Source organism: Ictidomys tridecemlineatus, chromosome X (genome assembly GCF_052094955.1).
Source record: "Ictidomys tridecemlineatus isolate mIctTri1 chromosome X, mIctTri1.hap1, whole genome shotgun sequence".
Classification (NCBI taxonomy): domain Eukaryota; kingdom Metazoa; phylum Chordata; class Mammalia; order Rodentia; family Sciuridae; genus Ictidomys; species Ictidomys tridecemlineatus.
The window spans coordinates 84,810,078-84,882,166 of NC_135493.1; the positions used below are offsets into that span (position 1 = coordinate 84,810,078).

General features: G+C 36.4%; 1 protein-coding gene and 3 pseudogenes across 2 annotated transcripts; all 4 read left to right on the forward strand.

Moving 5' to 3' along the window:
• The first annotated feature begins 1,058 nt into the window (after nucleotides 1–1,058).
• Nucleotides 1,059–8,188, forward strand: Nudt11 (nudix hydrolase 11). 2 transcript variants are annotated; one of them, XM_078034811.1, is made up of 2 exons: nucleotides 1,059–1,979; nucleotides 6,751–8,188. In XM_078034811.1, coding segments are annotated over exons 1-2 (495 nt in total). In that variant the 5' UTR covers nucleotides 1,059–1,485; the 3' UTR covers nucleotides 6,752–8,188. The 2 variants fall into 2 exon arrangements, with proteins under 2 accessions (XP_077890937.1, XP_077890938.1); XM_078034812.1 differs by lacking the exon at nucleotides 6,751–8,188 and having other exon boundaries at nucleotides 1,059–1,980.
• A 20,901-nt stretch (nucleotides 8,189–29,089) lies between these two features.
• On the forward strand, nucleotides 29,090–29,449 carry LOC101961896 (transmembrane protein 230 pseudogene; annotated as a pseudogene).
• A 1,014-nt stretch (nucleotides 29,450–30,463) lies between these two features.
• LOC101963309 (small ribosomal subunit protein uS14 pseudogene) lies at nucleotides 30,464–30,633 on the forward strand (annotated as a pseudogene).
• A 5,077-nt stretch (nucleotides 30,634–35,710) lies between these two features.
• LOC101963594 (ribosome biogenesis protein NSA2 homolog pseudogene) lies at nucleotides 35,711–51,736 on the forward strand (annotated as a pseudogene).
• The last annotated feature ends 20,353 nt before the right edge of the window (nucleotides 51,737–72,089 follow it).

Sequence of the window (72,089 nt, forward strand, 5' to 3'; positions counted from 1 at the left end):
CTCCCCGGGACACTTGGCTGATGTCAGCAGCCTGTAAGAGAGAGACAAAGGTCCTTAGTATGCAATACGACAAAGTTAGGGACATCAGACTGCTTCTCTATGAGGCTGCTACTCGAAGGAGGGACCAGAGAAACACTGAGAAGAAATAAATGGAGAGGGAAGGCTGAAGGCTGCTAACTGTGGCACCTCTGGTGAGGTGCCATTTCTCTTCCAAGTGGACAGGATGAGCAAACAGAGGCGAGAGAGCGCCCAGTGGCTTTGTTGGAGTCACATACCAGACTTTTTCAAGTCAAATTGTAAAACCTGAAGACTGCCATGGAGCGCCACGCACAAGTTTTCCCCAAAGGCTGGCAATGCTTATGAATAAGAAAGACAGAGAAGGGTGGTGGGGGTGTGGATTCTTGGGATTTGATACAAGACCACCGGGGGTGGTTCCCTAGTAGTGAGGTGTCTATGACTGAAAGTTGAAAGGTTTGGAAGCAGGAGGCGAGAAATGGCCTCGGGAGGAAACTGAGGATCAGAGAGGTTAGAGACGACTTACATAGGGGTTTAAGAAACGCGTTAAGGGAAGGCTTGTGCCAAGCAAGACGCCTGGCAAGGTGGAGAACCTGTTGAAGAAAGAAAACCGCATGATGTGACTCAGCAAGATGATCTTGCCAAGAATCCCGCTGGTCATCTTGCGGACAGGGGGCTCTTCCCATCAACAGCCAGTGCCTTTCATCTCGGGAGATGAGGCTGAGGACCGAGCGGCCCCGGGGTGTGTAAAGACCCGCGTGAGCTTGGCGCAACGTGGGGGCGGGTGGGTGAGGAGCACCGTCCGGCGGCACCACAGCCACAGCCACGCTGGGCCGAAAGACACACGTGGAACGGTCTCCCGGGCAGGTGCCAATGCGGCGAATCTCGCTGTGTGGGCAGGAGGTTCCCGGCCCCAGAGGTGCGGGGCGCCTGCGCAGTGGGCCTTCGGCGTCGCGCGCTGCGGGAGCCGGGAGACCCCCGCCCCCGCCCCTCGCCCTCCGCCGTGGACGCGCACGCGGACCGGCCCGCGAGCGCGCACGTGAATGCGCCTCACCTCGCTCAACCCCTGCCGGGCGGCTGAGCGACCGAGGGCGGGAGCGGCGCACTGGCGGTGGCGACGCGGTGGGCTGCGTGCGGAGTCGTGGGCTGCCGGGTCCGGGGAGGCGGCGGAAGCGGCGCCTCCAATCAGGCGGCGGGTGGGGACCCTCCGCGCGCCCGGCCGGCGGCTGCCCGCCCCGCGGACTGACTGACGCGCCGGCTCGCCCCCGCCCCCGCGCCCGCCCCCGCGCCCGCCTAGTCTTCCCTCGGCCGCACTCGCTGCTCCCGCGACTCTCTCTGGAGCCCGAGCCCGAGCCCGAGCCCGATCCCTGTCGCTAGCTCTCGCTCTCGCCCTCGCCCGGCCCTTTCTCTGCAGACCGGCTGCTCTGCTGCTCGGCGGCGGCTCTGGCCACTCTGGCGGCGGCCTCCAGGATGAAGTGCAAGCCGAACCAGACGCGGACCTACGACCCGGAGGGCTTCAAGAAGCGGGCTGCATGCCTGTGCTTCCGCAGCGAGCGCGAGGACGAGGTGCTGCTGGTGAGCAGCAGCCGGTACCCGGACCGCTGGATCGTGCCCGGCGGGGGCATGGAGCCCGAGGAGGAGCCCGGCGGCGCGGCGGTGCGAGAGGTGTACGAAGAGGCGGGAGTCAAGGGGAAGTTGGGCCGGCTCCTGGGCGTTTTCGAACAGAACCAAGATCGCAAGCACAGGACCTACGTGTATGTACTGACTGTCACCGAGCTGCTGGAAGATTGGGAAGATTCCATTAGCATCGGGCGCAAGCGAGAGTGGTTCAAGATCGAAGATGCCATCAAGGTCCTGCAGTGCCACAAGCCCGTGCACGCCGAGTACCTGGAGAAACTGAAGCTGGGCGGCTCCCCGACCAATGGAAACTCCGTGGCCGCGTCCGCGTCGCAGAGCGATCCCTAGTATGTACCGCTCGCGCCCGGACTTCGGTGGTCGCCTGGCTTCAGAAAAGCCCTGCTGGAGGGAGCACCTCTCCTGCCATGTGCGGTCGCACGGGTAGGAGAGAGGCTTCTTTTGTTTCCCTGGCAGACCTCTGAATCACGCTTGCAAATTGTCTCAGTCGCCAGGCACTGTTTTCAGACAATTTGCACGTTTTTCAGACGCTTTCAAAATCGCTTCTTGGCGACACTGTAAAATGTTTCGGTAAGCCAAAGCTGCAAGGGGTTTCCTTTAAAGGTGCCTTAAGTGCTGGCCCTGCTCTGCTCTTGGGGGTGGGTGTGTGCGCGCGCCTTGTGATGTTTTGGTTTGGGCTTTTTTTTTTTTTTTTTTTTTTGTACTTCACATGTTCGTGCGTGAGTGTGCGTGCGCATTTTGGATAGCAGGCGTGTGGTTTGTTTCGGAGTGGAGGCCTTTAAGTGCGCCCTGCTTGATCGTGTGGGCATCTTCTGTTATTTTCCCCCCGAAGTTTCCCTTTCCTTCACAGCCTTCCTTCATCCTTGCCAGCAAGCTCTTCTGTGGTGGGAGTTGGTTGGGATCGTTTTAAATTAGAAAAATGGGAAAATTTAAAGCTTGTGCTCTTCATGCAGTCAGACAGAAAATTTCGGCTTCAAAAATGGAATCTGATGTGCCTCTTTCAGAAATGCCTGTGTCTATTCATACGTAGATCGTTTGATTTTTTTTAAATTCCCACCTTAGGTGGTTTTTCACTGCTGACTAGAAATTTCATTTCCCATTGAGTTTATGAGGTATTGCCCTATAGAGTAGATATTTCTGGGGAATTGCTAGCAAAACGCATGTGATGTCCACCTCTTATAATGAAAACTATATTCATAGAGTATGATTTAGGCTGCTGGACTTCCAATGCCCAGTGCCTATTTCTGGACACTCTGGAAGAACCGTGATTCTCTCAGTATGCATTCGTTTTTGAAAGTAAGTCATGGCCCATGTTTGAATTTAGTGATAACCTGGTTAAACTTGCAGACAGGCAGTAACCACAGGAATGGAATATTTTGTGGTGATTGCATCCCAAGTGAGTGAGTTAAGTCTATTTGCTATTCACTGTTACAGATTTTGCAACCTGTTAGGACACCTGAACATTTTCTCTTCTTGGCAGAGGATAAGTGTTTTGTTTAACAGGCAAACTTTTTGGGGTGCTGAACCAGAAGCTATTAGTTTTTTTTCCTTGGTACTTGCTTGAAATCAGGAATCCCATCTATAATACATTAGTCTCTCTTCTGGAACTTCCTGTGTTTCCCTAGCCTTGTCTGAAATTAGGTAGAAGGAAAGCCTACTTTGTGAAGAGAGTATTGAGTGTGAAAAGAACATTCCATATCTAACACTTAAGAAATTTAACAACATTCTATGAGTGAATGATGACTACAAATGGAAAGTAATGATTATGTAAAACAATTTGGTACAGCTCAAAATAACTTTTTTTTTTTTTTTTTTTTTTTTGCTGCGATGCTGGGGATTGACCCCAGAGCCTCAGAAATGCTAGGCAAGCACTCTTCCACTGAACCTCATCCTGCCTGAAGTAACCTTTTTTTTTAACATAATTACTGCTAAAAATTTAATAGAAGTACCCTTATAAAATTATCGAATTTTTTGATGTACATCATACATAAGAACAATTCACAAGTCTTAACTATACAGCTTAATGAATTGTTACTTAGTGAACACATGCAGAAACTAGCATCCAGATCAAGAAATTAACATTGCTCATGACCCAAAGACTATTGCATTTCTCCTAATCATTACTCTGCTCTCCCATCTTAATATCAAAGAATAGATCAGGTTTTGAACCATAGGTGTACTCCTTTCTGCTGCCCTCTTGTGTACTTTCTGCATTTTACCCTTCCAAGCATTCAATATTTTTCTCCATTTGGTTTGCATTGTAATTTTACAAATTAATATTGTTATATGTTGATAGAAAGTGGGTGTCATTGCATTTATAAAGCAATGTGTTTCCCCTTTTTCTAAAAATTTTATTTCACATTTAAATAGAGATAAAGTACATTATTCAGTCCAGAAAACATTTTCTGCAGTAATGCTACCAAAGGAAAGGGTAACTTAAAAAATGGCGACTTTTAAAAACCAACAGTTTTATTAACTGAATTATATAGTCCAATAAAATATCAATATTTTCTGCTTTTCTCTAACAAAGTGATACATATTGAATATATATTTGAATCATATTTTTTTAGAAGTCATAGGAAAAAAAGACAAACCTATGGACACTGCAGATTATTGGTTGTCTGGGACTGAAGATAGGAGCTGAGTGCAGAGAATAAAGGGAGTAATTCCAAACAAATTGACTTTTATTATTCAAACAATCTCAAGACAGATCCTGTGCACCCCCTCCCCATGACCTAGTTACTCAAGATTAAGTTCTATATTACCATCCACAGTATACTTACTAGATTCTACTTATAGATTTTTGGGTAAATAGAACCCCTTCCACCTGTAACACTGACACAGGAACTTGGAGGTTTAACATATACTTGCTATTATTAGAGGAAAACAATGCATCATATTATATAGTTTCTTCTTTACAGGTCTGATAAAGGCAAGAATGTACAGCATTGATAACCTGCTCTTAAGAATTGTTAGCCTATAAATATGTTGTGCCCCTCCTTTCTTCCTTCCTTCCTTTGTATGTACTTACTTTATTTAACCAGAAATGTCTAGAATAATATTTTTAAGGATTGATTGTCAGGATCACTTAAGTGTTTTTAAATAAGATATTCTGTGGAACATGGTCTTGTCTGAATAATTAAAAGCTCAAATAAGTGGCATTTTTTAAAAGACTTAAATCAGTAGATTTAGGCTACAACAGGTGACCAGAGTTAATACATAGACATTTCTACCAATTCAGTGCTCCAAAAGATGATGTACTGTTGGAATTTTTTTTTCCTTCAGAGTGTTACAAGTCACTTAAATATTATTTTTATGATTTCACTAAACATAGGCAGCTAGATTTTTATAGCCTTCCCCCTTCCCCCATTAAGAAAGAAAAAGAGTAGTCTCTGCAGATAATTGCAGATTGCAGCTATAGATCAGAAACTTATTTTCTACATGGTTAATAAATAGCTTACATTATCCATTTTCAGCTAGTCAACACCCTCCAACTGAGGTGCAAGGGATTGAACTCAGGGCCTCATGCATGCTAAACATGCACTGTATCATTAAGCTACATTCCCAGCACCCTAGTCAAGTGCTTTTATTTTTATAAATGTATAAAGAGAAAACTGTAATATAGATATGTAGATTTCCTAGAAACATAATACTGTATAAATTTTTTTTCAAGAAATTTTGTGGGCTATGGTTGTAGCTCAGTAGTAGAGTGCTTACTTAGCATGTGTTAGTCACTGGGTTCAAACCTCAGCACTACATAAAAATAAATTTTAAAAAAGATTTAAAAAACTAAAAAAAATCTGTTGACCACACTTTTAAGAAGCAAACTAAAGGGAGAAAATTGTTATGAAACAATTCAGTTGCTCTTTTACTTTGCATAGATTCAAGATAATGGATACAAAGATTTTAATTAATTTGCATGATTTTCATTGAAAAGATTCATATACAAATGCCAATTTGTTCATAAAATATAATAAATAGCTACATATTTTTGTTAACCTGACCAGAGATTTTGCCTCTAGGTTTCCCTTATTGTGGGGGAGCTGCCAGGTACTACCAAAAAAAATTTCATCAATATTTTCCTGGTAGTTGTCTCATAACAAACAGCTATACTGCATTTAGAAGATTTTACATGTTTTTGGTTCAAAACCACTATGAGAAACTGAAGACACTATGTTGACTGTACTTAAATGTGATTTTTTTTATGATAGAGAGCTTGATGTGATAGAAACTACATCAGGACTTGGAAGTCAGACAGACATAGTACCAGTTCTTAGTCACTCTAACTTCAGCCAAGTTATCTAATTATCTGATGCTCAAGTTGTTTTTGAAATCTGTCAGTAGCATAAAAAGAGGTACTTCATGTATATCTCCAGTGAGAATTCTTTTCTGACCATGTGAAAAAAGCCTCTCCTGTGTAATGGTTCTCATAGTTTATTAGGCTTAATCTATTTGCAAAGCTAGGCATCCACAGGTCCACAAATCCTTTGGTGGTTGGGAATAGTCTGACTTGTTTCCATAAACCTAGAATCCAGAACATGGAACTTAGGATTTGTCTGTGCTTGTGGTACTGGGGAATGAACTCAGTGCCTCACACATTCTAGGTTAGTAGTCTACCTCTGAGCTATATCCAAAGCCTGAATTTAGGATTTGTGGGTTTTTTTCTTTTCTTTTATTTGTATTGGGGATTGAACTCCTGGGTGTTCTACCAGTAAGCTACATCCACATCCCTTTTTAAGACAAGATCTCTTTTAAGTCACCCAACCTAGTCTCAAACTCATGATCTTCCTGCCTCAGTCTCCCAAGTTGCTGGGACTATAGGTGTGTGCCACTGTACCTGGCTTTTTAAAAATATCTTACATACTCATTCCCCTTTTGCAAAATTTCTGGTATCAGGTTTCCTGAATTTTTTTTGTGTCATATTGGCCTGTGAATTCCTCAGCTGTTTATCCAGACTCACATTGCATCTGCATTAGATAATTCTGTGAAAGCTTTCCAAATGCCAAGTGATTGACACACATAATATGCCCTCACTAAATTTGTCAGTTGGGAGAATTGTTAATATAAGCTTGCTAATTGTATGTTGGTTTCTTTTTCCAGATGAACAGTAAAGATGTTCAGGATTGCTCTGAAAGAATCATTGATGTGATCCTAGTGCTCAGTGAAATTGTCAAGTGCAGGTGAGCACTTGAAATGTTCCCAAGGAGACAGCTCATCTGGTTTTTCTCCTGCATCTCGGGACAGACACTCCTTCTGTCTATTCTGCTGACTCTTCTTGCTCTGGTTGTTGTACTATTGTACGTGAAGAGACTCTTAATTCAGCACCTATAGCCTTTTGTTGTGCTTTTTTGATGTGTCTGCCTTCTTCATTAGACTATATCTTTGAGAGCGAAGACTATTTTTCCTTACTCTTTTGCATATCCTGCATCTGAGACACTACTTGAAATATGGTTGGCTTCACTGAAGGTCTTTGATTCAATTAATATTTTGTAATCCCTGTGTGGCAAAACATTCCCCTTCCAATCTGGTGCTAGTAGAGTACATGCGTTCTAGGCACCATGGTGTAGCTTTTGTGTATCAGGTGTTTCAGAAACATTTCCAGGCAGTTGTGAGATGTTCAAGGCCATATTTCTATATCATACCACACAGTGGCTGGCACAGTTTTACAATTATGCCATCGCATAGAGAAACATTTTGTAGAATCAGTCCTTCATGTAACAACTTCAGTGTTTTTGTACTGTTATTAATTTGCTTAACATTTTATTCAGAAAATCACTTGCTATAAAGGTAATTGTAAAAATAAATACAATGCACACAAGATAATATTGTGAGTTTTATAAAAATAGATCTTAAAATGATATACAGAAAATACATTTAATTTTTTGCAATGCCCTAACCACTTCTTACATGTCATCTTAATATCTCTTTGAGGAAAAGCTTTTTTTTTCATCTTACAGATTCAATATACTCTATTATTTGATGCTAGAGCCAAGAAAGACCACAGCATAGCCAGTTTCCAAAGTTAATTATGCCATGAAGTTTGCCTACATTTCTTTTGCCTCTCACTGTTTCAGTTGGTCATAGTTTTCATTCCTTTTCCAGTACACTCAGCTAACTCCTCATCCCACCTAGTTTCTACATATGCAGTGTTGAAAGACCACACTGTTGTCACTTAGAAAAGGCGTTTGGGAAAGAGACATCTGTAATAAGGGAACACAGTATGAAGGATTTTAAAGGGAAGACTTGGGTCAGCCACTTCCAGAACAACATTAGGACAGAGACAGTTTAAAGGAGAAATATCATTGTGTTTTGCTATGGAGTGTGTGACATCAGCACTCTTCCCCAGCTCCTTACAAGAGTCCCAATATGGCTGTAATGTGATGGTTTGCTTTATTATTCTTTTGCATTATAAAACAATTACATTGGGAAAAGCTTGGACTCTGTAATAGTGTTAACATCTTTCCTCATGGTACCAGTGAAATGTGTTGATTGTGTCCCCAGATTTTACAGAATTTGAAATAAAAACACATATTTCTGATATATTGGTTATTTTAGCTGTGATATGGTACTGTGATTATTTTTTTTAAATGCTTATCTTTTAGAGAAATGTACTAAAATTTCTAGATGATATGCTACTGGTATTTGCTTCAATATAATTCGAGGGTGGGGTAGGCAAGTGCATAGATGAAACAAGATTGGCTCTGACTTGATAATCGTTAAAGCTGTATGATGGATGCTTGAGAATTCGCTATCGTATTCTCTATACTTTTGTATATGTTTGAAATTTTCCATAATAAAAATTGAAGAAAAAAAAACATTCCTCAGAGTTTCACTTTCTAGAATTTAAGTATGGAAGGCTGGTGAGGAAACCAAACCCACAGCCCAAGAAAACTCATTTCTCTTCTCCACAAACCTACCTTTTGTTCGTGAGCCAAACCTGTTGGCAGAGTGCTCTTCCCTTAGTGTGAATTTTTCTTTGGAGGTGCCCTCCCTGCATCCCACCTCCAGTGACAAATGCAAAATATTTTAGCACCACCACTGTTCCATACATGACCAGCAATCTTTCAACTCTAGTAGTGGACATAAGTTGAGGTTTACCAATGGAACAACACTCCTTATCCTACAATTTATTATTTTTTTTAATATTTATTTTTTTACTTGTAGTTGATTGGACACAATACCTTTATTTTATTTATTTTTATGTGGTACTGAGGATCGACCCCAAGGCCTCGCATGTGCTAAGCGAGTGCTCTACCACTGAGCCACAACCCCATCCCCCTACAATTTATTTTTAAAAAGACACTGAATGCTGGGGCTGGGGCTGGGGCTGGGGTTGTGCCTCAGAGGTAGAGTGCTTGCCTAGCATTCACGAGGCACTGGGTTCGATCCCAGCACCACATAAAAATAAAATAAATATATTGTGTCTACCTATAACTAAAAATAAATCTATTTTTTAAAAGACACTGAATGTTTTTCTCTGATTACAAAATTAATTCATCTCCAGAAAATTTGTGCAATACAAAAACTAAATAAATTTTCACATACATATGATGTGTATACACATATCTTTTAGTCTGTTTGATTTGCAAACATAAAAAATATGTAACTTAAACAAGAATTTTTCAAAAAGTCTATGATTTTTTTTTATTGTTAAACACTCACCACACAGGCACCTTTGCTATTCCTTATCATTTTTAGGCTAACACTCAGGCTCATTGTGGAATTTGTGCTATTTCTGCCTTGTCTGTACAAATGCAGAAAGCATAACAGAAAACTTGGTTCTGAAATATAGACCTTGTTCTATTCACCAAGTCCTCATGCAAGGTGAAAGAAACATGTTTTCTTTTGCTTTTGTTTCCTAATCCCCACACATACTTTCTACTCATTAAGCAGTAGGCTGGGGTAGGGCATCAGTTCAGACTCTTTGCAAGTAACACAGTTTAAACATAATTGGCTAAAAGTAGACCTGCTATTACCTATTTACAGAATGTTCCATTTTGACTAGATCCTCAGTAAGCTACCATATCCCTGCCCTGCTGTGGCCTCTGACCCCTCTGAGCAGTGTTTTCCAATGAGTAAACAAGGACACTACCATTCTACATTCAGGGAAAGGAATCCTGCTCTCCCCTTATACCCCTTTTTTTCTTAATGCAATGCTAAGGTTCAAACCTAGGACCTCATGAATTCCTACTACATTTTTAAATAATGATATAAGATTTTAATAAGGGATTATTTACGCACTGATTACTTTAGAACCCATCTACATTTTTATCCCAAAAGGTGCTCTCACCCTTCCCTAATTTCCTATAGTATACGAGCAACCAGGCCATAACTTTTAATGAGATTTTACTAAAGATAACCAGATTATGTGAGGGAAATGTAACAAAATGGACACAGTTTACAACTACTGCACAGAATATACTGGAAGGATCAGATCCTTTTTAGGTTCCTTTACTAGATTTTTTTCCCCTAATAAAGGTTGACTTCAAATGGCTTAGGAAAGTCCCCCCACCTCAAAACACTGCTCACTATGAAAACTAGTTTTTGGTTTCAACTCAAATTGTGAATGGAAAGCAGTTCCCTTAACCCAATCTCCATATAGTACTTGAAATATCTCAAATTTATATTCTCAGAATCCAAGATATAAACATGAAGTCAATGAAATGAATTAAAGGGCTAAAATGGTGGGGGAAAGAAATCAGTTTTATCTTCCTCCAACTTGCATGCTTTTTAGATGAAGATTAAAAATAACAGGATTGACAATACCTTACAGTAAACTCAGTGCTACTCCTCTTTCTGGGATGGTAAACAACATGGGGAATCAAAAAACCCATCAGGGTCCAAGATGACTGATTATAGCCTGTGTTCTATGTAATTGTACACAGCAATGTGAAGAAGTTTAATAGTACCTCTGGGAGTTTAGACTTCTTTGGGGCCAGTGCTGAGAGGACAGAGGCATCAGGGTAGGGTTGGTAACAATTTTCTCTTTTCTTATTGTCTACTCAAACTTAAGCCTCATATCTTGGGTGTTACAAAGACAAGATAGAAAATTGCAAAATCATTCTTAACAGGTGGTTCCAGCAACAGCACCTTGCCTCCTACTGGACATTTGAGAATAAGCTCCTGACATTTAAATAGAATATGTAATTAAAAATCAATAACATAAAGAAATGTGGGAAACTCACTAATTATCTATCTATCTATATAAATTAATAACATTCCTAAATAATCTATGGGCAAATAAGAATTCACAGTAGAAATCAGAAAATACTTCAAGTTGGATACAATAAAAAATAAAACTTGAGGTGTACCTTATTCAGTACGTACTGGGAATTGATAATTATAAATTGCAACAAAAGAAGAAAAAACCCACAAAGCAAGCAGAAAGAAGGTAATGTTAAAGATTGGAATGAAAATTAATGAAACATAATAGAAAAACACAGAGAAGGAGGTGAGGATGTAGCTCAGTGGTAGAGCCCTTGCCAACTATGTGCAATGTCCTGTGTTTAACTCAAGCACCCTCCAGATAGATAGATAGATAGATAGATAGATAGATAGATAGATAGACGGATGGATGGATGGATGGATGGATGGATGGATGGATGGATAGATAGATAGATGAAGGAAGGAAGGAAGGAAGGAAGGAAGAGTTGGGGTATTGCTCAGTGGTAGAGCACTTGTTAGCATGCTCAAGGAACTGGGTTCAATTCACAGCAACACACACACACACACACACACACACACACACACACAATCAACCACCTGGATTGTAAAGAACATTTATAATTCAATAAGATAAAGGCAAATAGTAGCATTAAAATGGGCAAAGGATTTGGATAGAATTTTCTCCAAAGGGATATACAAGTGGACAACTATAGTGAAACATGCTCATTAAGAGAACAGATGCTGAACTAATAATAAATGATTATTAGTTACTGGGGAAATACATATTAAAACCATCATGAGAAACCATTTCTCTATGGTCATTAGAATGACCATAATCAAAGATGAAAAATAATAAGCATTAGTGAGGATGTGGAGAATTTGAAGACCTCATACATTAATGAGGGGGCAAGAAAATATCACAAATCACTTTGGAAAATAGTTTGGAAATTCTTTAAAATGTTAAACAGACTTAGTATATGATTCATCAATTCCAATGCTAAATATTATCCAAAAGAAATGAAGAAATATTCCAAAGACTTGTACATGAATATTCATGGCAGAATTATTCACTACAGCCCCAAATGGAAACAATTCCAATGCCCATATACTATGAATGAATAATAATCTTCCCTTATCCTCAAGGAATACATACCAAATTCCCAGACTGAAGCTGCATGTAATGTCTCTCTCTCTCTCTCTCTCTCTCTCTCTCTCTCTCTCTCGCTCGCTCTCTCTGTGTGTACATACACATGCATACCTGTTAAAGTTTATAAATTAGGCAGTCTGCGAGATTAACAAAAGTAATTAATAATAATAAAATAGACTATTTATACCAGTAACAGTACACTATAATAAAAATTATTTTAAACATATATTATTTATTTATTTTTTCATTATTATTGGACCTTAGTTGACCATGGGCAACTGATACTGCAGAAATGAAAAGTGTAGATGAGGCAGCTACCACTGGATAACCAATGTACTATACCCATACAATGGGATATTTTAAGCAATAAAGTAGAATTAAGTACTTATACATGCTTTAAAATGGGTGAGCTTTGAAAACATTTTAAGTGAACAAAGTTAGATATATCACATATAATTCCATTGATATGTAATGTCTAATATGGGAAAATCTATTGAGTCAGAAAGTAGATTAATGTTTGCCTATAGGTAGGGGGAAGAAAAATGGGGATTGACTTCTAATGGGTACACATTTTCTTTTTTTTAACTGAAGGATGATGAACATGTTCTAAAATTAGATGATCATGATAGATGCACAATTCTGAGAAGGATGAATACAAGGGCAGGGTAGTGAGGCAGATGGTGGTGGGCTGGGGAATGAGTGGAAGATGAGGATCTGGATTCAATGAGTCTAAATAATCCATTCAAATACTTTGTAAAGGAGAGGAGAGAAACAGGATAGTAACTCAAGGGTGACATCAGATGGAAGGAGAGTTTTAATATTTTCAAGGTGTCACAGATTTGTGAACCTTTGTTCTTGATGGGGAGGAGAGAGTACAAGGGAAAGCTTGAAGACACAAGAAGATGTGGTAATCAATGGAACAATAGTCTATGTTATGGTTTGGATGTGAAGTGTCCCCCAAAAGCTCATGTGTGAGACAATACAACAAGGTTTAGATGACGCATGATTGGGCTATGAAAGCCTTAACCAAATCTTCAAATTAATCCCCTGATGGGATTAACTGAGTGGTAACTGAAGGCAGGTAGGGTATGGCTGGAGCAGGTGGGTCCCTGGGGGCATACATTTTGTGTATATATTTTGTCTCTGGCAAGTGGAGTCTGTCTTTGCTTTCTGTTCATCATGTGAGCTGCATCCCTGCACCACACTCTTTCACCATGATGTTCAGCCTCACCTCCAGACCTGAGGATTGGAGCCAGCTGTCTATGGACTGAGACCTCTGAAACCATGAGACTTAAATAAGCTTTTCCTCCTCTACAATTGTGTTGGTCAGGCCTTTAAGTCACAGTAGCAACAAAGCTGACTAATACAGTCTGAGAAAGTGGAAGAACTTGGGATGTGGAGTCCAGTGATGGAATTCATCTTAGATCAGGAGAAGGCTACTTCCTTCACTGTACCAGAGGGAAGAAGAAAAGGAAGAATTAGGATATACTGAAGGTTGTGGGTTTATGTTATTAAACTGAGGTATGTTAAAACTTGCAGCTTTATTTTTCTTGGAGATTAGAGTCAAAGTTATTCACTGAATATGAGGTGAGAAAGCATAGGGAAGATAAGAGGATAAGAGAAAGGGTAGCAGTATTACAGCTCTGTGGAGAATAGGAAGAAATTGGCAGAGGAAACAGCAAGATTTTGAGACAGCACTGAGGGACCCAGGTGAAGATAGAAAACATCTGTGTGGTGAAAAGTGGCTACATGCACACAGATGCTCTATTTAACATGACCCTGCTTCTGACAGTCAATTGACACAAAGTGAATGAAACTCTCCTACTTCCTATCTAAAAGAAACACCTTTATTTGAATATATTTTATCCTTTATTTGAAATTTGCACTTCATTTATGTTCGGAAGCTCAAAAACCCACACATTCAAAGACTGTTCTCATGAATAGTCTTAATAGCACCCTGCCAGAAGATGGAACATGTGTATTCCAAAGGGCAATGAAATAGAGAAAAATGTCGGATGAAGGGAATGTAGGGGGAAGTTCTCAAGGAAATAAGAATAAATTTGGTGATCTCACAACTTCATCATGATCCTCAGAATGGGGGTCATATCTCAACAGGTCAATACATGGTACCAGGGCTCTGAAGCTGCTTCTGTGCTCCTCTGGCCACAGGAAACTAACCTAGGTCAAAGGCTACACCTGAAATATTATATACCTACAGATCAGCCATCTTGACTAAGCCATGCTACCATTGTCACTGTTCAGTGGGCAAGTAAGACAACATTTCAAGGAACTTCAAAACTCAACAGCAGACTTTTAATTTAAAGTTAAAAATTAATTCTAATTTTAATCTTAAATTAAAAGTCTGCCTGTTGAGTTTTGAAGTTCCTTGAAATGTTGTCTTACTTGCCACTGAACCAGTGACAATGGTTAGCATGCTTAGTCACTAGATGGCTGACTTACTTTTAAGAGAGTACTTTTAATATTTCATTGTAGCCTTTGGACACACTATTTTATGTTTCCTGTGGCAGAGGAGCACAGAAGCAGCTTCAGAGCCCTGGTAACATGTATTGACTGTTGAGCCCTCGATCATGATGAAGTTGTGAGATCACCAAATTTATTCTTATTTCCTTGAGAACTTCCCCTACATTCCTTCATCCTTATTCTCCATTTCATTGTCCTTTGGCACACACGTTTTTAAATATTTTATTAGTACATTATTGTTACACATAGTAGTGGAGTTCATTTTGACATGTTATACATGCATGGAATATAAATTGCTCCAATTCAATCCCCAGTACTTCCACTTTTCTTCCTTTCCCACCTCCTCCAGTTCCTCTTCCTCTATTCTATTGGTTTTCCTTCTATTAATTATTTTAAAATTCTTTTTAGGTATATAGACCAACAGGATATACCCTGACATTATCACAAATGTATGGAACACAACCCACTCCATTTCAGTCCCCAGAACTTGGCTCTACCCCCACTCCCTTTCCTCTACTCTACCAATCCTACTTCACATAGCATGATAGTCTCCAGTTCCATCAATTTATTGACAAATGACACAATGTCATTCTTCTTCATGGCTGGGTTGTGTATGACTCCACTGTGTATATATACCACATTTTCTTGATCCATTCGTCTGTTCCATAAATTCCATTTATGGTTTACTTTTTTAAAAAATATATTGTCCTGTGGATACACCTGATGTCAGGACCCACCATGCCACATATAAGTATGCACATAAAAAAGTCAGATTTATTCCATATCCACAATTATTCCTTTTTCCTGTCCCTCATTCATTGTCCTCAATCCCCTTTATTTTGTCTACTGATTTTTCTGTATTTTGATGAAATTCCTTCTTTCTCTTTGCTTTTCTCTCTTTCTTCTCTTTTTAAAATTCACTTTTTAATTTTGTATTATTAATATCTAGAACATACAAAGAACTCAAAAAACTTAACACCAAAAAAAAAACCCCACAAATAACCCAATTAATAAATGGGCAAAAGAACTAAACAGATACTTCTGAAAAGAAGAAATGCAAATGACCAACAAATGTAGAAAAATGTTTACTATCTCTAGGAACGTCCTTCAATAGATGAATAAGAAAACTGTGATATATATATATATTGATATATATATATATATATATACACACACACACACACACACACACACACATATATACAATGGAATATTACTCAGCATTAAGAGAGAATAAAATTATGGCATTTTCAGGTAAATGGATGAAGCTAGAGAATATCATGCTAAGTGAAGTAAGTCAATCCCAAAAAACAAAGGCTAAATGTTTTCTCTGATAAGTGGATGCTGATCCATAATGGGGGTGGGGGGAGCATGGGAGGATTAGTGAACTCTAGATAGAGCAAAGGAGGGAGAAGAATAAGGAAGAAGAAGGGAGAAGAAAAATGGTGGAATGAGATGGACATCATTACCTTAGGTACATATATGAAGACATGAATGGTGTGACTCTACTTTGTATACAACCAGAAAAATGAAAAATTGTGCTCCATTTGTGCACTATGAACTGAAATGCATTCTGATGTCCTGTAGAACAAATTAATTAATTAATTACTACATTGAAGTTTCTTCTAATTAGTAAAAATGGCAGTTATCAAGGATAAAAATAATAATAAATGTTGGTGAGCATGTGGGAGAAGAGGTCCACTCATACATTGTTTGTGGGACTGCAAATTGATGTAATCATTCTAGAAAGCAGTGTGGAGATCCTAAAAAATAAATAAATAAATAAATAAGTAAAAATTAAAGAAAAAAAAAAAACAAAACTAGGAATAGAACCACCTTATGACCCAGCTATTCAACTCCTAGGTATACACCACAAAGATTTGAAATCAGCATCCTAGTGTGAAACAGCAACATAAATGTTTACAGCAGCATAATTCACAATATCCAAGCTATGGAACTAGACCAAATGCCCTTCAACAGATGAACAGATCAAGAAAATGTGGTTTATATACACAGTGGAGCCATACACAACTCAACCATAAAGAAAAATGACATGTGGCATTGCCAATAAATGGTTAGAACTGGAGACTATTATGCTATGTGAAATAATCCAGTACCAAAAAGTCAACAGTTGAATGCTTTCTCTGATATATGGAAGCACACATTTTAATATGTTAAACTGCAAACATTTAACAGTTCCTATATTCTGGATACTGTATTATAATACTTAACATATTAAGTCATTGAGTTTTCATAAGAATCCTGTGAGGTTGGTACTACTAATTTAATATGGGTTTTTATAGATGATAAAATTGGGAAGTTAAAAATTGCTCATTCTCTTGTAGTAAGCACTGAGTTTCATACCCAAGGATTCAAAACTCCAGAATCCATGCCCTAAATCACTGTGCTATGGCTTAAAAATTTTTGATACAGATTTTTTGGGGGTTAGATTTTGAAAAGTTATTAATTTAAAATTGCTGTTATTTTTCTTACTGGGCATTGAACCCAAGTGTAGTTAATCACTGAACCACATTCCCAGCCATTTTATTTTGAGACCGGATCTTGCTAAGTTGCTTAGGGACTCACAAAGTGGCTGAACCTGGCTTTGAACTTGCAATCTCCTGTCTCAGCCTCCCATGCTACTGGGATTATAGATGTCGTCACTGCTTGTTCTAGTTAAAATTACTTTAAAGCATGAGTAAAATGGGATGAAAATAATTAATTTTCAAGGTTGAAATTTTCCTATTTGCCAAGGCTGGCCTTAAAATCCTACAATCAAGCAATCCTCCTGCCTCAGCCTCTCAAATAGCTGAGCTTGCATATATATTCCACTATGCCTGCCTGTAATGTTTTTAATCTGATCAATAATGTTGAGAAGATGGCGTCTTTAAGACATAATTTCTCATACAAGTACTTTGAATAATAATATTCATCACATTCCACCTTGCTAATCCCCTGCCCCCTCCCTTCCCTTCCAACCCCTGTGCCCTACCTAGAGTTCTTCTACTCCACCCATGCTCCCCCTCCCTACCCCACTATGAATCAGCCTTCTTATATCAACGAAAACATTCCACATTTGGTTTTTGGGGATTGCCCAACTGCCCTACTCTAACTCCATCAGTTTAACTGCAAATGCCATGATTTTATTCTTTTTTATTGCTGAAACATGAATTGGTGTGAATATACTTTGTAAACAACCAGAGATATGAAAAAAGTGTGCTCTCTATATATAATAAGAATTGTAATGCATTCCGCTGTCGTATATAAATAAAAAAATTAATTAAAAAAGACATAATTTCTCAAGGTCACAAAGCTCAAATATAGCAGGATGAGGATTTAAGCTGAGTTTGGAATGGCAGAAACTATTTTCTTCCATGATTATTTTTTCCCACTTCATGCCATATACAAGGCATTAGACATTATTATGATTTATTCACTTACATGTGAATCTGCCTCCCTTCCCTAATACTTTCCCTCCTCCTTGGATCCTTGTTTTGGTGAATGACACTGCCATGGTTCTCAGGAACTGAAGCAAGACACTTCCCTATACCAATACTCTATTGCCATCTCTTCCCATTTAACGTTAAAATGAAATTCCACTGTGAATCCTTCGGCTCCATGAAGAACTTGTCTGATTCACTCACTAAACTAACTGTGGCAGAGAAGGCAGCATGGCTTTTTTTTTTAATAGGGAGGAGCCAGAAGACAGACAGAGGATGAAGACATTGGAAGATGTAACTAATGGAATAAGAGCCTGAGACTGTAAAAGGACTTGGGAGTACTTGTCTGAACTGTACTAGGCATACATTTCTACCGGGTATCCTGTCACAGTCATGGTAGTTATTTGTTTTCAGGTTTTTTCCCTATTAGATTATGAGTTTCTTGAGAGAAAGACCATGTTTCATCCATTTAAATCTCAAATTCCTAGTGTAGTGTCAGGCATCATTTATTATAATTTCCAAATGGGTTAAGATTGCATAAACTCATTGGTATAATAAAACATTTAATACTGTATTGTATAGCAGGAATTGGGCTTGAATATTCTTTGCTTTTATAAAACTTGCCTTTTGTATTCTTAGTGTGCCAGAAAGTTTCCAGAGAGTATCCCTGCAAAAGCTCAAGTGTGAGAAATTGCAAGAAAGCACAGAGGTGAAATGATTGGGTTATGAGAGCTGTAACCTAACTAGTGCATTAATTCTCTGATAGGTATTAACTGAGTGGTGACTATAAGCAGGTAGGATGTGCCTGGAGGAGGTGGGTCCCTGGCGGCATACTTCTTTAGGGTTTATGTTTTGTGAGCTGAGTTTTATCTCTATCTGCTTCTTGGTGCCTTGTCCCCAGCTGCTTTTCTCTGCACACACTTCTGCCATGATGTCCTGCCTCACCTCAGGCCCCAAGATATGGAGCCATCTGACTACTGAAAGACCTCTGAAACTGTGAGCCCCCAAATAAACTCTTCCTCCTTTAATTGTTCTTGTTACATATTTTGGTTGCAGCAATGAAAAAGCTAACTAAAACACATATATGGCCCTTTATTTTTCACAAAAATATTTATATGTATATTATTATGAAACCCAATCCTCACATGATCTCTGAGAAGTGGTTGCTATTCTCAACATTTTACAGAATGGGAAACCAAGAATCAGGTTGAACAACTTTTTGACAAAGATCTTATACAATTGAAAATGCACCATTCAATCACACACATACACTCACACACACATACACACTTATAAGATTTTTTTGGTTATTGCAGTGTTTCTCATGATGGACAGTACTAGAGGTAAAAATGAAAAAACAAAGATTTTAGTCTTAAATTTTGGGGAATTTTAATGTGTGTGTGTTTTCATCCTGAGATTAAAAACACTACCTCTGGGCCATTAAGTCCAAATGACCAAAAATGTAGAGGGAATCCATCCAGGAGTCCCATGAGAGGCATGTTTCTTCCTTGTGGAGGGGGTACTGGGGATTGAACTTAGGGGCACACGACCACTGAGCCACATCCCCAGCCATATTTTGTATTTTATTCAGAGACAGGGTTTAACTGAGTTGCTTAGGGCCTCACTTTTTCTGAGGCTGGCTTTGAACTTGTGATTCTCTTGCCTCAGCCTCCCAAGCTGCTGAGATCACAAGCATGCACCACTGTGCCTGGCAAAGCATGCCTTTAATTGGCCCTTTTAATTAAAACCTTTTTGCACCTGCTAGAAAATGGCAATGGTTTAACATTGCTTTTGAGCAGAATTTTAAAAACATTCCAATTTTACATTGTTGAATAATCAATTGGATTGTGTTTTATGGTTAGAAATTCTGGTATGCTTATATAGAGCCATATTAAAAAATAAAAAGAATAAATGATCCATATTTAATGTTATTTTATTGAATTTTGAGAAAGCATTAGTTAAGAGTAATTTTAAGTTTGGGTGACATTGGACAAAAAATATTTTATACCAAAGGTTGAAATGACAATTTAGCATTTGTTAGTCTAAAGAAAAAAATAATAATTCAATAGTTGTCATTTTGTGCTCAGAATTCTGTACAGTTTCGGGGCTTAGTTGTTAGAACTGTGTAGGTGTATTTAAACAAACAAACAAAATATAGATTCTTTTTTTGACTTACCTGTAGATTATAATATGTAGGTTTAAAACATTTTTGAGGCAAGCAGAGCCACATAAAATTAGAGAGGTGGCAGTCAAATAAAAAAATAAGATTTGGGAGTCCAAGTAGATAAAAATTGACATGTAGGTTGATGATTCAATGAAATTGTGAGGAGTGCTATGATGAAGATAAGCCTAGAGGTTTATGGGAAACAGGAGGATTCCTTAACCTACGTGTCCATGAAAGAATTTTCAGAGGAGATAATGCTTATGAATGGAGAATTGTTAGGAGTCTCAACATGAGATTAGAAAATTGGCTATCAGGAGTAACTTGTCCAACATAATATGGATAGTAAATGATTGAGCGGGGTTTCATTTTTACCTAGAAATAGCCAGAGATGTAAACCCAATGATGCACTGAATTGTCAAGTATAGCTGAGTGCTCTTATACTCAAAAGGACATAGTTCCCTCATTCCCTGCTTTTTCTTTTTCATTTGGACATTTGTTTTTTTTTCTATTTTACTGACTACTTTTGTATTTTGTTTTTTCTTGCATTCTTATTACTTTCACAGATGTCTTAAGTTTGCACCTGTAGCAGTCTTTTGTGCTTTTCAACATATGCATTTGTCTCCCATGCCTGACCATAAGTGCACCTAGGACACTGCCTGACTCATGCTAAGCATCACTGGATTTTTAATTTTATTGTAAAAACTCTATTTTATTTTCATACTGGGGATTGAAGCCAGGGACACGTAACCACTGAGCCACATCCCCAGCCCTTTTAATTTTGAGATAGGGTGTTGTTAAGTTGCTTGGGGCCTCCCTAAGTTGCTTTGAACTTGGAATCCAATACTCCTGCTCAGCCTCTGGAGTCGCTAGGATTATAGGCATGCACCACCACATCCAGCTAAAAATTCTTTATTTTGAAATAATTTAGTATTCACAAGAGGTTGCAAAAAATAGTTCAGTGATGGAACTTCTGGAATGACAGTGTGAAGAGCTCGGCAAATCCTTTCCTCTAGAGAAAAATCTATTAAACAAAGTTCCAAAAAAAAAAGAGTCTTTGGAGATTGACCAAAAGGGCTTATAATGATTGAGAAAACTGTATTCAATGAAATCTACTAAAAGGAAAGCACTCACCTATATTTGACAATTTGGTGGATCACTGGGTTTACATCCTTGGCTATTTCCATGTAAAAATGAGAACCAACTCAACCTTTTAGTATCCATATTATCTTGGATAAGTTACTTCTGATAGTCAATTTTCTAATCTCATGTTGAGGCTCATAACAATACTCCATTCATAAGCATTATCTCCCTTGAAAATTCTTTCATGGACATCTAGGTTAAGGAGTCCTCCTCTGTTTTCCAAAGTCCTTTAAATTTATCTTTATCATAGCACTCCTCACCATTTCATTTAATCATCAACCTACATGTAGGAATAGCATAAAACTGGTTTTGAACCAAGGGATGCACCTACTCCTTCCTCTATCTTCATATTGCTGATTAATTATTCCAGCAGATTCAGCAACTGTGTGGTAACAGCTGAATGGCAGGTCCCATCTCCTTTGCAACATGAGTGTTACAGAAAAGCTCTTCTATTTGGCTCAACAGTCAAGTGAAAGTTCCCATTTCCCCTAGGCACCTGTGTTGGGGAGACATGATTACAAATAAAATCTCCTGCCAATACAGAAAATCTTGCTACAAAAGTAGAAGAGAAAAAAATGTTAAGAATGTGATGTGTATCAAAGGTAATCTGATAAACAGATTGTAGACACAGAAAGAAATCTCACCTCTTTATATACCCCAGGCAGACACAACCCATTTCATATGTGTTCTCAAGATAAACAATGAATCCTCAAGTAACAGCATATAGTACCATTTGTTAGACACAGTTCAGCTTATATTCACCTAGTAATGGGTAGTGGCCATTTGTCTTTGCTGATTGTCTTTTTCAGAATAATCATAAAATCTGCCATATTTCTATGACAGGTAATTATGATTTAGAATCAGACACTTAAATTAAACTCCCAAGGAAATAGGGGCCCTGTCTCCCTTGATGTTGACCTTTCAATAGGAAGACACTCAAGTCCTTGAGAAGGGCATTCCTAGGTTGCAAAGCTGGCAAAAGGCTTATTTTTCTTTGCCAAAAGTCAAAGTTACAGCATAATTAGTTATAGATCAGATGGGATTTTCTTTGTGATTTATGAATCAAGGAAGCCTCCATTCTATAAAATAGAATGAGTGCTCCCATTGGGCCACGGCAGAATTGGGGCTTGTAACCTGGGAATAAGGGAACAGAATAATAGAAAAAGCTAATTAACATTGGGTTACTTCTGGAATCAAGATCTGCTTTACCAATAAACTACATTCCCATCCCTTTTTAAAATTCTGTGACAGGGTTTTGTTAATTTGGTGAGTCTGGCCTCAAACTTATGGTCTTCCTGCCTCAGCCTCCCAAATTGTTGGTATTACAGGCATGTGCCACCATGTCCAGCTTTCAGTTACTTTTTTAAAGGATTAAAACAGAGAGGACTTCCTTTTTATCTGATTTATATGGACAGGAGTCTCCTGTTTTCACAGAAACCTGGTCTGTTTTAGGGTTTATCTGCTTCTGTAGAGTTTGAATTTCATTATGTGGCATTTAAAATTTTGGTATAGTCTTATCTGTTGTTAGTGCATGAGTTTAGTCCAGAAGAATAGTATCCTGTAATTTTTAAATTATAATTATCAGCACATACTAATTGCACAAATTAATGTATTTCACTGCAACATTTACATATATTGTGCCTTGATTATGTCCAACTTCTCTTCTGCCTTCTATTTCCCTCCCCTTTCTCCCCCTTTTACAATATCCTTCCCTTTCCCCTTCCCTTAAGTCCTTGAAGTATATTTTCTACTTTCAGGACTTTCTTAAAGTTTCCACATATGAGAAAACACTTGCATTTTTTTGTGTTTGGCTTATTTCATATAACATAGTGTTCTCAAGTTCTATCCATTTTATGCAAATTAGAGGATTTCCCTCTTCTTTATAGGTGAATAATACTTCTTCATGTGTGTATATATATAATTTCTTTTTTTCATTTTTTAAAATTTTACTGGTTCTTTTTAGTTATACATAAGATTAGGATTCATTTTCACATAATTATAAAAGGATGGAATATAATTTGACCTAATTAAGTCTCTAGTACTTCCCCTTTCCATTCCCTCCCCCCTCCTCCTGTTCCCTTCTTTCTACTGATATATATGCTATTTATAGTTGTTTTTTTTTTTTTTGGTTAGTGTGTTGTGGATATATATGATGGTGATGGTGATATTCATTGTAGTATACTAATATATGTACATAGAAAAGTTAGATCAGTTCCTTCCACTGTTCTTCCCTTTTCCCACCCATCCTCTCTTCGCCTCCATTCCCTTCATCTAGTCAACAAGTCGTTGTTCTATTTTGATGGAATCCACTCCCCATTTTCCTTTCCCTCTCCACTTCCTCTCTCTTTCTTTATCCCCTATTTTGGAGTAGCTAGTGTATATCACAGAAGATATTGACCTTTGATTTTCCAGGTCTGGCTTATTTTACTTAGCATGATAGTCTCCAGTTCCATCCATTTACCAACAAATGCTATAATTTCATTCTACTTTAAAGCTGAGTAATGCTCCATTGTCTATATATACCACATTTTCTTTATCCATTCATTTTTTGAAGGGTTGGTAGATCCCATAGCTTGAGTATTATGAATTGTACTGCTATAAACACTGATGTGACTGCATCCATATATTATGCAGACTTTAAATATTTTGGGAAAACACAAAGGAGTGGGAAAGCTGGGTCATATGGTAGTTCTATTCCTAGTTTTTTTGAAGAATCTCTTTTCCAGAGTATTTGTACTAGTTTGCAGGTCCATCAACAATGTATGAGTGTACTTTTTTCCCCACATCCTTGCCAACACTTGTTGTTTGTATTCTTGATAATTGCCATTCTGACTGGAGTGAGAAGAAATCTCAATGTATTTTTTAAAAAAATTGTAGTTATAAATGGACAGCATGCCTTTTTGTTTATTTTTATGTGGTGCTGAGGATCGAACCCAGTGCCTCACACATTCCAGGTAAGCATTCTACTACTGATCTACAGCTGCAGCCCCTCAATGTACTTTTGATTTGCATTTCCCTAATTACAAGAGATATTGAACATTTTTTCATATATCTGTTGACTATTTGACCACTTGTTCTTTTGAGAAGTCTCTGTTTAGTTCTTTTGCTCACTTATTAATTGGGTTATTTGTGGGTGGTTTTTGTTGGTATTAAGATTTTTGAGTTCTTTAGATATGCTGGATATTAATGCCCTATCTGAGGAGCATGTGACAAAGATCTTCTCCCATTATGTAGGCTCTCAGTTTATGCTCTTGTTTCCTTTGTTGTGCAGAAGCATTTAATTTGATACCATTTTATTTATTGATTTTTGGTTTCACTTCTTGTGCTTTAGGAATTCTGTCAAGGAAATCAGTTCCTGTGCTTATGTGATGGAGTGTTGAGCTCACCTTTTCTTCTAGCAGTTGTAGCATTTCTGGTCTAATTCCTAGGTCTTTGGTCCACTTTGATTTGTCTTTTGGTACAAGGTGAGAGATACAGGTCAAGTTTCATTTTTCTACATATGGATTTCTAGTTTTCCCAGCACCATTTGTTAAAAAGGATATCTTTCTCTAATATATGTTTTCAGCACCTTTGTCTAATAACAGATAACTATTTATATATGTTTGTCTTTATGTCTTCTATTCTTCTATTCACATCTGTTTTGGTGCCAGTACCATGCTGCTTTTGTTACAATAGCTCTGTATTATAATTCGAGGTCCAATACTGTGATGCCTCCGACTTCACTCTTTTTGCTCAGGATTGCTTTGGCTATCCTGGTCTCTTAATTTTCCAAATAAAGTTTAGAACTGTTTTTCTAGTTCTATGAAGAATGTCATTGGCATTTTGATGGGGATAGCATTAAATCTATATATTACTTTTGATAGTATGGCCATTTTGATAATATTAATTCTGCCTATCTCAGAACATAAAGAGCTGTTTCCATCTTATAAGGTTTTCTTCAGTTTCTTCTGTGTTCTATAGTATTCATTGTAGGGGTCCCTCACATCCTTCATTAGATGAATATCCATGTTTTTTTGAGGTTACTGTGAATTGGATAGTCTTCCTAATTTCTTTTTCATCAGACTCATTATTGGAGTATAGAAAAGCTATTGATTTATGTATGTTGATCTTCTGTCCTACTACTTTGCTGAATTTGTTTCTCAGCCCTAGAAGTCTTCTGGTGAAGTTTTGGGTCTTCTAAATATAGGATCACATAGTTACCAAACAGATTATTTGAGCTCTTCTTGTGCTATATGTATCCTTTTAATTTCCCTCTCTCATGCTGGCTAGAGTTTCAAGAACTATGCTGAATAGGGAGTGATGAGAATGGGTATACCTGATTGTTCCTGTTTTTAAATGAAACACTTTGTTTTTATGCAAGCAGTATGATGTTGGTCTTGGGTTTGTCATATATAGCCTTTATAAGGTTGAAGTAAGTTCCTTCTATCCATAGTTTCTCTAATTTTTTAAAAAAATGAATGGGTGTTACAAATTCATTATTATCAAATTCTTTTTCTGTATCTATTGAGATAATCATGTGATTTGTGTCCTTAACTCTATTTATGTGGCATTACACTTATTGATTTGCATATGTTGAACCTGGGAAAAGAGCTACTTAATCATGATGTACTATATTTTAATGTGTTTTTGATATGGTTTGCCAATATTTTTTTCATGAGTTTTAAGATATTGGCCTAAATACTTTTCTTGATATGTCTTTGTCTGGTTTTGGTATCAGGGTGATATTGGCTGCATAGAATGAATTTGACAGTCTTTCCTTCCTTTCTATTTCATAGAATATTTTGATGAGGATTGGTATTAGTTCTTATTTAAAGGTTTGGTAGAACTTGGCTAAGAATCTGTCCAGGTCAGGGCTTTTCTTTGTTGGAATACTTTTGATAGCTCTTTCAATTTCATTACTTGATATAGATCTGGTTAAGCTTTCTATATCCTCCAGGTTCAATCTGAGTAAGTCATATGTCTCTATGAATTTGCCAATATCTTCAAGATTTTATAGCTTATTGGAGTATAAATTTTTAAAATACTCTGTTGATCCTCTAAATTTCAGCAGTGTTTGTGGTGACATTTCCTTTTTCATCCCTAATTTGTTTATTTAAATTTTCTCTCTATTTGATTTAGTTTGGCTAAAGGTTTGTCAATCCTGTTTATCCTTTAAAAAACAACTCTTTGTTTCTGATCCTTTGTATTTTTTTAATTCTTAATTTCAGCTCTAATTTTAATTGCTTCCTCTTTTCTACTGATTTGGGTATTGTTTGTTCTTCTTTTTTACAGCCTTGAGGTATAATATTAGATTATAGCACGTAGCTAAGTTGTAGAGGCTGGCTTTGAACTTGAAATCCTCCTGTCTCAGCCTCCCAAGCCACTGGGATTACAGGTATGTGCCACTGCACCTGACCCAATCTATATCGTTTGATTGAAGAGATTAGATCATTTACATTCAATGTTATTATAGAGATGATTTTTATTTCTTTCCATTTTGTTTGTTTCCAATGTTTAATTCAGATTTGGTTTTCCTTTAACTATTATTGTGCAATTCATCCCTATGATGGTTTTCTTTTTATTTTCATTACTTCATGAAATATTTCATTGAGTATGCTTTATACTGAAAACTTTGAGGTTATTAATTCTTGAGCTTCTATTTATCATGGAAGATTTGTATTTTGTTTTCAATTTGGAAGGATAATTTTTCCAGGTATAGTAATCTAGTTTGACATCTATTTTCTTACAGAGCTTGGTATATATTATTCCAAGCCCTCTTGGCTTTTAGAGTCTGGATTGAGAAATCAGTTGAAATTTGAATTGGTTTACACTAAATATGACCAGCCATTTTTCACTTGCAGCTTTTAGAATTCTAAATTTATTTTGTATACTAGGAATTTTCATTATACTGTGTCTTAGGGCTTATTTATTGTAATTCTGTATATTTGGAGTGTTGAATGCATCTTATATTTGAATTTCCATCTTATTCCTAAGATTTGAAATATTTTCTAAAATTATTTCATTGAAAATATTGTGCATCCCCATCCCTTTAGTTTGTATTTCAGAGCCTTTATCTACCCCAATGATTCTTAAATTTGGTCTCGATTTTATCCCGGATTTCTTGAATGTTCTGAACATGGGCTCTTAACATATTTTTGTTATAGTCTACTTTATTGTCAATATTATATACTTTGTCTTCAAGGCATGAAAAATCTATCTCTAACATGTCCTATTCTATTGGTCATGCTTTTCACTGAATTTTTAATTTGATTTATTGAGTTTTTCATTTCTAGCCTTTCTCTTGGGTTCTTTTTCAGAATCTATCTCTATTGGAATGATCTTTCACTTCCTATATTTTCTCTCTAATTCCACTCCTTATATTGTCTTTTACCCCATAGATAAGTTTAATTATGAACTTTCTGAATTCTGACAATTCCTCCACTGTGGTGTTGATGGAATCAGTTGTTGAAGCATTATGTGCTGTTTGGGATGACTTGTTCCCTGCCTTTTCATATTGTTTGGATGTGTAATTATCTATTGGGATGGTTATTGCTTTTTTTAAAGCAAGGAACTACTTCATGAGATTCTTTCTCTTCAGAGCCCTGGGTTGGGTGATTATTCAGGTATTGATACTTTAACTCAATGTGGGGCCTCTGCTGATCCCAGTATCAGCACCACTTTGAGAGGACTCACTGAACCCTATTAACTACAAACACTTCAGAGCCAAGTCACATAAAATCAACCTTATGAAAAGCAAAAGTTATTAATATTATTTTCCATAATTCTTTTAATCCAGGTATAAAGTTGTAGTCAAGTTCTCTCAGATCAGTTATTCTTTTGCTTCCTCCTTTCTATGTTGTGGGAAATTAGGAATTGCTACCTAGCTCCATTCTGCCGTTTTCAGGACTCTTCCCATATTTTCTTTATTCATTAATCTGTTGACAAGGCATGTGGTCTGACTCCATATCTTAGCTCTTATGTAAAATTCTACAATAAACATGGGTATGCAAGTGTTTTTTTTTTGTATGATGACTTTAAACCACTTACATATATCTCAAAGGAGCATTGAAATAATTCACAATTTAATGTGGGCTAAAGTATATGCTCTAAGAAATTAGAGTCTTCTTACCTTTAGGGGCCATGAAAATTTTTATTTTTTTTCCTTTTTTGGATTTGTATTTACCTTTATATCTCTGTAGAAAATCTATGCTTGGCAAATGGAGAAAAGCAGGTAGCAACACCAAAACACCCACTCATCTCCAGCTCTCACTCCATAATGCAAAGTTTCTGACAAGGGAGCAGGGGTCAAACCAAGAAGTATTACACCTTCCTGGCCTTGTCTAAGAGAGTTGACAATATTTGGATAAGAGAATGGGAGAATTTAAGGCCTAGGTCACTTTTTAAAACAATAAATAATCAATTAATAATCAGAGTAGGTCAGCCTGAAATCTAAAATGAAGTTCAGTGAAAGATAATTGAAGAAGGCCATGTGAAAACCCTATAGGACAGAGCACCTGTTCAAGTTAGCACTTTTTCAGGAATAAATAGTGTGAGAACTTCTGAGCTAAGAACTACCAACCCCTGGCTGGCTTAATTTATAAACTTTGAAGGCCATCTCTAAATCACACACTTATGTAACACAAAGGCAGAAATCCTTGGTGGCTCAGGAATCTTAAGCATAATCTCTGACCAATCAGTGACTGATCATAAGCTACTCTGACCCAAGGACAACCAGGGTTAGCAAAGGTTAAATATGAAAACAAAAAAGAGTTCTGGTGTCAGGATGGTGCTTTCTAGGGGGCGGGGAGTTAGGTTGGCTGTGCCGTGAGGCCTGGGATGCCTTGGCAGGCAGCTGTGGATGGGTTCCCCACTAGCCCCAGTCTTGGTGCTATGCTCGGACTGTGGCTGTGTTACTGTGTTCTGATGCCGTCTTGAACGAATCTGGCTACTGGAACCCCCAGGAATAAAGTAAAATACTCAAGGCTTTCCCACACAGATGATAGCTACGTTGGTGTTCAGTTTAAGAAAAGCCCTCCTAAGATCCCTTATAAAGCCATTTGCCACTGTGCTGTTTTTGATTGGCACCTTTCTCATTATCACAGGCTCCCTTCTGCTGTCAGGCTACATCAGCAAAGAGAGGGGGCAGGGAAAACGGCTGTTCCTGTCCTGATCCTTGGCATTCTGGTGTTCCTGTCAGGATTTTACCATCTGTGCATTGCCCACTATGCATCTAAAGGCTACCAGGGTTAGTCCTATGATGACATTCCAGACTTTGATGACTAACATTCACTTTGATAAGTCACAGTGGGACTGAACCCAGCTTTAAGATGTTCACATTGAACAGAAACCATTGACTAAGGGTTGAGGAATTATGCAGTTTGCAGATGTTGACAGAATAATGGCCAGAGTTCATGGGTCCCTCTCAAAAATGTTCACTAAGGTTAATTATCTAATCAGGAAACACTCTGTTTTTCATCTGGCCCTGGCAAAACTCAACAAGTTTTTCCACATGAATATGTATCATGGAAGAATAACAATGCTAACTATCTGGAAAAGCAGGAGGTTATTCTATAGTGGAAAGTGTTACCCTTCCCTCCTTCTTTAGATGAGCATTTCTTTTAAATAGCCTTCTTTGTCAATTTGTTATTACAGCAAATGAAAGAGAGTAGTATGTCTAATTTCTTAGTTACTGAGTAATATATTTTTAAAATATCAAAAGATCTTATTCCCTACACTTATCTCTACCTTCACATTCTGGTGGAAGACCTCCATAAAATCACATATTAGTGTGGATCCATCTGTAATATTTTTTACTTTGTTTCTTAGTGACAAGGGATCAGGAACTTTTTAAGCCACGGAGTATGTTTTTAAAGCATAAGCACTGTCTCTGATACCCAGTCCTGGGCCAGCTCTGATCTTGTTTCCCAATAGGTTGGCTTGCATATAATTTGGATCATTCTAGCCTTTGTGGATGAAGATGTTCTATATATCATGGCTTTAAGGAATTTTGGCTATTCCCTAATGAAAAATGAAGATAAGTGGTTGCTATTTAGAGTGTGTAACCCTATTGCTAGCACCTGGTACTATAGTGTTCTCTGCTGAAGATCTCAAGACTTGGCTTGTATCCCTGGAAGACCACATCCTTAGGTTGATTCTGTTTCTTCACTTGAAAAAAAATGACTTATATTCAAAATAAATTAAAATGTCAGAATCCAAAAAAAAAGAGAGAAACAAAAACATACAACAATAACAAAACAGATTCCTTTCTTTTGGCCTTGTTGCGCCCCTAATAGCAAGATGGGTCACTAAGAGCTCTACTGGAGCCACTAGCAAAATTTGACTAGGGTTCTTGCTCTTGCAGCATCTGCTCAAACCAGAATGGTTTCATTCAGAAGTATGGCCTCAGCATGTGCCACCACTGTTTCTGTCAGTACACAAAGGATATAGGATTCATTGAGTCAGATTAAATGATCTTCCTTGAGTGAACTTTTCAAGACATCCATGCAATGCAAGAAACCTCTTTAGCTAATTAGTGTGTAAAAGTCATTCAAAAAACCAAGTAAAACAATCTGAGGAAAGGATATCAGCACTTCAATATTCAAAAGAAATGGACTTTTCAGAATTAGTCTAGCCAAGTCACTATAAAAATAAACCACAATAACCCTCCCCAGAAAACGAACAGTACCAAGAGATGTTGCAATATATTAACTAAAATGTCCAATTTTTAAATAAGGAAATTTTTAACAGACAGTGAAACAGGAAAGTGTGACTCATACACAGGAAAGAACAGGTACTAGAAGTTATCTTTGAGAGGGGCAAAGGTTGTAAAATATCTATTATGAGTATGTTCATAGAACTAAAGGAAGCTATGTTTAAAGAATTATAGGAAGGTAAGATAACAATGACTCATCATGGAAAATACAATTCAAAAAATAGAAATTTTTCAAAAAACAACCAAAAAATCTGGATCCAAAATATAATTTAATAAAAAAAATCACAGGAGGTGCTCAACAGTAGATGTGAGGTGGCAGAAAAAGAATCAGTAAACTTAAATAGCTCACCAAATATGTGTAAGTCCTAAAACTTGTAACCTATGAATTCAGAGGCTGAGGTGATGGCTTTGAAGAAGGGAGAAGGGCTCATGGGACAAAGAATTCAGGTAACCTCTAGAAGCTAGAAAAGGCAAGGAAAGAAGTTTTCCTTTATTTTTCTTCTTTATAGACTCCAAAGGGAGTATTAGCCTGGATGACATCTTGATTTTCGCATAAGATGGGTGACCTTCTGACTTCCAGAAATGTAACACACATACACACACACACACACACACACACACACACAATATATATATATATATATATATATATGACATATGACAATTTTTTTTAAAAAATTACTTTGTCTGTGAGAGGGGCAAAGGTTGCTTTGTCTGTGAGACAAAGCAATGAAAAAGAAAACTGCCCCAAAATGTTGGGAGAATAATTAAAGGATTTAAAAAGTATATTGGAAAATATCTACTCAATACAAAGACAGAAAAAAATGGAACATAAACAAAAATTATAATGAAGTTAATAGAAACCAAAAGCACAATGACAAGCATAAATCAAGATATATCAATAATAGCATTTGATGTGAGTGAATTAAAGTATTCATTCAAAAAGGCAGTGATTTTGTGGATAGAAAAACAAGATCTAATCCTAACTATACTGTCTGCAAAAGACATATTTAATATTTAAAGACACAAATAGATTGAAAGTAAAACGAAGGAATAAGACATGTTATACAATAGCACCTGTAAGAGAGCTGGAAGTGCTATATTAATATCAGAAAAAAATATATTTCAGGTCAAAAAAGATTGCTAAACGGATATTGTATAATGATAAAATGTCAATGCTTCCAAAAGATATAACAATTATATAGCATATTCATATAAGAACAAAGTCCCAAAACACATGAAGAGAAAAAGGCATAATAGAAAAATTCAATAATTATAGTCAAGAATTAATTTTTTTTTGTACCAGGGATTGAACTCAGGGGCATTTGACCACTGAGCCACATCCTAGCCCTATTTTGTATTTTTTTATTTAGAGTCAGGGTCTCACTGAGTTGCTTAGTACCTCACTGTTGCTGAGGCTGGTTTTGAACTCACGATCCTCCTGCCTCAGCCTCCCCAGCTGCTGGGATTATAGGTATGCGCCACCACACTGGCTGATACCAAATTTTTAATAGTGGATAAAGTATCTAGGCAAAAGATCAACAAAAGTACAGAAAACTTGAATAACAATATAAATCAATTATAGTTAATGAATATCTATAGAATACCTTCCTCTACAGTAGCTGAATACATATTCTTATCAAGTATACATGAAACATTCTCCAGGATAGTCCCATAGGCAAGGCCATAAAATAACCCATAATGATGTTAAAATTAGATATTACACAAACATATCCTCTGACCATAATAGAATGTGATTAGAAACCAACAGCAGAAGTGAATTTTATAAATTAAAAATGTATGGAAATTAAGCAATGCAATTTGAACCAATCAATAGATTTTAGAAGAAATCACAAAGGAAGTCAGCATAGATGAGTGAAAATAATATGTCAAACTTATGAGATGTACTTTAAGCAGTGTTAGAAGGAAATTATTTGCTGCAAAAGGCTACAAAAGTTCTCAGATCAATAATGGGAACTTTCATCTTAATAAACTAGAAAAAGAGAAAAAAAATGAGACAGAAAGAAATAATTGAGATTACAGTGCAAATAAACTAAATAGAAAATATAAAATAATAGAGAAAATTAGAAAACCAAGTTGTTTCTTAACAATGATTATCAAATTGGCAAATTTTTCATTAGATGGAACAAGAAAAAGGAGACAAGACATAAATTAACAAGACTGAAAATGGAACAGATAGTAATTCTAGCAAGTTTATAGAAAGTGAAAGTATCATTAGGAAATTTATGAGCAATTGTAATCAACAAATTGCATAACAGATTATATTAACAAATTCCTACAAAAAGCAAATTGCCAATATGGGTGTAAGAAAATAGAAAGTGAATAAATAAATAAGAGATTGAATTAATAATTCAAAATTTCCCACAACAAAAAAATGCTGAGGTCCAGATGACATTACTGGTAAACCCTAATTAACATTTAAATATTAATTAATGTCAATCCTTCACAAATTATCCCAGAAAGTAAAATAATTAATAATTGAACAATGAGGAAAATATACTTCTTTTGGTGGAACAACTGCATTTCAACAAATGATGTAGGGATAACTGGATGTAATCTGCAATAGAATGGATATTTACCCATACTTCATAGCATTAGGATCATATTTATAAGAATTAAAAGTATAAACTTTTGCTTTTCCAAGATAAACAATATTGATAAACACTTAGCCAAACTAACCAACAAAAAAGGCGATCCAAATCAACAAAATTAGAGATGAAAAAGGAGATACCACCATAGATAATTCTGAAATTCAGAAGTTCATTGGAAACTATTTTGAAAATTTATATTCCAATAAACTGGAAAATCTAGAAGACATTGAGAAATTTCTAGACACATGTGACCTGTCCAAATTGAACTAGGAAGATACAGGAAACCTAAACACACTAATACCAAGCAATGAGATTAAAGCAGCACAAGCCCAAACAAAGAAAAGCTTAGGACCAGATAGATTTCCATGAGAAAACTAACACCAGTCTTCCTCAAATTATTTTATGAAATAGAAAAGAAGGGTACAATGCCAAATTCATTTTATGAAGCCAGTATAGCCTTGATACCAAAACCAGACAAAAAAAAAAAAAGGAAAGAAAATTACAGGCCAATACCCTGGTGAACATAGATGCAAAAATCCTTAGTAAAATATTAGCAAACCACATTCAAAAATTTACAATAAGAAAATAATATACCATGATAAAGTGGGTTTCATCCCAGGGATGGAAGGTTGGTTCAACATGTGCAAAACAATAAATGTAATTAACCACTTCAATATAATTAAAGAATCACATGATCATTCAATAGATGCAGAAAAAGCCTTGAGAAAATCAATCATATATTTATATTAAAAATGCTTGAGAAACTAGGGTTAGAAGAAACTAATCTCAACATTATAAAGGTTATTTGCAATAAAACCAAAGCCGACATCAGACTGAATGGAGAAAAACTGAAAATGTTTCCTCTAAAATGAAGAACAGATAAGGATACTCACTCTCACTACTTCTATTTAGTATAGTTATTGAAATTCTAGTCAGAGAAATGAGGCAACAGAGGGAAATTAAATGGATACAAATAGAGAAAAAAAGTTGAATTATCTCTACTTATTGATGACATGATCCTATATTTAGAAGACCCAAAGAAACTCCACCAGAAGACTTCTAGAGCTGATAAACAAATTCAACAAAACAGCAGGATACAAGATCAGCACTCATAAATCAAAAGCTTTCCAATACTCTAATTATGAATCTGCCAAGCAAGAAAAAAAAATCTAACCAAAAAGATGAAAGACCACTATGATGAAAACTATGGGACACTGAACAAAGAAATCTAAGAAGACCTTAGAAGATGGAAAGACCTCCCATGTTCTTGGATAGACAGAATTATGGCCACACTACCAAAAGCATTATACAGATTCAATGAAATCCCCTTCAGTATACCAATGAATTTCTTCATAAGCCTAGAGAGAGAGAGAGGTTCTAAAATTCATTTGAAAAAATAAAACACCCAGAATAGTCAAAACAATCCTGAGTAAAAAAAGTGATGCTGAAGGAATCACAATACTGGACCTCAAATTACACTACAGAACTATAGTAACAAAAACAGTAGGACACTGGCATCAAAACAGATATTAAGACCAATGGAATTTAAGACACAGAGACAAATTCACATAGATACAATCATCTGATTCTCAAAAAAAAGGTGCCAAAAATATGTTGGAGAAAAAATAGCTTTTTTTAAAATGATGCTGGGAAAACGGGGAATCTATATGTAGAGGAATGAAAACAGATCCCTATCTCTCACCCTGAACAAAAGTCAATTCAAAGGGATTAAAGACCTAGGGATGAGACTAGACACTTTGCAAATGGTTGGAAACAAACAAAAACAAACAAACAAAAAATAGGATTGACACTCCAATGCAATGGCATAGGTCCCAACTTCTTCTCCCTCCCTCCCTCCCTCCCTCCCTCCCTCCCTCCCTCCCTCCCTCCCTTCCTTCCTTCCTTCCTTCCTTCCTTCCTTCCTTCCTTCCTTCCTTCCTTCCTTCCCAGGGGTTGAATCCAGTGATGTTTAAATGCTGAACCACATTCCTAGTCTTTTTTATTTTGAGGCAGAGTCTCTTAAGTTGTTAAGAGACTCACTAACTTGCTGAGGCTGTCCTTGAGTTTGTGATCCTCCTGCCTCAGCCTCCCACGTCACTGAGATTTCAGGTGTGTACCACCACACTAAGTATAACTTCTTAGCAAGACCAAACTTCTTAACAAGAGCCCTAACACTTAAGAACTAAAACCAATGATCAATTAATGGGATGTCATCAAATTATGAAGGTTTTGCAGGGTAAGTTAAACAAAAGAATGAAGAAAGAATCTACAGAACGGGAGAGAATCTTTGCCAGCTACTCCTCTGACAGGGAATTAATACCCAGAATACATAAAGAACTAAAAAGCTTAACACAAAAAAACTAATATTCCAATCAATAGGCAAAAGAATTAAACAGGAATTTCTTTAAAAATGAAATAAAAATGACCAACAAATACATGAAAAAATGTTCAACATTCCTAGCAACCAGGGAAATGCAAATCAAAACTATATTGAGGAGCTGTGGTTGTGGCTTAGTGGCAAAGCACTTGCCTCACTAACGTGAGGCACTGGGTTTGATACTCAGCACCACATAAAAAATAGATAAACAAAATAAAGTTATTAAAAAACTATATTGAGGGCTAGGGTTATGGCTCAATGGTAGAGTGCTTGCCTAGCATGCACTGGGGTTTACTCTCAGCACCACATAAAAATAAATAAATAAAATAAAGTTATTGTGTCCATCTACAACTAAAAAATATTTTTTAAAAACTATATTGCAATTTCATCTCACTCCAGTTAGAATGGCAATCATCAAGAACACAAATAATAACAAATGTTGGTAAAGACGTGGAGAAAATGATATACTCATATGTATGTTGTTGGTAGGTCTGCAAATTAGTACAAGGCACTTTGGAAAGCAGTATGGAAATTCCTCAAAAGACTAGAAACACAACCACCATATGATCAAGTTATTTATCCAACTCCTTGATATTTTTCAAAAAGAACTAAAGTTGGCATACTATAGTGATAGAACCACATCCATGCTTATAATAGCACAATTCACAGTAGCCTAATTATGGAACTAGCTCACCAGATAGAAGTCTGTCAGTAGATGAATGGATCAAGAAAATCTGATATATATCATATTTCATATATATGTTTCATAGAATCATTTTTTCTATATATATATTTCATAGAATCATTTTCTATATATATACTCTCTCTATATATATTTCATAGAATCATTTTCTCTCTATATATATATTCTCTCTCTCTATTCTCTCTTTCTCTCTATATATAGTCTCTCTCTCTCTCTCTCTCTCTCTCTCTCTATATATATATATATATATATATATATATATATATATGTTATAGTAATAAAACAATGAAACAATGGCAGTTGTTAGGACATGGATGGAACTGAAGAACATCATGCTAGGTGCAAAGTGCCAGACTCAGACAAGTGTCAAATGTTTCCTCGCATATGCAGAGGCAAGAGCAAAGTAAGGAACAAAATGTGTGGTGGGGCAAATGTCATGAGAATAGAGGGGAGCACAGTCTAAATGGGATGGAGGGGAGAGATGAGGGAAGGGAAAAGGGAGTGACCATGGAATGAAATTGACCACATTATGGTCTGTGCATGTATGAATACACCACAGTGAATTCCACCTTTATCTACATCTAGAAAACACCAATTGAAAACAACAAATAGAAGGAAGAGCAGTGAAGTAGAGGAAGGGAAAGAGGAGGGAAGAGGAGAGGGAAAGAGGAAGCACAGGGGACAGATTGCAGTGGATCAAGTTATACTCCATGCATATGTGATTGTGTCAAAATGAACTCCACTATTGTGTGTAACTATAATGCCCTAATAAAAACACTTAAATAACCTTTTGGAAGAAAACATAGGAATAAATATTCCTGGCCTTTTGTTGATCATAGACTTTTCAGATATACACCAAATGCGCATGCATTTGAAAAGTTGATTACATATAAAATTTTGTTTCAAATGATATCATCCAGAAAGTGAAAAGATGCCCCTCAGAATGAGAAAAATATTTGCAAATCATATATCTGATAAGAGACTTGTCTCCAAAATTATAAAGAAATTTAAGTCAATAATTACATAAATGGGCAAAGGATCTTATAGGCATTTTTCTCTCTCTCTCTGTCTCTCTCTCTCTCTGTCTCTCTCTCTCTCTGTCTCTCTCTCTCTCTCTCTCTCTCTCTCTCTATATATATATATATATATATATATATATATATATATATATATATATTCAAAGCCAAATGTGGTGGCACATGTTTGCCATTCCAGCTACTCTGGAGTCTAAAAGGATCACTTAAGCCCAAGAGTTCAAGACCAGTCAGGGCAACCAGAAAAACCCAGCCTGAAAAAATAAGCAAATGGCCAACAACTATTTGAAACCATGCTGAACATCATTAAGTGTAAGGGAAGTATAAATTGAACCAACATGAAGAGGCAACCTCATAAACAACAGAATTGTTTGAAAATAATTTAAAATACAGATAATTAAGTGTTTTGGTGAGAATTTGGATAAATAAGAACATTGCTGGTAAGAATGTGAAATTGTGAGGCCTCTTTGGAAAACTGATAGTTCTTCTAAATATTAGAGTTACCATGTAACCCAGCAACTCCACTCCTAGGTATCTATCCAAGAGAAATTAAATACTATTTTATAACATAAAGATTTTATATATAAATGTTCAAAGAAGCATGATTCATAATGGGCAAACATTCGACCCACTTAAATGTTCATTAATGGTGAGTGGATAAACACAATTTACTATACTCTTATAACAGATTTTTATTCATCAATAAAAAACATTGAATCACTGATATTTTCTGAGACAAAGATGAACATTTCACTTATGAAAAGATAAAAGCCAGTTATCAAAGACCACATATTGGATTATTCAATTTATATGAAATGCTTATAATATGCAAATCTAGAGAGGCAGAAAGTATATTAGTGGTCCTCTAGGTCTAGAATAAGGAAATTAGAAAGTGATTATTAAGAGGTATAAGTTTCCTTTGGGGGGAAATAAGAATGTTCTAAAACTGTATTATGGTTATGGTAACACAACCCTGTTAATCACACTAAAACCCACTATTCACTTTAACTGGGTAAATTTATGGTATGTAACTTATATTTCAATAAAGCTACTGAAAATAGCAGAATACTTTTTATTCAAGTTGACCTAATGATAATTTTTTTCACATCTATACTACATTTTCAAAAAAAAGAGTAAAAGATGACATTAGTATAATACGATTCACTAAATTCTGGAACTTACTAAGATTGCACTAGTTTTTCATGTATCCTTTTTGGTATACAGTATTATAAATTTTTTATCACATGTATTGATTTGTGTAACCACTACTAAATTTAGGATATAAAATTATTCCATCATCATGGAAAAACTCCTCTGTGGTACTCCTTAAGAGTAAGGCCCTCCCCCTGCCAGCCCTAAACCCTGAAAACCACTTATCTATATTTATCATAAATTTATTATTAGGAATATATCATAAATGAAGTCATGCAGCATGTAATCTTATGAGATTGACTTTATCACTCAGCATATCTTTGAAATTTATTCAAATGTGTTATATGTACCAATAGTTCATTTTTAAATAGATAAGTAGTATTTTATTATTTGAATCACCACAGATTACTTATCAATTCACCCACTTAAGGACATTTGTTTCCTGTTTGGGGCTAATAAAAATAAACTGATATAAACATTCACATATAGGTTTTTATGTGGATATGCACTTTTGTTTTCCTTGGATAAATATCAAAAAGAATGATTGCTAGATTGTATGGTAAGTTTATGTTAAATTTTATGAGAACCTCTCAAACTATAAGAAACTGCAGAGTGACTGTACTATTCCATATTTTAATGGAAATATATGAGATCCAGTTGCTCATTATTCTCAGAAGTGCTTAATATTTTGTGTGATATACATACATATACACATATATACATACTCTATTCTGATGTGTGTGCAGGGTTATGTCACTGTGACTTCAGTTTGTTTGCCTAATAGTTTTTGCAGTGCTAGGGACCAAACCCAGGGCCTTGTGCATGCTAGACAAGCACTCTACCACTGGACTACATCCACAACTCTTTCCATGCTTTTTGTATTCTTCTTCTGTATGTGCTCTTTTTAAAATTTTCTTCCTCCCACCCCCACCAATACCGGAGATTAAACCCAGGGTGCTCTACCATTTAGCTACATCCCCAGACAGATTTTTTTTTTAATTTTGAGACAGGGTCTCATTAAGTTGCCAAGGCTAGCCTCGAACTTGTGATCCTCCTGCCTCAGCCTCCTGAAGTTGCTAGGATTATAGGCATTCACCACCATGCCTGACTGGTATATACTCTTTGATAAAGTGTCTATTCTTCTTTTTGCTTATTTTCCAATGATATCACATTTAAAAAATTTTTTTGAGCTTACAAGATTTCTTATATATTCTGGATATGAGTCCCTTGTCAGATGTATGTTTACAAATATTTTCTCCCAGTCTAAAGCTTGTATTTTCATCCTATTAATAATGTTTTTTTGGGGAAACTTTTTATTTTTAATTTTGATGAAGTGATTTTTTTCTGTGCTAGATCATACATTTGATGTCACATCTAACATCTTTTCATCAAACCTAATTTATGAAAATTTTCTAATATTCTTAATTAACTTTAAAAGTTTTATAACCTTACAATTACATCTATGATCCATTTTGAGTTAAATTTCTGGCCTATGGAAGTGCAATTGTTCTAAGATCAGTTAGTGAAAATACTTTTCATCCTCTATTGAATGACTTTTGTAACTCCTTCAATAATTATCTAGCTGTATTTTGGGGAGTTTATTTCTGTATTTTTCGGGGAGGTACTGGGGATTGAACTCAGGGACACTTGACCACTGACGCACTTCCCCAGCCCTATTTTGTATTTATTTAGAGACAGGGTCTCACTGAGTTGCTTAGTGCCTTGCTTTTGCTGAGGCTGGCTTTGAACTCATGATCCTCCTATTTCAGCCTCCCGAGCCTCTGGGATTACAGGACTGAGCCACTGCACCTGGCTCCTAATTTATTTTGAAGCATGTTTATAAGTGAGTTTTGGGTGGTGCTGTGTCTGGAAATAAAGGCCTTGTTCTTTACCACTGAACTATACCCTTGTCCTTGTTTTTAAATTTTTGACTTCCACGTGTTTCTTTCCTCGAAGAAGGATAGTCTGCTTTTTAAAAGTTCATTAACATCACTTTAGCTTTTGTCTCTTGATCTTATAACCTGGGACCTTGCTAAATTCACCAGCAGTTTTTGAAAGAAAGAATCTTTGGGATTATGACTCCATCAAATGGATTAATCCACATATGAGGTCAGAGCCCTTATCATCTAATATTTTGACCTCTGAACACTGCTACATTGCCTGACACATGAAATTTCAGATTTAAACCATAAAAATATTAAGTATGAGATTACCTATGGATTTTTTGGTATATGGTCTTTGTCAGGTTGAGGAAATTATCTTCTATTTATTCTTTACTGAGATTTTCCCTGATGAAAAGGGATTATATTTTGTCAAAAATTTTATATCAATTTATCAGATCATGTTTCTTTACCTTTTTAATATGATGGATTACATTGATTGGCTTTCTAATATTGGATTAGTCTTGCATAACCAAAATAAATTCTAGTTGGTTGCAGCACATTATTATTTTATTTACTGATGGATTCTATTTGTTAACAGTTTTGCTGAGGAAATTTGCATCTATGTTCATTAAGAAAAATAGCCTATATTTTTCTTACTTTGTAATGCTTTTTTCTAATTTATTATCAAGGTTATCTTATGCTGTTAAAATAATGTTGAAAATGTTCAATCTGCTTTTATTTTCTTGAATTTCTTTTGTAGAAGTGATATCTGTCAGGGAAATCATCTCTATTTAGAAATTTATTTTCAAAAGGAGTTTAAATGACAAATTCAATACCATTATTAGTCACAGGACTGTCAAGATATCTACTTGATGTTATATTCCAATTGAGTACAGTTTGCTTTTTTGATATTCGGCTGTTACAGTTTCTTAAACCATAAGGACACCTGAACCACTTACTTAAATGACTGTGGATTGGAAGTACCATATGATCCAGATAATCCTCAGTATAATCCAGAAAAGTTATAGTCAGCATACTGTACAAACATGTTTGTAGCAGTGCAATTCATTATAGCCAATTATGGAACCCGCCTAGGTATCCAATGACAGAAGAAAAAATAAAGTGTGTTATATATACACAATTTTTATTCAACTATCAAGAAGAAAGAAATTATGTCCTTTGCAGGAATATCAATGGAACTGGAGAGTATCATGCTAAGAGACATAAGTCAGACTCAGCAAGTTAAGAGTCATAAGTTTTATCTCATATTTGGAAGGTAGACAGAAAAAGATTAAAAAAAATGATCTCATGAAAATAGAGGGTTGGGGAAGTGGATTAACTGTGGGAAAGGGAAAATATTGGGGAATGTGATTGATCGAATTGTGCTATGTCATGTACAAATATGTCAAAATGAATCCTAGTATTATATATAATTATAATGCACCAATGAAAAATTTTAAAAACTGTGGCATACACCTGCAATCCCAGTAACTCAGGAGGCTGAGGCAGGAGGATTGTAAGTTCAGTCCAGCCTGGGTAACTCTGATTGTGTCTCAAAAAAAAAATAAAATAAAATAAAATAAAAAGGACTGGGGATTAGCTCAGTGGTAGAGCGCCCCTGGGTTTAATCCCTAGTACTATGTACAAATAAACAAAAATTGTGGATATATATGTTGTTTTATACAACAATTTTTTGGGGGTGTCAAATTAAGGATCCTAAATTAGGATTGACACTTGCTTGAAATAAGGAATCCTATCTAATAATACAAAGATCTCCCTTCTAGAACTCTATCTTCCCTAAGCCAGATCTGAATATAAGGTAAAAGAAAAAAACAACATTTTCTTTTTTGGTACCAGGGACTGAGCCCAAAGGCACTTAACCACTAATCCCCATTCCCAGTCCTTTTTATTTTATTTTATTTTTTATTTAGAGACAGGGTCTCACTAAGTTACTTAGAGCCTTAAGTACTGAGGCTGGCTTTGAACTTGCAATCCTCCTTTCTCAACCTCAAGCTGCTGGGATTATGGGCATGTGCTATCATGCCTAGTAGGAAAGCCACTTTTTGAAGATTATATTGGAATCAAAAGGTTATTCCTATTTTATAGATTGACCTAGATAATATAATGTCTCCTAAATATTGTTGAAATACCTTTTGTGTCACCCAACTATCATTTTGGATCATTGTAATGTGTTAAGATTTTTTTTTTCTGTTTAAAATCTAGAATCCTCTCCTGGAACTTCTTAGTTTCCCAAAAAGTTTGAGGAAGAGCCTAATGTGTAAAAAGACTATGGTCAGGGCCTGGGGTTGTAGCTCAGTGGTAGAGTGCTTGCCTAGCATGTGTGAGGCATTGGGTTTGATCCTCAGCACCAAATAAATAAATAAATAAATAAATAAATAAATAGAATAAAGGTATTGTGTTCATTTACAACTAAAAAGAGTATGGTCATCAATATCATTCTACATATAGTTCTTAAATTGAATAAAATAGTCTACAGGCCAAAAAATACATATAAACCAGATATTCAATGTGACTTACACATTATTATTTCACAAATTAAGATTTTACAAAGAATTAAATATTGGCAAAATGAAATATTATAACTATACTGTTCCCATTTTAAAAATAAGAAATTGACATACATAATATAGCTAACTAAAGTATACAATATACTTATCAAAAATTAAATTGATGCTGTCAAGAAATAAGTAATGGAGAGAAGGCATAAATTTTTAAGGCAGTTATGTACTTTCATATTCTATGTTATTCAGAATGACCAAATATTATTCAAGTTATGTCTTTCTCTGCACAAAAGGTATGTCCTTCTTTTCCTCACAATAGTATATTTTACTTTGTAAAATATCCCTTACAAAATAGAATAAACAATGAATGAATTTTTTTTTACTTTTAAAGTTACATTTCATCTTTTGATAGTGTCTATGTAACTCCTTGTGAAAGATAAGTAGCATACTTATGCTTCATTTTTATTGACTTTTAAAAATATATTTTAGTTGTAGATGGACACAAGACCTTTGTTTTATTATTTTATTTTTATGTTATGCTGAGGATTGAACCCAGTGCCTCACATGTGGTAGGCAGGTGCTCTCCCATTGAGCTACAACTCCAGCCCCTTATACTTCAGTTTTTCCTCCCTTCTTGCCAAGTTATGATTTTGTTGGTATATTATTATAACTTATTTTATTGGTATATAACACATCTGCATACATTTTAGCATTTGTCTTAGTCCATTCAGGGTCTTATAATAAAATATTTTACAATAGGTAGATTATAAACAACAACTTTGATATTATTTCTCAAAGTTCTGGAGGCTGGAAAATTCATACCAAGGTGCTGGCAGATTCAGTATCTCTTTCTGGTTATCAGTGATCTCTTTCTGGTTCACAGACACGACTTTCTTGCTATGTCCAATATGGCAGAAGAGGCAAGGTAGCCCTCTGAGGCCTCTTTTATAGGGTGCTAATACCATTCATGAGGTGGGAGGGATTAACAGTGGGAAAGGTAAAGTACTGGGGAATGCAATTGATTGAATTATGCTATGTACATGTACACATGTCAAAATGAATCCTAATATTATGTATAATTATAATGCACCAATGAAAAATTTTAAAAAATATGGCATATTCCTGCAATTCTAGTAACTCCTCCTCAAGGCCACACTTCCTAATACTATCACTGGTGGATAGCTGGTCAACATATGAATTTCGGGGGCACAAACATTCAGACCATAGCATTGTGTCCGGAGCTTCCCAAAACTCATGCCTCTTGCATATAATACACGTTCATTATTTCCTAGGATCCCTGCAAATCTTAACTCATTCCAGCATCAACTAAAAAAGCCACACATATCATCTAAATACCATCTTGATCAGATATGCATGACATTCCATTCAAAGTACAATTAATCCTGAGACAAACTGTTTTCCAGCTGTGCACCTGTGAAATCAAGCAAACTATGTAGGACTGTCAATTAGTACAACTACTATGGAAATCAGCATGGAGGTTCCTCAACAAACTAGGCTTGGAACCACCATATGATACAGCTATACCATTCCTTGGTATTTACCCTGAATAATTAATGGCATCTTACTACACTGATACATGTATACCCATGTTTATAGCAGCACAATTCATAAGAGCCAAACTATAGAACCAGCCTCGGTGTCTATCAATGGAATAATGGATAAAGTAAATGTGGTATATATACACAATGGATTTTATTCATTGATAAAGAAAAATGAAACAGCATTTACAGAAGAATGAATGGAACTAGAGACCATCATGTTAAGTGAAATAAGTCAAACTCAGAATATTATACATTATATGTCATATGTTTTCTCTCATGTAGAAGCTAGAGAGGAAAAAGGAAAAGAAAGGTGAGGGAAGGTAGATCTCCTAAAAATCAAAGGGATATTACTAGAGGAAAGGGACCAAGAGGTGGGAGGTGGGGAAGGAGGGGAGAAGTGCTAAGGAGTAATGTTGGCCAAATTATATGATCAAATTGTGTGCATGTACGAATATGTAATGACAAGTCCCATTGATATCTACAACTATAATGAACCAACACAACATCTGTAAAAAAATATGTGCTTCCAAAATACAATGGTAGGAGAGGCAAAGGATAGACATTTTTTCCTTTTGAAATGGGAAAGAGGAAATTGGTAACAGGTCACAAAGAAGTCCAAAATTTGAATGCTTACAAATAATTGTTTTATTTGAGAGTCTGTCTTCCAGACTCACTGGATTGGAAGTCTCACCTCCCCATGTTTGCTGGCAGGAGTTGGGCCATTAAGGTTCAGGTCAGCCCTATCCCAGGAGGTTGAGCAGCCCCATCCCTATGATTTGGAGTTGGGTGCCTGTGGCTCTCCATAATCACATTTTGGTAGCACTATTGATCTGGGGTCACAGAAGTGGCCCTATCCTCAGAGTTCCACTAGGCACTGTCCTGGTGTGCATTTTCTGCACTAGCCCTGGCCTCATAGTAGCCATCTGCTTGGGTTGCATGCTCTGGGTTCCACATGGCTCCATCTGTTGGGAGCTAACTATGAGCTGTGTATGAACTGAGTAACATTCAAGCCATCAGGCAGTGAAGCTGCTCCTTTGGGAACTCCTGGGTGGAATCCACCGATTTGAGAATGCCCAAACCTAGCTCACAGCTCCAAGTTTAAACACAGCCTCCCAGAGGTGGGCGTAGCCTGAAAAATGCCAACTAACCTGTTTACTACAAGACCTCTGACACACTGGGAAGCCAGCACGGAAATAAGACTCCTCCCACACTGAAATCTTATACCTATTGATCCCCTTTGATCTGTAACTGCTATAATATCAAGCAAGCAAGGGCTTTTTCTTAGAAGTCAAACCCCTCTGGTCGGCTCCGCCCCTGCTTCAAAAATATTCTTGCCTTTTGACTTTATTTTCTGATATAGTACTTTCATAGCTTTTATTTCACAGCCAGCCCAGTCTCACAATGTGTACCCATTCCCTTGCCCATGTTAGATGTATGTGAGATATCGACCCTTTGAAATCTAGGTAGAGGTAGTCATGCCTCCATAGTTCATGTACTCTGAGTACCAGTAGAAGTGATTCCATGGGGTACTACCAGGATTTACTGCCTGTGCTCTCTGCAGGGGTGGCCACTGTAGACAATAATGTACTTGGACTCACAGGAGCAATACCTGGGATGGCCAAGGAGTACTGAGCCAGAAATCAAAGAGCACAGCCTTGAGGTTCTACTAAGCAAACCCTGAGAACCCATGTGTGCCCTTGGCTCTTTTGAAATCATTCTGTCTGCAAGGCACTTGCACTCTGGGCTTAACATATTAATATATATATATAATATAGTCATCATTTCCACCTGAGATTTCATAAGAATGGATGTCATCATCTATATTTCTTCCAAAATTCTGCTCAAGAGGACTCAGATATTCTCTAAGAAGACAGAGGTTTTCTCTACAGCTCTCCTCCATTCATGACAATGTAGGCTTGTTCTAACATCCACCTCAAATAGTATTTCCAGTCTCTACCCATTACCAAATTCTAGAGCTGCTTCCACATGTTAGTATTTGACAGAGCAGTACCTCTGCTTCCTGGTACCAATTTTGGTCTCAGTCCATTGGTCTGCTACAATTAAATGCCACTAAGTAGCCTATAAACAACAGAAATTTCTCTTTTTATTTGTTCTAATTAGTTATACATGACAATAGAATGCATTTTTACACATTATATATAAATGGAGTATAACTTCTCATTATTCTGGTTATACATGACATAGGATTACACAGGTCATATGATCATATCCACATAGGGTAATAATGCTTCAGAACCCCTTCCCTCCCTTCATTCCCCTCTAATCCAAAGTACCTCTATTCTTCCTTAGTGTTCCCATATTGTGAATTACTATTCATATATCAGAAAACAACATTGGGCCTTTGGTTCTTTGGGATTGGCTTATTTTGCTTAGCATGTTATTCTCCAGTTCCATGCATTTACTGGCAAATGCCATAATCAGAAATTTATTTCTCATAGTTCTGGAACCTGGGCAATTGTTCAAGGTGAAGTTGATGGTAAATGAGGTGTCTGGTGAGAATTCACTTTCTGGTTCACAGCCTTTTCACTGTGTTCTCACATGGTGGAAGGGCAAGGTTTTCCAAAATGGTGGTACATATTTACATTCCCACCAATAGTGTGTTAGAGTTCCCTTTTCTCCATACCTTTGCCAGGACTTATGTTCTTTTTTTTTTGATAATAGCCATTATAATAGGGCTGAGGTGATATCTTATTAAGGTTTTAATTTGCATTTCTCTGATAGCTAGTGATGTGGAACATTTTTCATATACCTACTGACAATTTGTCTTCTTTTGTGAAATGTCTATTCAGGCCCTTTGTTCATTTATAAATCATATTTTTGTATTCTTGCTATGGAGTTCCTCATATATTTTAGATACTAACCTCTTGTGAGATGTATGGCTGCAAATATTGCTCCCATTCTTTATGTTGTCTCTTCACTATGTTGATTGTTTCTTTGGTAGTGGAGAAGATTCTTAATTTTACATTATCCCATTTGTCTATTTTTGCTTTCACTGCCTGTGCTTTTAAAGTCACACCCCAAATTTAGGGTCCAGACAAATACTATTGAGCTTTCCCTCTTGTTTTCTTTTAGTATTTTTAAAGTTTCAGATCTTATGTTTTAGTTTTTAATCCATTTGATTTTATCTTTTGTGTGTGGTGTGAAATAAGGACCCAATTTCACTCTCTGTATGTTGCTATTTTATTTATCCAATATCATTTATTGAAGAGACTATCCTTTCCCCATTGTTAGTTCTTGGTATCTTTGTTGCAAACTACCATTACTAATGCATGGGTTTATTTCTAGAATCTCTGTCATGTTTCATTCATCTATGTGTCTGCTTATGTGTCAGTACCATCCTATTTTAGCTGCTATAGCTTTGAGGTATATTTTTAAGTCAGACAGGGTGATGTCTCCAACTTTGTTATTTTTGCTCAATACTGCTTTGGTTATTTGGGTTCTTTTCTGAATTACTTTGGATACTATGGATATTTTAACAATACTAATTCTTCCAAACCATGAACATAGATAGATCTCCATTTGTTTGTGTCTTCTTTAATTTTTTTTTCCAACAGTGTTTTATAGTATCCATTGTACAGATTGTTTACCTCTTTGGCTAAAATTTTTCCTAAGTAATTTTTTGTAGTTAAATGGTTTTGTATTATTGATTTCTTTTTTGAATAGCCTAATGTTATTGGTATATATTTTTGTATGTTGATTTTATTTTCTGTAATTTACTGATTTTTTTTATTCCAACAGTTTTTTGGTGGTTTGGGGATTTTGGATATTTAAGATAATGTCATGTACAAAAAGTGACAATCTAATGTCTTCCTTTCCAACATGTATGTCTTTTATATATTTATTTTGCCTAGTTGCTCTGCATATGACTTCCAGTACTGATTTTAAAGGAAAATCTTTCAACTTTTCACCACCGAATATGCTGTTATGTCTGGATTTATCATATGAGGCATTTATTATGTTGAGGTACATTTGTTCCATACCTATTTATTAAGAGTTTTTTTAAATCCTGAAAGGATATTCAATTTTGTCAAATGTTTCTTCTGTCTATTGAGATGGTCATATAATTTGTGTTTTCATTGTGTTAATGTAGTGTATCATATTTCTATATTTGTGTATGTTGGACCATCCTTGTATCCTTGGGATAAATTCCACTTGATCATGGTGGATGATCAATTAAATGTGCATTTGAACTTGGTTTGCTAGTATTTTGTTGAGGAGTTTTGTTTTGAAAATCTGTTGAGGTCAGAAATAGGGAGTTACTAAAACAATGGAAATGAAATTTCACTAAGGCAAGATAAATAATCTCTAAATATGGGCAGTTCAACATAGTGCCTTATTCCAACAATAATTTATTAAACACTTGAAACCTGTTAAGAGGATATGTTAGATGTTCTTGGCACAATGAAACAAAATAATTTAATAAAAGAATCCAATGACTTTTTGCCATTTTCAAATAAAATCCAATATTTTGGGTACTGAAAAATGAGGAGGAAATGAAGACTTTCCCAGAGAAGCAAAATCTGAAATAGTTCATTACTACCAGACCTGCACTATAAGAAATCCTAAAAGGAGTCCTTCCAGTTACTTAAAATAAAGAATGTTAGATAGCAAAATGAAAGCATTTGAAAAATAAAGTTCTCTGATAGAGATAAATACAGAATATACACATGGAATCCTATACTATTACAACATTAGTACATAAACAACTTTAAATTCTGCTAGAATTCAAAAGAAAAACTTAGAAAACCCCCGAATCTATATTAGTAGAGATACACAAAATAAATATGCAGTACCTGACATCAATAACATAAATGGACAAGTACATTGATATAAAGGAGTAGAGGTTTTTTTTGCAATAAAACTTTAGTTTTTCTCAGATTAAAATGTATTGTTACAAAAAGTTAAAAAATAGACTGTTGTAACCTTAAAATATCCTATGTAATCCCCATGGTAACCACAAAGCAAGTACCCATAGAAGATACACAAAAGGAAATGTAAAGGTAAGATAGCAGGAAAGGGAAAGTGGGACAAAAAAGCTTTTGATAAGGATATATAGAAAATAATTAACAAAATGGCATTATAAAGTTCTTTCCTATCAGTAATTATTTTAAATGGCAATGCATTAAACTCTGTAATCAAAAGAAAAATCAGTCGAACAAAGTGAACGGAACTGGGAGTGAGATGGGGAGGGAAAGGGAAAGTCCTGGGGATTGAATTAGAGCAAATTATATTCCATAACTCTATACTTATGTGCAAATGAACCCTAATGTTATATATAACTAAAGAGAATCAATAAAAATATAATAGTGAATAACTATCAAGTATTTTTTCTGACTCAGTGGAATGAAAGTAGAGTACAACAACAGAAGAAAAAGCAGAAAACTCTCAAATATGTGAAAATTAAACATACTCTCCAACAGCCATACTCTCCAACTTCTTTCTTCAAAGAAGAAATCAGAAAGAAAATTAGAAAATATCTTGAGAGTAATGAAAGCCCAATATATTAACCTTATAGAATGCATTGAAAGCAGCACAAAAAGGAAACTTTTTGTAGTAAATGCTTATATTAAAAAGAAAATGGGGCTAGGATTTTGGCTTAGCAGTAGAGCACTCGCCTAGCACATGTGAGGCACTGGGTTTGATCCTTAGCACCACATAAAAATAAATAAATAAAATAAAGTCATTATGTCCATCTACAACTAAAGAAAAATATTTTAAAAAAAGAAAATGATCTTATATCAACAATCTAACTCTACACTACAAGGAATTGGGGAAGAGAAAAACAAGCTAAATTCAAAGTTGGCAGGAGGAAAAGAATAATTAAGATTAGAGCAAAATCACTGGATACCCCCCCAAAATATTACAGCAATAAAGTTAAACAACAAAACTGTAATGGGTTCCTTTTAAAAGAACAACAAATTTGAAAAACATATAAATTTACAAAAGAAGATGAGAAGATTCAAATAACTAAAAGAAGTGAAAGGAGATATTACAACCAATGCTACAGAAACGAAAAGGCTTGTAAGAGACTACTATGGCTTTCTTGTTCTCGGTTGTTGGTAAAATTAAGGTATTGAATGATATCTTAAAAGTTATGGATACCATGTGGATTACTATCAGAAAAAGAGAAGGAAGGAAAGAGAAGCTCTTGAATGTTCAAAGAAAGCCAAAAAAGAAAAAAAAAAAGCCTGAAGGCTAAGCTCTACCATAAACAGTGCCATGCTGAGAAAATATAAATGAGAAAGACTATCAAAATGCACAAAAAGAGAAACACCAAATAAAAGATCAATTAAAAATTGTGCAGCAGGAGTAACTGTCTATCTTCTAGGCAGAAAGGGTGAGTCCCAAGCCAAAGAACAATTCAACATGATTAAACAAAAACAACAAGGGAAGGTAAGCAAATGGGAAGTCACTCTGCCCAAATTTCATGTGCAGGGAGAAAGAGAAATATTAAAAGTGATTCAAGGGCCAGGGCTGGAGCTCAGTGGTAGAGTGCTTGCCTAGCATGTGTGAAGCACTGGATTTGATCCTCAGCAGCACCAAATAAAAACAAACAAATAAAATAAGAATATTATTTCCATCTACAACAATAACAAAAAGTTTTTTTAAAGTTATTCAAAAAAGGAAAGAGAAAAAGGAAGGCATGGAAGAGGATGGTTACTAAAGTCTACTTTGTTGGAGATGACTTTAGGAGAAAACCACCTGAATATGAAAGATTCATTAGGCAGATGGGATTATGTTTCCAAAAGGGCCAGGGAACACATCCTGAACTGAAAGCCATATTTTGTCTGCAAGTACTTGGTGTGAAAAAGAATTTCTCATCCTCATTATACACAACTTTGGATGTTATTATTAAAGGTATTGTCATTGAAATGAACATGAGTGAGTCCAGGCTTGTAACACAAGAAGGCAAAGTTATTTGGGGGAAATATTCCCAGGTTGCCAACAATCCTAAAACTGATGCATACATAAATATGGTCTTACTGGTTTGACAGCAGTTTCATATTCCTTATAATTATTGAAGATTACAACCAGTTAGGCAAACTACCATTACTGTGATGTTTCTGAACACTATCAAACAGCCTTAGATATCTGCAATCATCAAGAAACTAAATTGTAAGGAAAAAAACATTAAAATGACCCAGTTTTACAAATAATTCTTTATTTGGGAGTCTGCTGAGGGCTTAAATGTTAGTAAGATTGAATAGGGCTGGGGTTGTGGCTCTGTCGTAGAGCGCTCGTCTAGCACATGCGAGACCCTGGGTTCAATCCTCAGTACCACATAGAAACAAATAAATAAAGGCATTGTGTCCAACTACAGCTGAAAAAAAACCATAAATATTTTTTAAAAAGACTGAATAGCTGAAAAAGCAAACCTTCAAATATCAATATCTGGTTAAAGAGGAATATTCAGCAAAAAAGAGACTGTTATGAACAATTATGCACAAATTGGATAATCTAGAAGACATGGATAAATTCCTAGGAACATACAACCTATAAAAACTGAATCATGAAGACATCTATAACTAAGAAGGAGAGTGAATCAGTAATCAAAAACCTCCCGGGGCTGGGGATGTGGCTCAAGCGGTAGTGCGCTCACCTGGCATGCGTGCGGCCCGGGTTCGATCCTCAGCACCACATACCAACAGAGATGTTGTGTCCGCCGAGAACTAAAAAATAAATATTAAAAATTCTCTCTCTCTCTCTCTCTCCCTCCTCTCTCACTCTCTCTTTAAAAAAAAAAAAAAAAAAAAAAACCTCCCGATAAAGACAATCCCAGGATCCAATGGTATCACAGCAACTTCTAACAAACATTTAAAGAATTAGCCCATGTCCTTGTTAAACTTTTCCAAAAAATTGAAAAGGGGGAAACATCTGCAACCTCTTTTTATGGTGTCAGCATTTGTGCTTAATTATACCTTTCTAGGGTTTGTTAAAGACATTACAAGAAAACTACAGATACAAATATTGATGCAAATGTTCTAAAAAAAACCCCACAATAACCAACCAACCAAACAAAATAAACCCACTAGCAACAGAAATCGGCAACACACTAAAAGGATCATACACCATGACCAAGAAGAAATTATTCCTGAAATGCAATAATACCTCAACAAACTAAAATCAATCAATGTGTATTAACCAGATAAAGAACACACAAAAATGCATAATGTTTGAAGTGATGCAGAAAAAGCATTTGAACAAAACTCAATACCCTTTCATAAGAAGAACTTATTTGAAAAACTAAGACTAGGAGGAAATTACCTCAACACAATAAAGGCCACATATAAAAAGCCCACAGATAATATAATATTCCCTGGTGCAAAAAGGAAAACTTTTCCTCTAAGATCAGGAACAAGGCAAGGATACTCAATTTTATCCTGTGTATTCTTCAAAGTACTGAAAGTCCTAGACAGAATAATTGTGAAAAAAATCATACAAATTGAAAGGGAAGAAGTAAAATTATCTGTTCACAGATGACATATGAAAATCAATTGTATTTCTATATATTACAGTGAATTATCTGAAAAGTAAATAAAGAAAAATCCATTTATAGTATCATCAAAGAGAATAAAAATTAGGAATAACCTTAATTAATGAGGCAAAACATCTATACATTGAAAACAATAAAAATTGCTAAAAAATAAAGATGGTGGAATGAGATGGACATCATTACCCTAGGTACATGTATGACTTCACATATGGTGTGACACTACATTGTGTACAACCAGAATAATAAAAGGTTGTGTTGCAATTGTATACAATGAATCAAAATGCATTCTGCTGTCATATATATCTATTTAAAATAAGTTAATTAATTTTAAAAATTGCTGAAAATTATTAAAGAAAACACAAATAAATGAAAAGACATCCTTAATTCATGGACTGGGAGATTTAATGTTAAGTCATTCACACTTAATACTCAATGTAAATGCATGTATATTAGCTTTCCTTTTCAATAGCAAATACCCAAGATAATCAACTTCTTTATATCTCTTTATAGACAACATTTACTTTAGCTCATGATTTTACAGGTTTCAGTCCATGATCAATTGTCCCTGTTGCTTTTGGGCCTACAATCAGAACAAGGTAGGGATACTCACTTTTACCGTTTCTATTTATCAAAGTAGTGGAAGTCCTAGTCAGAGTAATTGTGCAAGAAAAAGAAACAAAGGTCATCCAAATGACTTTTGAGGCTGTACTTCACAGCAGGGCGTACAAGGTGGAGCAAAGCTTCTCACCTTATGGCTGGGACATTAAGGAAAGAGGAGAAGGCAGGGGCCTGGATCCCAATACCCCTTCAAGGGCATGCTTCCTGTAATCTAAGACCTCTCCCCTAGTCTCCACCTCTTAAAGTTTCCCTCATCTACCAATAGTGCCAACCAGGGGACTTGGGGATACATTTAAGGCATTTAAGATCCAAAGCATAGTATCATATAAGGAAGAAATTTGGATCATCCTGACATACACATTTGTCTCCCATGGCTAATTTTATGAGTTTTATTTTGTGGAGGGCTGGGGTGGGGAAACAACTTTAAATTCACATTATATTGTTGGAAAGTGTATATCTCTGTAATCTGCTCAATTTCTCTCTGGAAAAAAAAGATGATAAATATGTAAATGAAAAAGTTCTAATACATATACACACAGGTTAAAATTAAAGGAGTGGAGAAAGAAATGCTAGACTTTATTGTAAAGATATAATCTTCACCAAGGAAAGGCTTGACAATTTCTCTTGGCTCTAAGGAGGTGATATGCAGACCTTTGAAATGTCCTGCCTGATAAGTGTCTTTGTTTACCTAGGGGACTTCACCTATGCTGGATAACTTAACAATGTGAGTTCTGATGAGGGCTTTGTGCCATATGGTATGCATGCTATCTCTGGAGGGGTTGGAGGCTACAAGTGAGCCATGCAGGGAGTGAATCACATCTACATGATTGAGCCCCAATAAAGTCTCTGGACATAAGGCCTACATGAGTTTCCTTAGCTGGCAATATGTTATGGATATTCTCACTCATCCTTTGCCAGGAAAAGTAGTGCTGCCCATGAATTCACTGAGGGAAGAAAACTGGAAATTCCATACTTGAAACTTTCATGGACTCCAGCCTATATATATCTTCCTCAAAACAATTTGGGAAGTTTTAATCTAATCTTTATAACAGGTTATAACTTTACTACCATGGGTATTATTGATTTCCTGTATGTCCTTCTAGAGAATTACTGAACTTCATAGTAGATACTGTCATCCATAAATTTCAGGTTTGTTTCTAAAGTGTGATTCCCTAGACAAATCCTGACTCACTGAAACATATGTTTTGAGACCAGAAAGAATGATAGTTCGGGAGTTAATAAACTATTGATTCCTGAGGGACACTGGGTTAACTGTGTTATAAAATGCAGCTGTACTGAGATCAGTTACTGGAGGTAAAATTTACCAATGAAATTTTAAAATTGTGGATAAAATCCCTGAGGGATTACATCACTGAATACATAAGAAAGTGCACTATAATATGAAATAAGCTTAATATAAAATTCCTTACTTTAAAAAAATTCCTTACTTTTAAAAAATATCTTATATTTTATATATTTATTTTTTTATGTGGTGCTGAGGATCTAACCCAGTGCCTCACACTTGCTAGGCAAGTGCTCTACCACTGAGCCACAACCCCAGCCCCAAATTCCTTGCTTTTTAAACCTGTAATACCCAAATAATCCCTTGATTATTGTTTTCTTCAATACCTAAGAAAGAGTGTTGGGAAAGACTTAGACACATGGACCAGCTTGAATTCTATCTATACTGAGGTACACCTATTGACTGTTACAAAGGGGAAAAATATGAAAAAAAATCCTAAGAAAAACAGAGTAATTTCCAAGCATATAGAGAAGACAAATTGGATAATTAAGAAGCTTGTTCTAGCAAGATGAAAATATTTAAATGATTGTTAAGAAATGGGATGAAGCTGGGTATGGTGATGTATCTGTAGTCTCAGCTACTTGGGGGCTGAGTCAGGAGATTTTTTTGTGCCCTGGATAATAAAGGGAACCTGGGCAACATAGAGAGACCCTGCCTGTTAGCGCGCACGCGCGCACGCACGCACACACCCACCCACCCACCCCCCCACCACACAGACAAATCTTTCCCCCACTCTCTCTCTCATACACAAACAGAAATGGGATGAATGGAGTAGAAGTGATGGGGTAAAAAAAATATATTAATGTCACACCCTTGGAAGTTGAATGGATCTATAGGAGGCTTTGCTAGTCCCTTAATATTGAAAAACAATAAACATGTCTCCTTTATTTATGCTAGTTTGGAGGAATTTTCAAAAGTTGACAAAAATGCTAATAAGAAACTACAGTGGTTTGGATCTGGAATGTTCCCCAAAGGTTCATGTGTTGAAAGCCTGGTCTCGGAGAGAACATGGCTGCCAGCGAAGAGGCAGCACATACAATGCCTCCGTGGTAAGGGGATCAGAGAGACTCATTAATACACCCACATGCGTCCTGCTGGGAAACTTCAAGCAAATTTCCTCTGAAAGGAGACCTTCCTGGAACTAGTAAGTTTAATAGGAGGTGTTAGATTGTCACAAAATACTGAATCTCGGCAACCCAGAGCAGGGGCACAGTCCCGCCGGGGGCCGCCGAATGGCCGCTGCCTACACATTGCAGTGAGCATAGGAGCGGACACTAACCGCCTGGACCCCTGCGAGCGGGCTCTGTGAACCCAAGCCGACCGCCGCCCACGAGCGGCAGCGAGTTTAGGAGCAGGCGCGACCTGCCCGGGTCCCGCGAGCTGGCTCTCTGAATCGCAGCTGGCGCAGGCCACACGCTGCATTGTTTTTGGGAACCATTGCTGCCTGCCTGGATCCCCGCCGGCGGGCCCTGTGAACCCAAGCTGACCGCCGCCCACAAGCGGCAGCAAGTTTAGGATCAGGAGCGACCTGCCCAGGTCCCGCGAGCTGGCTCTCTGAATCGCAGCTGGCGCAGGCCACACGCTGCATTGTTCTTGAGAACCATTGCTGCCTGCCTGGATCCCCGCGGCCGGGCCCTGTGAACCCAAGCCGACCGCCGCCCACAAGCGGCAGCGAGTTTAGGATCAGGAGCCACCTGCCCGGGTCCCGCGAGCTGGCTCTGTGAATCCCAGCCGGCGCAGGCCACACGCTGCATTGTTCTTGGGAACCATTGCTGCCTGCCTGGACCCCCGCGGGTGGGCCCTGTGAACCCAAGCCGACCGCCGCCCAAACGCTGCAGCGAGTTTAGGAGCAGGAGCGGCCTGCCTGGGTCCCCGCAGCCCGGCTTTGTGAACCGCCCACACGTAACATCGAACTTGGGAGCAGTTGCTGGCTGTCTGCCTGTCCCCCCTCCCTCCCCCAGGCTGGGTTGGTGAACCTCAACCAGCCGCTGCTCACACGGCGCAGTGAACTTGGGAGCTGGCGCTGCCTGCTTGGCTGCTTGGGCTCCCCGCAGACCAGCTCTGTGAACCGCCGCTGGCTACCGCCAAGCGGCCGCTGCCTACACCCTTGCAGTGAGTGGGGGAGCAGACACTGCCTGCCTGGCCCTGAGGGCCCGACTCTGTGAACCTCCTCTGGCGGTTTGGAGCTGCAGACAACCACCCTCCACCTGCCAACCCAGTGCTGCAAACGACCCCTGACCAGCTCTGCAAAAGGCCCCGCCCACACAGCGAACAGCAGGAAGGGAGACCCGCCCAATCCTGGAGGAAGTACCGCTGCACAGTGATTGACTCCCGCCTACTGAGAGGAGAAACTTGGCCTGGTGGGCATAGCTCCACCCACTGGAAGAGCAGTTAATCGAACTCTAGGACTGCATTTATAAATTTTTTTTTTTACTGTCTTTTTAAATGTTTTTTAATCCATCTTATTTTATTTTATTCTATTTTTTAAATCTCATTTTCCATTTCTACAATTATTATTTCTCTTTAAATCCCTTTTAATCTTCTATTCTTTTCTATCCTTCTTTTCTCCTGTCTTTACATCTCTTTTTAATTTTCTTATTCCCCCTTCCTTGAATTCTACCTGCTTACTCTTATTCTCTTTAGTGACTTCTACCCATCCCTTCTAATACCTTTCCTCCCAAGCTTCAAATATATTTATAGGAGTAAACAGTAACTCAGCAGTCAAACAGAACAAGAAACAATATGAACAGCATGAAAAAGCAAGGAAGAAAAGGAGTGCAAACAATGCAGGGCAGCCTAAATATTCAGGAGGATATAGAACCACCAGAAAAATGGTCATATAAAGAACTCATGGAACACCTGAGACAGATGGAACGGAACCTTAAAGAGGATACAAGACAGCAAATTCAAGCAGCGAAAGAACACATTGAGAATGTATTACACAAACAGATAAAGGAAGAAGCTAAGCATCTTTATCAGGAGATAGAGACTATAAAAAAGAATCAAACCATAATCTTAGAAATGAAGGAAACTATAAACCAAATTAAAAACTCAAATGAGAGTATCATTAATAGAGTGGAGCAAGTAGAAGCTAGAACATCAGATAATGAAGACAAAATATATCATCTGGAAAAGAGGCTAGCCATCTCAGATAGGCTGGTTAAAAATCATGAGAGAAGCATACAAGAGATATGTGATAATATAAAAAAACAAAATTTAAGAGTCATTGGGATAGAGGAAGGGATGGAGATTCAAACAAGGGGAATGAGTAATCTACTAGATGAAATAATCACAGAAAACTTTCCAGAATTAAAAAAGGAAACAGATATTCAAATTGTAGATGCATACAGGACACCGAACATACAAAATCACAGTAGACCAACGCCAAGACACATTGTTATGAAGATATCCAATATACAGAACAAAGAGAAAATATTAAAAGCTACAAGAGAAAAGAGAAAGATTACATTCAGGGGTAAACCAATAAGGTTAACAACGGACTTCTCAACTCAGACGCTGAAAGCGAGAAGATCCTGGAATAACGTATTTCAAACACTGAAAGACAATGGATGCCAACCAAGAATTCTGTACCCAGCAAAATTAAGCTTCAGATACGACAACGAAATAAAAATCTTTCACGATAAACAAAAACTAAAAGAATTTGCAGCCAGAAAACCAGCGTTGCAAAGCATCTTGAGCAAAACACTTCACAAGGAAGAAACGGAAAACAATAACCAAAGCCAACAGTGGGAAGTACCTCAGTAAAGACAGACGGAGGGGGGAAAACTAATCATGGTAAAACAAACGCAATTAAAAAAAAAAAAACGAGATAAATAATCAAATATGGCTGGAAGTACAAACCATATATCAATAGTAACTCTAAACATTAATGGTTTAAACACTCCAATAAAGCGACATAGGCTGGTAACATGGATCAAAAAAACAAATCCAACAATATGCTGTCTCCAGGAGACTCACCTGACTGGAAAAGACATACACAGGCTAAAGGTGAAAGGTTGGGAAAAAATATACCATGCACACGCTCCTTGCAAGCAAGCAGGGGTGGCCATCCTCATATCGAATAAAATCGACTTCAAGACTAAGTTAATCCAAAGGGATAAGGAAGGACATTATATACTGTTAAAAGGAACCATTAAACAACAAGACATAACAATTATCAATATTTATGCACCAAATAATGGCGCTTCGAAGTTTATAAAACAAATTCTCCTCAAGTTCAAGAATCAAATAGACCACAACAAAATAATTATGGGTGATTTCAACACACCTCTCTCACCATTGGACAGATCCTCCAAGCAAAAGTTGAATAAAGAAACTATAGACCTCAATACCACAATCAATAACCTAGACTTAACTGACATATATAGAATATACCAACCATCATCGAATGGATATACTTTTTTCTCAGCAGCACATGGATCCTTCTCAAAAATAGACCATATATTATGCCATAGGGCAACCTTCAGTAAATATAAAGGGGTGGAGATAATACCATGCATTTTATCTGATCATAATGGAATGAAACTGGAAATCAATGATAAAAGAAGGAAGGGAAAATCCAATATCACATGGAAAATGAACAATATGTTACTGAATGATCAAAGGGTTACAGAAGACATAAAGGAGGAAATCAAAAAATTCTTAGAGATAAATGAAAATGCAGACACAACCTATCGGAATCTATGGGACACAATGAAAGCAGTTTTAAGAGGGAAATTCATCGCCTGGAGGTCATTCCTCAAAAAAAGGAAAAACCAACAAATAAATGAGCTCACACTTCATCTCAAAGCCCTAGAAAAGGAAGAGCAAAACAATAGCAAATGCAGCAGAAAGCAAGAAATAATTAAAATCAGAGCAGAAATCAATGAAATTGAAACAAAAGAAACTATCGAAAAAATTAACAAAACTAAAAGTTGGTTCTTTGAAAAAATAAACAAGATTGACAAACCTTTAGCCATGCTAACGAAGAGAAGAAGAGAGAGAACTCAAATTACTAACATAAGGGATGAAAAAGGCAATATCACAACAGACGCCACAGAAATACAGAAGACAATTAGAAACTATTTTGAAAACCTATATTCCAATAAAATAGAAGATAGTGAAGACATCGATAAATTTCTTAGGACATATGATTTGCCCAGACTGAGTCAGGAGGACACACACGATTTGAACAGACCAATATCAATGGATGAAATTGAAGAAGTAATCAAAAGACTACCAACCAAGAAAAGCCCAGGACCGGATGGGTATACAGCGGAGTTTTACAAAACCTTTAAAGAAGAATTAATACCAATACTTTTCAAGTTATTCCAGGAAATAGAAAAAGAGGGAGTCCTTCCAAATTCATTCTATGAGGCCAACATCACATTGATTCCGAAACCAGACAAAGACACAGCAAAGAAAGAAAACTACAGACCAATATCTCTGATGAACCTAGATGCAAAAATCCTCAATAAAATTCTGGCGAATCGGATACAAAGACACATCAAAAAAATTGTGCACCATGATCAAGTAGGATTCATCCCTGGGATGCAGGGATGGTTCAATATACGGAAATCAATAAATGTAATTCACCATATCAATAGACTTAAAGATAAGAACCATATGATCATCTCGATAGACGCAGAAAAAGCATTCGACAAAGTACAGCATCCCTTTATGTTCAAAACATTAGAAAAACTAGGGATAACAGGAACTTACCTTGATATTGTAAAAGCTATTTACGCTAAGCCCCAGGCTAGCATCATTCTGAATGGAGAAAAATTGAAGGCATTCCCCTTAAAATCAGGAACAAGACAGGGATGCCCTCTATCACCACTTCTATTCAATATAGTTCTCGAAACACTGGCCAGAGCAATTAGACAAACGAAAAAAATTAAAGGCATAAAAATTGGAAAGGAAGAACTTAAATTATCACTATTTGCAGATGACATGATTCTATACCTAGAAGACCCAAAATGGTCTACAAAAAAACTACTAGAACTAATAAATGAATTCAGCAAAGTGGCAGGATATAAAATCAACACGCACAAATCAAAGGCATTTCTGTATATCAGCAACAAAACCTCTGAAATGGAAATAAGGAAAACCACTCCATTCACAATATCCTCAAAAAAAAATAAAATACTTGGGAATCAACCTAACAAAAGAGGTGAAAGATTTATACAATGAAAACTACAGATCCCTAAAAAGAGAAGTAGAAGATGATCTTAGAAGATGGAAAGATATACCCTGTTCATGGATAGGCAGAACTAACATCATAAAAATGGCGATATTACCAAAAGTCCTCTATAGGTTTAATGCAATGCCAATCAAAATTCCAATGGCATTGCTTGTAGAAATAGATAAAGCAATCATGAAATTCATATGGAAAAATAAAAGACCCAGAATAGCAAAAGCAATTCTAAGCAGGAAGTGTGAATCAGGTGGTATAGCAATACCAGATTTCAAACTATACTACAGAGCAATAGTAACAAAAACAGCATGGTACTGGTACCAAAACAGGCGGGTAGACCAATGGTACAGAATAGAGGATACAGAGACTAATCCACAAAGTTACAACTATCTTATATTCGATAAAGGGGCTAAAAGCATGCAATGGAGGAAGGATAGCATTTTCAACAAATGGTGTTGGGAAAACTGGAAATCCATATGCAACAAAATGAAACTGAATCCCCTCCTCTCACCATGCACAAAAATTAGCTCAAAATGGATCAAGGACCTTGATATCAAATGAGAGACTCTGCGTATGATAGAAGAAAAAGTTGGCTACGATCTACATATTGTGGGATCAGGCTCCAAATTCCTTAACAGGACACCCATAGCACAAGAGTTAATAGCAAGAATCAACAAATGGGACTTACTTAAACTAAAAAGTTTTTTCACAGCAAGAGAAACAATAAGAGAAGTAAATCGGGAGCCTACATCATGGGAACAAATTTTTACCCCCCACACTTCAGATAGAGCCTTAATATCCAGAGTTTACAAAGAACTCAAAAAATTGGACAATAAGACAACAAATAATCCAATCAACAAATGGGCCAAGGACCTGAACAGACACTTCTCAGAGGAGGACATACAATCAATCAACAGATACATGAAAAAATGCTCACCGTCTCTAGCAGTCAGAGAAATGCAAATCAAAACTACCCTAAGATACCATCTCACTCCAGTAAGATTGGCAGCCATTATGAAGTCAAATAATAACAAGTGCTGGCGAGGATGTGGAGAAAAGGGTACACTTGTACATTGCTGGTGGGACTGCAAATTGGTTCGGCCAATTTGGAAAGCAGTATGGAGATTCCTGGGAAAGCTAGGAATGGAACCACCATTTGACCCAGTTATTGCCCTTCTTGGTCTATTCCCTGAAGACCTTAAAAGAGCGTACTACAGGGATACGGCCACATCGATGTTCATAGCAGCACAATTCACAATAGCTAGACTGTGGAACCAACCCAGATGCCCTTCAATGGATGAATGGATTAAAAAAATGTGGCATTTATACACTATGGAGTATTACACAGCACTAAAAAATGACAAAATCATGGAATTTGCAGGGAAATGGATGGCATTAGAGCAGATTATGCTCAGTGAAGCTAGCCAATCCCTAAAAAACAAATACCAAATGTCTTCTTTGATATAATGAGAGCAACTAAGAATAGAGTAGGGAGGAAGAGCAGGAAGAAAAGATTGACATTAAACAGAGGCACGAGATGGGAGGGAAAGAGAGAGAAAAGTGGAATTACATGGAAATGGAAAGAGACCCTCATTGTTATAAAAAACTACATAAAAGAGGTTGTGAGGGGAATTGGAAGAAAAATAAGGAGAGAAATGAATTACAGTAGATGGGATAGAAAGAAAAGATGGGGGGGAGGGGGATAGTAGAGGATAGGAAAGGTAGCAGAATACATCATTCACTAGTATGGCATTATGTAAAAATGTGAATGTGTAACCTATGTGATTCTGCAATCTGTATTTGGGGTAAAAATGGGAGTTCATAACTCACTTGAAACTATTGTTCGAAGTATGATATGTCAAGAGCTTTGTGATGTTGTGAACAACCAATAAAAAAAAAATAAAAATAAAAATAGATATTCAAAAAAAAAATAAAAAAAATAAAAGACTCCAACGTGAATTTACATTAATTCTGTTTAAATAATTATAACTGCTTAGTTAATTTTAGTAAATGTATAACTATATATCAGGAGAACAATATTATACAGTGAAGAGAAATCAACTATATACAAAATTGAAGCTAGCAATATAGTAAAAACAACGCCATGAACTATTATTTGTGTATTGTTTCACAGAACTTTATGATGAAGTAACAGAAATTATTGATAATAATAAAATAAATCAGTTTGATTTAATGTTTTTAAAATATCCAGATCTTTACTTCTAATAAAACCTTCAAAAATAAAAAAAAATAAAAAAAAAAAAAGAAAGCCTGGTCTCCAATGTGTCAATGTTTGGAGGTGGGGCTTTTGGAAGATGATTATATTATGAGAATTCTTCCCTCATCAGTGGATTAATCCATTGATAGTTTCATAGCTTATGAATTAAGAGAGGTTATAGAAAGTTTAGAAGGTGGGGCTTAGTTGTAGGAAGTCAGTCACAGGGGTTATGCCTTGGGGTATTTCTTGTCCTGGTATCCTTTGGTCTCTCTGTTGCCCAGCCACCATGATGTGAGCAGCTTTGCTGTACCATGCCCTTCCACCATGATGCTCTGCCTTGCTACAGGCCCAGACACAATGGAGCCAGTTGACCATGGATTAAAACCTCTGAAACTGTGAGCCAAAATATTTTTTGTCCTTTAGGTTGTTATTCTCAGGTGTTTTGTGATGAAAAGCTACCTGACAGAACTACCTGACTTCAAAATGTCTGGGTTCACAGTCCCACAAACTAAGAAACATTAATGAAAGGATAGGATTTCTTGGCCCTTTCAGTGCCATCTGAGGACTCAAGGTCTTATGCACATGTGTTAATGGTAATAGAGTGGAGAAGAGACTTTTTGGATTTCCATGGCAATGGAGCCCAAAGCTCTGTGATTCCAAAGCCACTTAGTGCAGTTTGTTTGTTTACTCAGTGTTTCTTTCTAGATATACATGACAGTATATTGCATTTTGACATAAGTTCTAATGGAGGATATAGTTGTTTTCATTTTTCATTTGTCTCACATTATATTCTAAATTCCTTTGCAATTTCTCCTTGCCTTATTTCACTAGCTAGAATCTCCAAAGAGCTAACATCTTTTTTCTTGTTCCTCACCTAGGAGGAAAATATTCTTTTGCCATTAAGTGTGATGTTAGATTTAGATTTTTCATAGACTCCTTTTTATCAATTTAAGGGTGTTTATTCTTCTATTACTACATTGCTGAGAGACTTATGAAATTTAGATTTTTGTCAAATGCCTTTCCTGTCACTACTGAGACAGTTTTTATAACTTGTTAATTTGGTGAAATACATTAATTAATTTTTTGTGCATCTTTGTATGGTTTTTATTACTCTTTTATTCTTTGTGTTCTTTTATTTATTTATTTTTTTTGTAGTGCTTAGGATCAAACCTGCTTCCTCACACATGCTAGCTAGGCAAATGCTCTAACACTGAGCTATAAGCCCAGCCCACATTAATTCATTTTTAAATGTCAAAACCTCTTGTATTCTTGAGATAAATTATACTTGGTGGTAAGATGATATACATGAGATATGATATTGCTATATTGTTTACTTCAATTTGCTAAAATTATTGTAAAACTATTGTACCTAGCGGGTGGTGTTGTAGTTCAGTGGTATAGCGTTTACCTAGTACATATGAGGCACTGGGTTCAATCCTCAGCACCACATAAAAATAACTGAAATGAAGTATTGTGTCCATCTATAACTAAAAACAAATGTTTAAAAAATATTGTACCTGCATCTCATGAAGGATGTTAGTCTTTAGTTTTTCACTTAATTGGTATGAGAGTACTTTTGGCTCTGTAAAGTGAGTTTAAAAGTAACCCCTTCTCTTGATTTTTTCTGGAGGCATTTGTTCTGCTTTATGTATTTGTCAGAATTCATTAGTAAGATCACCTGAGCCTAAAATTAATTATAAATTTCAGGGAAGATTAATTACAAATTTTTTGAATGGATACAGGGCTTTTTAAGTTTCTTTCCTTCCTCTTTTTTTTTCTTCTTTTTATTTTCTTTCTTGCAGTGCTGGGGATCAATCCCAGAGACTTGCATATGTTAGGCAAGTGCTTTATCACTAAGCTATACCCTTAGTCCCAATCGTTTATTTTTGAGTCTTGTTTCATGCTTTTCTCTTTCAAGTGCTTTGTCAATTTCATCCAAACTATTGAATTTATTAACATTAATTTGTTCAAAATACTCATTTATTTTATTTTAATATCTGTAGAACTCAAAATGATGTTATCAATCCTGTTTCTGCTATTGCTAATTTGTGTCTTCTATCTTAGTTGGTTTTGTGTTGCTCTAGTAAAATATCTGAGGATAGAGACTTCATAAGGAAAAGGAGTTTATTTGGCTCATGATTCTGGTGGCTGTTCTATCTAAACAGCACTATGCTGATGTCCTGGCAATGGCCTCCTGGCAGCATCACAGCATGGCAGAGAAACAGAGAAACTGCTGGGTGCATAAGGGGCCAAATATATAGAGTAGAGTCACTATATAATCACTGTTGCAAGCAAGAAGTAATCCATTCACACAAAACCAATCCCACATTCATTAAAACAGCATTACTTTATTCATGAGGGTGGAGGCCTTATGGCTTTTTAAGCCCCACTTTCAGACTCCAAATTTCATTTGTTATGGTGCTGGGATCAAACTTCTGGCCTTATGCATGATACACACATTTCAAAAGCTTCCACCACCTTTCAGTAAGTCACATTCAGGACCATGTCTTCATACATGACCTTTGGGGGGTAGAACATATTCAAAACATAGCACCTTCTCATTTTTCCCCTCATCACTTTGTCTACACGTTTCTGAATTTTATTGATCTTCTGAAAGGCTTTTGGTTTCATTTATTTTCTCTATTTCTGTTTTATAATTCATTAATTTTATGCTAACCTTTATGTTTTTTTTTTTTGCAGTACTGTGATTGAATACAGGGGCCCTTTACCACTGAGCTTCATCCCTAGCCCTCTCTTGTACTTATTTTTTAAAAACTAAAACACTTTTTTCCTGGATATCAAATAATTACATCTTGCTTATTAACCCAGACAGATAGTATATTTATTTTCAATGAGATACTTAGATCATTTACTTTGAATGTCATTATTAACATGGCTGTTTAAATGTATCAACTTAATATTTGTTGTCAGTTTTTCCTATCCTTCTTTTGTTCCTTTTCTCTGCTTTCCTTCTGATTGAATATTTTGATTAACTCATATTTTAATGATATTGTATTTTTCATTGTGATAAAATGTAAATAATATAAATTATACCATTTTACCCATTTTGAAAAAAATTAAAAATATTTTTGTAGTTATAGATGGATATAATACCTTAATTTTATTTATTTATCTTTATATGTTGCTGAGGACTGAACCTGGGGCCTCATACATGCTAGGTATGTACTCTACCACTGAGCCACAACCCCTGCCTCCATTTTACCCATTTTTTTTTAATATTTGTTTTTCAGTTTTCGGTGGACCCAACATCTTTATTTTATTTTATTTTTATGTGGTGCTGAGGATCGAACTCAGTGCCCCGCACATGCCAGGCGAGCATGTTACCGCTTGAGCCACCTCCCCAGCCCCCATTTTACCCATTTTTAAATGTGCAAGTTAGTGACCCTAAGTTTATTCATAATGTTGTGTGACCACTATCCACTTACAGAACTTTCTCATAATACAAACAAGAAACTCCACCAATCAAACAATAATTCTTCATTCCCTCTGAACTTTCATCTTCTGGTAACATTTTTTCCCTACATCCAGTCTTTATGAATTTGCCTATTCTAGGTGCCTCATATAAGTAGAAGCATAAATTTGTACTCTTAGTGTGGCTTATTTATTTAGCACAACTTTTGAAGGTTTACCCACATTGTAACATGTATCAGAATTTCATCATTTTTAAGACTGAAAATTATTCTATTGCATATGTATGACACATTTTGTTTATTCATCTGTTGTAGACATTTGGGTTGTTTGCACCTTTTGGCTATTGTGAATAATGCTGCTATGAATATTGGTATACAAGTATCTGTTTGAGATTCTGCTTTCAGTTCTTTGGGGATATATACGGATGAATTAAATTGCTGATCATATGCTAATTCTATATTTGATTTTTCACAGCAACTTCACAATTTCACTTTCCCACCAGTAATGCATAGGGCTCTGATTTCTCTATATCTTCACCAATATTTGTCATTTTACCTTTTAGAAAAATCTTAGGCAGGATGGAATATGGCATCCCCGCTGCTCCTCAACCTGGATTTACAAAACAGGAAGTTGGTTTCTCAGTGAGGTGCATAACTGAGGAAATTCACTGAACGCTAATACTGAACTGTAAAAAAACAAAAAATTCTACATCATCATAGAAGTCAGAAATGTGAACATAAGAAATAATGCCTTAGAGAAGTAGAAGCTTGGGCAACAGCATGACTGCCAGTGGCAGTAGTGAAGGGGAAGGGGAGTGCAGGCAAACAATGGAGAAGGCAAGGCTGGCAGGCAAATAAAGAAAAATGATTTGGGGTAACCTGTGGATTAGAGAAGAAAGCTGATTTTAACAGACACCGACTTCGTGGGGGGAGCAAATCAGTGAAAACAATTCCCAAAATAACTCCCACAGAAGAAGAGTTCAGGGCATGGAAATAAATGCCAGGATCCCTGGGAAAGCTGCTGGGGTGGCACTGCCCCCTGCTGGGGAAAGCATGAGCTTCCCCCTACCAGAGAAGGCAGCTATCTGCCTGTTACACTGACACTACCTGAGAAAGCAATCACCCAATGACTTCCAGTGGCCAGGGGCTTGCACTACTGCCATCCTGTGGTTATGGAAGCATGAGCTAGCACTACTGGAGAAAGCAGTCATCAGTTGAGTTCCTGCAGCCAGCGGACAGTACACTGACACTACCACTACCACTACCAGTACCAATACCAGCACGCCTGTAATCCCAGTGACTCCAGAGACTGAAGCAGGAGGATCAAGTTCAAAGCCAGCCTCAGCAAAAGCAAGGTACTAAGCAACTCAGTGAGGCCTTGTCTCTAAAATGTAAAAAGGGGGATGGGAATGTAGCTTGATCACTTGATGCTGAATACTCGATCTAACCCAAAGTTTTGTATTGCTGGTACTGATGTTAAATGCTGACCCCACCATTCCCATATAGGTTGTAATTAGTGTCGCAGATGTCAAAGTAGACCCTGGACATTTATCTCAAAACTATAAATCTTCTGTAATATTAGTGCTATTCCTGGGTCCTCTCCCTCTCTTCTAAGAGGGGCCAGAATGTGACTAGGACACTTTGAGATGACAGAATAGAGATGCTGCTCCCCCAAAACACTCACAATCCAGTCAAAAAAAAGTGAATCATCTCACCCCACACAAGACATAGCCACACCTAAGCCTAAACATTACTTGAACACATAGAACTGGGGAGACAAAAACCCAAAACATAAAAACAGGCCCCAAGGAGAAACAAATGGAGGGGAACTTCAGGTCCCACCCCTTGATGTCTACTCATGTATCAAAACCAAAGAGAAATCCCAGAATAAAAAGAACTGCATATGAAAGGACACATGTGTAAAAGAGGTAGGGAGATCCATCTTAATGAATGAACAAAATCTAGGACCTCTGAAAACATGAGGAAATAGACAAACAAATCTGTCCCCCAAATTCACAATTTCTCAACAAAGGATCCAACGGATATGGGAGAAGATGAAATTCCAGAGAAAGTATATAAAAAACTGATCATTAAAATGTTCAGTGAACTAAAAGAATATCTGTGGAATGAATTAAGAAAGTAAATATGGGAGATAAAAATCATTTCAATAAAGAAATAGAAATATTGAAAAGAATCTAATCAGAACTCCTGAACATAAAAGATATAATAATTTAAAAAATTACTTGAAAGTATCATTGACTGATTAGATTGCATAGAAAACAGAATTTCAGTGCTTAAAGACAGAACTTCAGACCTTAAAGACAGGATATGTGAATTTGAGTATAGGATACAATAAAGGGAAAAATAATAGAACATGATCAGAATATATAAGAACTCTGGGACAACAGCAAGAGACCAAATGTGAGAATCATTGGGATAGAGGAGAATATGGAGATGTAAGATAAAGGCATTAAAAACCTTTTTTTCAATGAGATAGTCACAAGACTCCCCTTATACCTTAAAGGAGATATCCACATACAGGATGTATACAGGAACTCAAATGGACCTCATCAGAAGAGAAGTTCTCTAGGACACATTATAATCAAAATGCATAAGATATAAAATAAGGACAGAATAATAAAAGCTGCAAAAGAGAAAGAAACATGTCATATTTAGAGGCAAACCAATAAGGCTCACTTCTGATTTCTCAATTCAGAGACTAAAAGCAAAGAGGGCCTGGAATGAGATACTCCAAGCTCCAAAAGAAAACAAATGTCAATCAAGATTGGTATACCAAGTAAAGCTCTCTTTCATAGTTGATGGGGAAGTAAAAATTTTCCACAAACAGGATAAACTAGTGGGCTAGGGTTGTAGCTCAGTGGTACAGTGCTTGCCTAGCAAGTGTGAGGCACTGGGTTTGATTCTCAGCAACACATATAAATAAATAAATTAAATTAAATTAAAATATTTTTAAAAAGGATAAACTAAAATAATTCATGACAACCAAGCCAGCATTACAAAGAATTCTCAAAGATAAACCGCTCATAGAGGAACCCAAAACCAAATCCAATAATTCCCAAATAGATGATGATCAATAGAATACTAATCACCTAAATGAGAAGAAAGATTTATATATGACAAAACTAAAATATGGCAAAAACCCACAAAAACATACTCAAAATAACACTAAATATAAATGGTCTCAACTCCAATTAAAACATACAGATTAGCAGAAAGGATCAAAAACAAGATCCAATTAGATACCATTTGCAAGAGACTCATCTCATGCACAAAGATACTCACAGGCTGAAGGTAAAAGGAAGGAAAAAAATTCCATGCAAAGAGAGTTCATAAATAAGCCAGAAAGGCTATTCTCATATCTAACAAATTTGATTATAAGAAAAAATTAATCAAAAGAAACAAAAAGGCAATTAAACCCTGGTAAGGGAAAAATCCAACAAGAATATATAATGATAGTAAATTTATATGCCCCAAATGTCAGTGCTCTCAATTACATCAAAAAATACTCCTTGACATTAAACCCAAGATGGACCCCAATACAATAATACTGGGTTATTTCAACACACCCCATCACCAATAGACACATGATCAAAGCATCTAGAGAATATTTCACCCCCAAATAGCTGAATTTACATTATTGTTAGCAGCTCATGCAATCTTTGTCTAAAATAGACCATATTATAGGTCACGATGTATGTCTTAGCAAATACTAAAAAAAATAATAATATAATCACATACATCCTACTTACCATAATGGAATGAAAATCCAAATTAACAGCAAGAAAAATACAAAAACCACAAAACGCACGGAGATTAAACAATACTCTTTTAAAAAATTTTTAATTTGTTTTAATTAGTTATACATGACAGTATAATGCATTTATGCACTTTGATATATCATACATAGGTGGGATATAAGTTCTCATTTTTCTGAGTGTGCATGTTGCAGAATCATATTGGTCATGTAGTCACATATATACATACAGTAATAATGTCTGTTTCATTCTACTATCTTTCCTATCCCCACATCCCCTCTCTTCCCCTCCCATCACTTCCCTCTACCTAATCTAAGATAATGCTATTCTTCCCTAGTGTTCCCCACCTAATTGTGAGTTAGCATCCACATATTAGAGAAAACAATACTCTTTTAATTGAATAATGAATCAAGGATGAAATGAGAGAAATTCTTAGAAACAAATGAAAATAAAAATATAACAAATCAGAATCTCTGGGCCAGTCGTGGTGATGAACATCTGTAATCTCCAAGGCTTGGAGATTGAGGCAGGAGGATCACAAGTTCAAAGTCAGCCTCAGCAACTTAGCAAGGCCCTAAGAAACTTAGAAAGACACTGTGTCAAAGTAAAAAAAAATAAAAGAAAATAAAAAGGGCTGAGGAAGTGGCTCATTGTTTAAGTAACCCTGTGTTCAATCCGGGTACAAAAAAAAAAAAAAAAAAACCTCTGGGACATTATGACAGCTATTCTAAGAAGAAGCTTTACAGCACCACTGATTGCCTACATTAAAAAATAGAGATTGAACTTATGCTCCACCTTAAGACTTAAGAAAATGAAGAACAAAGTAGCACCCAAAGCAGTAGAAGATAGGAAATAATAAAAATCACAGTCAAAATTAATAAAATAAAAAATACACAGGATCAATAAACAAAGGGCCAATTTTTTGAAAAAATAAATAAGATTGATAAATTCTAAGAAAAATTAATCAAATGTAAAATGGACAAGGTGCAAATCAACAAAATTAAATTGCAAAAGGAGATATCTTCACAGACACTTCTGAAATCCAGAGTATCACTGGAAACTATTTTGAAAATTTATTCTCAAATAAACTGGAAAATCTAGAAGACACTGACAAATTCCTATACTTTTATAACCTTCCCAAATTGATCCTAGAAGATATAGAAATTTAAACAGACCAATATCAGTATTGAAATTGAAACCACAATTAGAAGCCTACCAACAGCGAAAAGCCTAGGATCAGGCTTGAATTCTACCAGCCCTTTAAAGAACTAATACCAGTCCTTCTCCAATTATTCCATGAAATTGAAAG

Coding starts and splice junctions, on each gene's coding strand:
- Nudt11 (XM_078034811.1), top strand. CDS start 1,486: ATGAAGTGCAAGCCGAACCAGACGCGGACCTACGACCCGGAGGGCTTC.